The sequence below is a fragment of the Liolophura sinensis genome, chromosome 3 (assembly GCF_032854445.1).
Source record: "Liolophura sinensis isolate JHLJ2023 chromosome 3, CUHK_Ljap_v2, whole genome shotgun sequence".
NCBI classification, from domain to species: domain Eukaryota; kingdom Metazoa; phylum Mollusca; class Polyplacophora; order Chitonida; family Chitonidae; genus Liolophura; species Liolophura sinensis.
The window spans coordinates 4,631,876-4,703,964 of record NC_088297.1 but is presented as its reverse complement, the minus strand read 5'-3'; the positions used below and the strand labels follow the sequence as shown (position 1 = coordinate 4,703,964).

Sequence of the window (72,089 nt, the reverse complement as noted above, 5' to 3'; positions counted from 1 at the left end):
CATATAACTGGTTTGCTATTGTAAAGGGCAAACTATACTGTTGCAGTGTAAAGAAATACGAAATGAAACTCCGATTTTGTTTGGGGGAGGGGAGGAGGAAGGGGGAGGGGATGATGGCTCAGGCGGTCTACGGGCCCTTGACCACTGAGGTCACGTGTTTGAATCCAGCTTAAAAATTCATCACCTCGGCAGTGAACACCATTCAATTAAAGGCAAAGAAAACACTAGAATAAAGTGTATATCAGGTGAAAGACCAATAAACACTGTCCATCCCAATAATTCGATTTTTTTGGGGAAAATGTTTCCAACCGAGTAGAATGGTTTTAAAACATCAGATTCTGTGCGGTGATCTGTTGTGATCCAGAAAGTACCAATGAGGTCACATCCATATTGAAATGGTTGGTTTCAAGGCCCATTTGGCGATTGCATTCATAGATCTACATGTATATGCAATTAAAAGTATGAAACCAAGTGATGTACATGTGCTAAGTGCCAAAAAACCGGATATGACGTCACTGGTCCCAATATTGTCAGAAAAGGTATTTATGGAATCCAAAATTCCAAGTGCATTTTTTCTGGGTTGAAAAAATTCTAAAAAAAATAAAACCAATTTTTTGTGGATAGTTTTTAATGGGCTTTCATCTGACATATATTTCACGTTAGTGTTTTGTTTACCTTTAAATAAAGTTTGTTTTTTTTTCCTTTTTTTATTATCTGACAGATTGTTCTGGGTAGTGGTGGTCTTGGCCCAGCTAACGGGTTTCGTCATAATTGTTGAGAGCCACATACGATATATTCATAGTCGTCCTATATTAACAAAAGTCACAAACCGTTATATGGACAGGATGCCGTTCCCTGGTGTCACGGTTTGCAGTCATTTACCTGACGCCATCAACATGACGCTCGAGGCACTTGCTGATTTGGGAACCAATGCGCTCGAAAGTAGTGATTTGAGAGCCAATGCGCTCAAAAGCAGTGAGCCGGGAAACACGTTGCTCACAAGCAGCCAGATCTTAAACAAAACCCTCTTTCCAGTGGTATCGCAAGAGGAGGTTAACAAGCTTAACCTGAAGGGGATTTTTGAAAAGACTCAACAACTTCTTCAGACAGAACTCATACAGCAATGTGTCTTTGCCAGCACGAATTGTTCCAATTACGTCAGGAAATTCGTCTCCGAAGAATTACAACCTCGTTTGTGCTATACAGTTAATGGTTTCGTAGATGATAAAAAAAATACACAAACTTTGAATAATTCGTCACCGGGGAACGAGAATGAACAAATATTGCCCGTATTAGAATCCCTGGCTCCGGGCATGGACGGAGGACTCACTCTCACAATTAATGTACAAGACACAGTTAAGACAGGAGTACAGGTGAGTGTCTATTTGCAAATAAATAAAGAAAATGGCAGGAACACATTTAAATATTTCATATGCTAAAAACTGTTAAAATTCCTCTCAGGCGATAAACCCTGAATATCATTCAAAATCTGAGAAGAGAATATTACCGAAGATTTCAAAATTTACGAATATATTTATATTTTCTTGAATATAAAGGGGGGTCTCCGTGACCGAGGGGTTTAGCACGACAGCGCGGCGCAATGACCCAGGAGGTCCTGGGTTTTCCCCGGGCTCTGCCTGGTTCCTTCCACCATCATGATGGCCGCCGTCACATAAGAGAAATATTCTTGTAGTATGACGTAAATAACAATCAAATAAATAAATGCGCAATTCGTCCTGATGTCCATCCATTAATACATTTCTGTTTGTTAAATAGATTTTCCTACACGAGCCCCACGAGAAATTCTCCCCGGGAAACTCTGACGTCCTCAAACTTACCCCAGGGACTGAGAATTACGTCAGAGTTAAAGTCAAACAGGTAATAACATTACATACAGAAGGAAGACAAGTACAAAAACACGTATAAAACTACAAAAAAGAAATCTTACAGGTTACGGGAAGGATGTACAAATGTTATTATGTAAACAACAGTCTCTCTGGAGCCAAAGCGGTTTGTCCGGCTCTATTTGGATTCCTCCTACCATAATGGTGGCCGCTGTCGTATTCGTGAAATATTCTTGAAATATCACAAGAGAAACAAATGAGAAACGTGCGTGCTCGTTTAGAGGCAGTAACTATATTTTATTAATCACTTTATTCAAGTTTTAATAATCTCGAGACTAGGATTTTACTGAACATATAAATTGTGTATATTTTTGTCTCAGATGGTTTTGTACTCCATTAAGATATAGCTTGATTTCCATCGTTTTCTTCATTTTGGATATGTTCATTTGTGCTCATTTAACTCAACCAACACCATTTCCACACCAGAGTACTTACTTGCCGTCACCATATAAAGCGTTTGGAGACAGGGAGTGTTTGGTGATGTTGGAGGACTTCCGGCACCCTCTGGTTCCCCACGGACGCTACACACTGAGAGCTTGTCAAGATGCCTGCCACGGACGGTGGTTGAAGACACTATGTGGAATCGACATAGCAGGTGAATGCCAACGTCTTTTATAATGGATTTATTTATTACCACAGCCAAATGAGGTTATGTTTTTGCGATCGTTTATTTTTCTGTCAGCAACTTTAAGGGAAAATGTCATTACGGATTTGGATGAAATCTATGAAATTTTGATGGGGATCTGGTCTAGAATTGGGATTTTCCTTAAGGAATGTTTTTCATTTAAACATCCGTTGTGAGGGATTTTGATCATTTAGCTATGGCGGACGTTTGTGCTGTCTTGTATATTGTGGGATTTATTTACTTGCCGCAAGCGTGCCTTCAGTCTTCCTTGCAAAAGCATAGTGTGTGTCTACGCTGGTATACTTAATTCCAACAAATAGCGAAATGATGTTAACACCAACACATCCAGGGAAGGAACGTATTCGTCATGTCTGAAACGTTTACCTTACTCTGGGTCGTAATATGTCGCAGTACAAGCGATAAGAACTATAACCTGTCGAGTTATAAGAGAATATTTAATTATTTCTTTCTTAGTTTTTTTTTTTTAAATCTGTCTTTATTTATGTAAAAATAGAAAAGAATTTAATTTTTTCGATTTAATTGAGAAACAATTGTATGTAGCCAATCATTTACTTCCAAACAGGTGATATATTGAACCCAGCAAGCTACATTGAATGTGTGAATACAACAGGAGTGGCATTGCATAATACCAGCTTCAGTAAGTGATTGTATCAGTCTTGGCTAAAGCAACAGATTAGAAGTCCCAATACAAAGTCAGCAAATCCACACTTCGCGAAATATAAACAATTCATGAGGAAAGATAACAGGAATCTCTGTATCGCCTCACGCAATACAATTTCCATTCTACGGAAGCGTGGAAGGATTATGCCGAATAACAGTCACTGTCCTTCTTTTCATGAACAATAACTCGATTTATTTAGTTTAAAGCTTGATGGGTTAACCTCAAACTCAAATATTTCTCACTTCAGTTTTATTTGTGCCTGAGATAAACAGCTGGTCTTTTGGCAGAGATTTGCTTTCCTGCTCTCCTTTTCATACAGTATCATACATGTTTCGATTAGAGCTGATGGAATCTTGCGCACGTGTGTTTGTCCGTTCCAGGCGTTGCAACATGTGATTGCCCGCTCCCCTGCCAGGAAATCGATTACACAACTACTCTGTCTACTAGCCTTGACGTATCCATACCCGAGAATCTAAGGTCTGACAATAATTAATACTTATAATGATAATAACATTTTTTTCACACAAATAGCGTAAAGTGAAACTAACCAGTCAAAATTGCTGGTCATACTGATTGGCTGATAACATTTTCAATACCAAAGTGACTGGCGGAATATGTTATGAAGGTATACATACTATGATCTACAAGCATAGAACTAAGCTTACTTATCGCGATTTGAATTTTGCATGAAGTTAATTATATATTCAAGACGTATTCAGTATAACAAATATTATATTGTTCTGGTTCCCGGATGGATAGGATAGAACTGCAGAGTATTGCCCCTTTGTATGTAGTGTGGAAATTTGTACATTACTGTATGTCTGTATTTTATTCATTTCTTTATTCACAGACTCTCCGTCCTCTCAGTGAATATCCACTTCGACAGAATGAGGATAGAGTCAACCGAGCAGGTACAGGGATATACTCGTGATGATGTCTTTGGTAAGCATACGCCATCATCATCTGGTTACGCATTGATACCACTTTGCTACGGGAAGACACTGTCTCTATATGGTTGGACCGTAACCTTTCACCATCAACAAAGGGGGTTTCAGTTCACCTCCGCCTTAGTTCATTCTCGTTTTGTTGTGAAGAAAGTTTAGGCGGTCTAGTTTTTCCAAGTGTTTGTTTTATTTGATTGGTGATTAACGTCGTACTCAAGAATAATTCACTTATACGATGAGCGTGAGCATTAGGGTAGGAGGAAACCGGGCTCAAAACCCACGACCATCAGCAGGTTGTTGGAAGACCTTCCCACGTGCGACTGAATGGGAAGATAAACCAATGCAGTCGTGTATGTCTTAAAACTAATTGGTGTGGTTTGAGTGAAATAGTTTATCTCTGATATAAAAATACAATTAACAGCTAAAACAAACTTTTAATGTGAAAATAATCAGGTAAAAAAAATATTCATGGAGAATAATGTTCATTTGTGTATATAACTGGTGCTTACGTCTTGAGCACATGCGTATTTCACCAGGTTTATGGTAATTAGAATGATAGAGATGGGGAAAACAAAAAAACAAGACTATAAGGTCAGGTGTCTCAGAAACCTCACCACGTGAGACGATCACTCAACATGATTGGTCAAATATCTACAAGTCTAAATTGACCCACTCGGCCAATAGAAAATGAATGTGTGCAACAGATGAATGCATGAAGGTAATTATGAAAATACCATGCAATGATCTAGCTCTCCAGTGTTTTAAGACAATAAAGACAAATTCCAATGGCAGTGAAACAAACTGATTTCTTCTCATTTCGTTGCTTTCAGCTTCAATCGGAGGCCAGATGGGATTGTTTCTCGGAGCCAGTCTAATCACCCTGGTAGAAGTTGCAGAGTTCGTGTTTAGATGGCTATGTCGTGGGATTTTCAGATGTTCTCACAAATGACCTTTGAATATATCGAGGCTAGATCTTATTCAAGCTCTCTTCCTCTCCTGCCGTACGTGAGAAGGTTTACCAGCAACCTGCGGATGGTCGTGGGTTTCCGCCGTGCTCTGCCCAGTTTCCTCCCACCATAATGCTGCCCGCCGTATAAGTGAAATATTCTTGAGTACGGCGTAAAACACCAATCAAATAAATAAATAAATATTCAAGCTCTGTTGAATGAGTGTTGAGTAAGAACCGATACATCACAGCATGTACAATCGCTCTGACACAAGTGCTACCTCAGTGACTTAAACCCTAGTACAAGTCACCAATACAGTGATAGGATCTTGATATTAAGACGAAAAACAGAATGGTCTGCCAGTGACGTGGGAATGGTCATGAGTTTCCCCTGGGCTTTACCCGGTTTCCTCCCACCACAATGCTGGGAGTCGTCGTATAAGCGAAATATTCTTGAGTACGGCGTAAAACACCAGTCAAATAACTAAATAAATAAAAACCGAATGCATACATGACAAACGGGGCATACAGAGAACACGGTCAGTTGAATGATCATGTGGCTATCTTGACGCGCTAATACATGCGGTGTATATAAATATATATGAAATGGGTAACTCTTTCACGACCGAAGCAACTCTCAACTCCTTCCTTAATTTTGCGGTAACGTTTGGTGGGTATACTGACAACGGAGCCTAGTCTACTACGCATTCATTGGAAGACAGTAATGGTTAGTAGGCCTACTGGTTTGAACCGGCAAAAGATACCCTTAAATGTCCACGCAAAGACATTACCAATAAACTGTTTATGTCCTCACAGTCCGTTGCCATCAAAGAGGATTTCAACATATGCTGAAAGATATTTACTTCATTGTTGGTAAATCTTGGATTATTACCGCAAGATTGCTACTAAAATAATGTATGTGTACATTTAAATTGCTATGATGACAAGAAAAAAATGTATTCTAAAAATCGCTGGGCGTACACACTTGGGAGGAGCCCAAACACCGTTAAGATACCAGGGCTTGTTGAACACTGAATACATTTTTACGATTTTTTTTTCACCGCAGCAAATTTTTACGCGGCTGCAGTTTAACTCCCATCAAGACTTTTTGGAGATTTGTGGCTTCTGCTTGCACGGGAACAACTTTAATGTGCATTTTGTGTCGTATCATTTTTTACAGTATTTTTTACTGTGTGTACATATATATAACCATGTGTATCTCCGGCCGTACGTGGGAAGATCTGGCAACAACTTGCGTATGGTCGTGGGTTTTCCCCGGGCTCTGCCTGCTCCCCTCCCCCCCCCCCCACAACAATAATTCTGGCCGTCGTCGTGTAAGTGAAATATTCTTGAGTACAGAGTAAAACTCCAATCAAATAAATAAAAAACAAGACATCCCATTGTCTTCAGAGTACAGTGATATGCTGATGTGCCAATAAGGTCAAAGTTTAAACAGGAGAAAATCTAGAGACATTGCTATATGTTAATGATGCAAACATACGATATCACATGCAGAGGACATTGCTATATGTTAATGATGCAAACATACGATATCACATGCAGAGTTAAACAGGAATTCAGGAGTATACCGTCCTAAACCAGCTCTATCACACTATACATGACAATTGTATATCCGTCCCCGTATATAAGCTCTAGACTGCGTTGTGATTTTTTTCTTTCCCCAATTTGTATATCACGACGTAACCAGCATTACTACACTTAAACAATACCGTATATTGTCAGTAACCGGTGTCTAATATCTTGGACAAAATTCGGCAATTGATTGGTCGCTTGCTAATTGCTTACCCTCATCAGTAAAAGATTTTCCCCATATACATGATAGCTGTAAGCTTTATGGAAGGAACCGGAGTGCCTGGGTTAAACCACGGACGTGTGGCAAGTTTCCGACGAACTTTCCCACGTGTGAAAGAGATTTCAACGTCACCGGAGTCCATTTGGGTCTTAAGCCACGTTCGTTTGATCAGACTTGCCGAATATATAAGACTCAAGAAAAACCTCTTTGTATTCCTCAGTTTTTGGTCTGACAATAATCTTGATTTAGTGCACAAAATTTTAACTTCTAAAGCAGAACAATAATGCTTACAATCATAATTTAAATTTTGATAAAAAATGTTTTATGGAATCTGCCCCAGGTCGTTTGTATTGTATCATGTATTGTGTGGTTAGCCTTCTACATGCAGTAATAAACTGTGCTCAGGCATATGCTTGGCGTCTGACTTCACAAATGTTCACTTGACCACAAAGTTAATTAACAACTATACATGTACCTGCTTATTGTCGTACTCAAAAATTTTTCACAAGATGGGAAGTTTTTTAGATGGAGAAAAACGGACCTTTGACAAGTTACTGATTTTCCAACCTCGCGTACAGTACAGGTGGAAGACCAGTTAGTTGTCTTCAATGAACATTAGCCTACACAAACGGACTCGCTAACGACGTCAACAGTTTATTGTCGCCCAGGTTCTACCAAGAGTGAAAAAGTGGGCATTTCATAAAAATCGAATTCCCTACCGAAAGCCAGGAGTGAACTCACGTTATTCACGACGGAAAAAAAACTATCAAGACTACGTACTGAATTCCAAATTCCAAACCTTCAACATTCGTATCGACTAACCTGTATTTTGAACAGTCTACTTTTGCAGACTTGATTATCATGTAAAAACAACACTCAAAGAGACCAGTAATCGTCTTCAGATGGAATCTTTAATAGTGACCGAAAACAGATTCGGTCAATCGAAGAGTTATCTCCCTTTGCAATTTTACAAGTCTGTCGCCAGGGGTAGTCCATACCGAAGCATTTCTTTTAAATCATTCTTTTAAGGAGCGTGTTAATTTTCTCTCCCCTTGCCCCGAAGTCACCGCCGTCGTTGAAATGGTTGTATTTTCGCCTCCAGCCGCCGTTCGGCGTGTTCAGTTTGAATGGCCACAGGAAGTTGGTCACCTGTTTGAAGTTTTCTCCGCACGTGATGATCTCGTGAATCAAATCCTCCATACAGATAATCCCGTATTGCCCTGGAAAGGGGAGATCACTCAGTGGTAAAGCACTGGCAAACTACGAAAAGCTATATTGCATGATGGACCAAGATCGGTATGGCGCAATCTGGACAATGTCTAAGGGAAGATTTCTCATTATCCTCACTCATGTACATTTTTGTAGCCAAAAATAAAACTTGTTTGTTAATTACTGACGACAAAAATTTTAAATCTGTACATATTTGTGCAAAAGTTCAGACATATCAATGGAATATTTTGTCAATTTTCCGTTCCAGGTCACTTTTTGAAAATACAAAATACGTTTATAATTAATAGTAACCACCGTTTGCAGGATCTGTGATTTTGAGAAAAATGCCGTGTGAAGCAAACAATGACTAACCTAGATTTTTTTCAATGATGGCGTTGTCTGTGAGAGGGATTCGCCTTTTGTCCACTTTGCCGTAGCCTCGCTTGTAGATCAACTCCCGGATGCTCTTTAGTGTGGGCTCTCTGAGAATAAAACAAACAACAAAATTTAGAAAACTTATATCCAAACACTACATGTGCAGCCGTTTTCAAACTTGATCTAAGTTCAACAAAAATTTCGAATTGAGGATGATCACAACATTTTATCAAAATTGGACAATATTTGGGAAAGTTTTTGCCTTGAAATGAAAGCATGACAGATGAACAGATGGACTGACCCATATTTATATCCTGTTCTTTCCACAAACAATGACAATAAAACCACACACATCACACCAAAATTGCTCAACAATAGTATGGAAACAAAGGTCTTTTTGACAAGAAGAATCAAAGGATAAAACCTCATGATACAACTATGTTTTTTTTGGCGTTTTACGTCGTACTTAAGAATTTTTCACTTATAAGGCGGCGGCCAGCATTATGGTGGGTGGAAACCAGGCACAACCCGCGGGAAACCCACGACCATCCGCAGGTTGCTGACAGACTTCTACAGATTACATAAACTGAAGTACATACCACTTTACTGATTTGATTGGTGTTTTATGCCATACTCTTGAATATTTCACTTACAAGATGGTGGCCAGTGTTGTGGTGGGAGGAAACCAGGCGGGTTCCCAGGAAAACCCATGAGCATCTGCAGGTTGATGCCAGGCCTCATGCACAACCGCAGAGGCAATGGTGAGAGACTCCTGAGAGAACACTCCGCCATGGAGATTTAGGCCATGGAAATTTAGGCCATGGGGATTTAGGCCAAGGAGATTTAATACATGTACTTCCTGCCAAGGTACCGTCAAACCTCCTGATTTAATTTAGTTGTTGGAATTGTGTTTTACGCCGTATTGAAGAATACTCCACTTATACATTATGGTGGAAGGAAACCAGACAGAGCTCCGAACACTGTATACCACTGAGCCAGTAAGGGACCCTGGAGATTTAACTGCTACGTAAACCATACTGTCTTTCCCCCATGTGATGTAGGGCTGGGCTGGCCATTGCTCTTTGTTATCTTTTTTGAGGAACACTGTACACCACTAAGCCAGAAAGGGACCCTGAAGATTTAACTGCTACGTAAGCTGTACTGTCTTACCCCCATGTGATGTAGGGCTGGGCTATCCTCAACATGTGCAGAGTGGCCTTGTTCAGTTTGATGAACACTCCATTGTTAATTTGTCTCAAGCGAAACAATAAGGGACCATGAAGATTTAACTACTACGTACGCTGTACTGTCTTACCCCCATGTGATGTAGGGCTGGGCTATCCTCAACATGTGCAGAGTGGCCTTGTTCAGTTTGATGAACACTCCATCGTTAATTTGTCTCAAGCGGAACAGTAAGGGACCCTGAAGATTTAACTACTATGTATGCCATACTGTCTTACCCCCATGTGATGTAGGGCTGGGCTATCCTCAACATGTGCAGAGTGGCCTTGTTCAGTTTGATGAACACTCCATTGTTAATTTGTCTCAAGTGGAACAGTAAGGGACAATGAAGATTTAACTGCTACGTAAGCTGTACTGTCTTACCCCCATGTGATGTAGGGCTGGGCTATCCTCAACATGTGCAGAGTGGCCTTGTTCAGTTTGATGAACACTCCATTGTTAATTTGTCTCAAGTGGAACAGTAAGGGACCCTGAAGATTTAACTGCTACGTAAGCTGTACTGTCTTACCCCCATGTGATGTAGGGCTGGGCTATCCTCAACATGTGCAGAGTGGCCTTGTTCAGTTTGATGAACACTTCATTGTTAATTTGTCTCAAGCGGAACAGTAAGGAACCCTGAAGATTTAACCACTACGTATGCCGTACTGTCTTACCCCCATGTGATGTAGGGCTGGGCTATCCTCAACATGTGCAGAGTGGCCTTGTTCAGTTTGATGAACACTCCATTGTTAATTTGTCTCAAGCGGAACAGTAAGGGACAATGAAGATTTAACTACTATGTATGCTGTACTGTCTTACCCCCATGTGATGTAGGGCTGGGCTATCCTCAACATGTGCAGAGTGGCCTTGTTCAGTTTGATGAACACTTCATTGTTAATTTGTCTCAAGTGGAACAGTAAGGGACCATGAAGATTTAACTACTACGTATGCCGTACTGTCTTACCCCCATGTGATATAGGGCTGGGCTATCCTCAACATGTGCAGAGTGGCCTTGTTCAGTTTGATGAACACTTCATTGTTAATTTGTCTCAAGCGGAACAGTAAGGAACCCTGAAGATTTAACCACTACGTATGCCGTACTGTCTTACCCCCATGTGATATAGGGCTGGGCTATCCTCAACATGTGCAGAGTGGCCTTGTTCAGTTTGATGAACACTCCATTGTTAATTTGTCTCAAGTGGAACAGTAAGGGACCCTGAAGATTTAACTACTACGTAAGCCGTACTGTCTTACCCCCATGTGATGTAGGGCTGGGCTATCCTCAACATGTGCAGAGTGGCCTTGTTCAGTTTGATGAACACTCCATTGTTAATTTGTCTCAAGCGGAACAGCTGCATCACCTTTCGCGGCTTTGGATGAACACCATTTATACTGAAAATACAATCAGATTGGCAAGTGGTAAGTTAGTTTCTTCAAGTATTCAAATCTCACTTTATAATTACACATGTTGTCTGCAGCAAATTTGATTTATATATTGGATTGTTGTTTTACACTGTTTCAACAGCATTTTGGTGGGAGGAAAACGGGCAGAGCCCAGGGGAAACCCACAGCCATCCACACATTGCTGACAGACCTTCCCACGTACCGCCAGAGAGGATGCCAGCATGAGCTGGACTTGAACTCACAGCCAGCGCATTGGTGAGAGGCTCCTGGATCATTGTGCTGTGTTGGTATGCTAACCACCTCAGCCACAAAATCTTACAAGTATGCAAGTCTGAGCAAACCCGAGTGCCCCATCTAAACCACCCACCTTAGGCACATTAGTTAGTTAAGTTAGTTTGTTCAAGTATTCAAATCCCCCTTTATAATTACACACCTCTCACTCAATATTACACCCAAAATTTTCCACTCAACTGTTGTAGATGATAGCAAGCATTTTTTTTTTTTTTTTTTTTAAAACCACTCCGCCAGTCGTTCGGTTACTTACAGAATTGATGCGTACATCATCGACTGCACAAATACAGTAAGTTACCTTGAGTTTCACACATGAGTTACTGTCGTCTTTTGCATGATCTGAGTTGGCAGCAAAATGACAGAAGATGTTTAGTGAGTCTATATGTGCTTTTTGTTTCAACTTTCCTCTTAATTGCAAAAGAGTTCCTTTTCCCCGTGTTATTATATCAGGAACCTCCCATTATACACAGAAAACATACTTCAAGCAAGGTTTCCGAAAACTGCCATAATTTACTTTTACCCCTTATCGGCATTATTGGGAGACAGGATTTGTCAGAGTTGTTGGAGTTCGCACAACACTTACATTGGGTCACAGGTTGTACAGTATATCAAAATAAAGTGCATGACTTATGACAACCGGTATGCAAATTTGCCCACACGTGATTTACATGTCGTCAGTGACAGGTAAGGTTATTGTTTTGCCTTTTGTCCGCAAAAATCATGTGATTTCCACTGATGGATAGACAAGTGGAAATGAGCCCTGTGATCGTAATTTGCAGACTTGTACGTACGTGTAAACAAAACCAATCTGTAAATAAAGTAATTATGCTTACGAAATATGGGCAGAAGTTGACAATGTATTTCAAATTACCCCCAAGAAATGTGGCAAATGTGTCGCAGTTTGACATCTTCATCTGCCGGTAAGTTTGCAAATAGAGATTCAGAGAGCGCTAAATTCTCACACAGCTTTGTACATCAAGAGCTCTGCAGTTAAACACATATCTGACATGACACTCAACATTTGCAAAGGTACTGGGTAGTCACCCTTAATCTTCAGAGTCCCACCCTTAGCACTCTGTTTAACATCGATTCTTATACACAACACACTTTGTCTGGATTCAGTAATTTACGGTACTTCTTATGCACGCATCCACTCAACACTGGAATATCTCCCTAGTGATACTGTGCTCTCCATGTGTGCAAACTCTGAGCTCAAAGCCTGTAGTACTTTTTAAGATACCACCCCTAACATTTTGTTTAACATTGCTTTCTCTATTATTGCTCGTCAACGCCGACATACTACATACAGGCGAGCTAAAAATAACGAAGATGTGGGAAGAGGCACCTTTTTTAATTTCTCACTACAATCCTACTTTTGCACTTACCCTCGGATTCGGACCACAAAGGCAATTTTGGGTTCGGCTGGCACGTAGAAGTTGTCATGTTTTCTGGCCTGGCGAGCGAGCCTGATGGCATCCCTCTCCTTGACCCTATACTCCTTCACGTACTGCTCAGCGCGTTTGAAGATAACCTTCCTCTTTTCTCGAGCTTTCTGAAAACGGGAGAAAATTCAATGTACAAAAGTGAGATAAGTGGTTGAGCAAACAAGAAAACATTTTCTAACCATGGCTGAAAAAATATTGCATTTGTATTGTATGTAAATGTTCATTCTTTTCTTTTTTTACTAGTCCAAAAATCTTTTATGCACCTGTACACATTAGTCTCGTCACATGAACATCCTGCCCCTTTCAAATAAAGGTGTATTATTGTACTAGAAATGATTATTTTGAGCTGGAATTGTTGACACGTGTCATTTGAAGTGTAAACCTGAAATGCTTCTATGCTAATTTTCCTTTTTTACATCCATGAGTATCTCAGAACAATATATTTATTTATTTAATTGGTGTTTTACGCCGTACTCAAGAATATTTCACTTATACGACGGCGGCCAGCATTATGGTGGGTGGAAAACGGGCAGAGCCCGGGGGGAAACCCACGACCATCCACAGGTTGCTGAAAGATCTTTCCACATACGGCCGGAGAGGAAGCCAGCATAAGCTGGACTTGAACTCACAGCGACAGCATTGGTGAGAGACTCCCGGGTCATTACACTGCGCTAGTGCGCTAACCAACTGAGCCACGGAGGCCCCCGGAACAATATATGCTTGTATGGCTACAGATGTACATGACAAAGGTAAAACCATGTCATCTCTGTGAACATTTCTGGAACAAATTCCCACTTCCCATGGTGCAGGAGCCTAAATTTAGCCATAACAGACTCTACATGTGGAAGAAACCTACAAGCATGACACCACTGTAGTGTAGCGACATGAATATCAGAGTGAAGGTTACATAAAGCAGGACCAGATGAAACCGGAATATCAACTGTACTTTTATCATTAAGCTTACCCTTCTCTCCTGGAGGACAGCCTTGGCCCTCTTGGCCCTCAACTCCTCAAACTTCTTCCTCTTTTTCAAGAGGGTTTCCGGAACCTGCGGCACCTTTTGTCTGAAATCCCAATGATATCCAACATAAGGACCATGACTGACGTCAACCACATTTTGTCTGTAGCAAATCTGATCTACATAATGAATTGGTGTTTTACACCGTTCCAACAGCATTTGGTGGGAGGAAAACGGGCAGAGCCTGGGGGGAAACCCACAGCCATCCACACGTTGCTGGGCGACCTTCCCACGTAAGGCCAGAGAGGAAGCCAGCATGAGCTGGACTCACAGCGACTGCATTGGTGAGAGGCTCCTGGATCATTGTGCTGTGTTGGTATGCTAACCACCTCAGCCACAAAATCTTACAAGTATGCAAGTCTGAGCAAACCTGAGTGCCCCGTCTAAACCACCCACCTTTGGCACATTACTGTTGGGCAGTAGAACTCTAGCACTACTCCCAGAAAATTAAATAGAATGTTGTACGGCTCTACCAGAGTGTAAGCAAAGACAGAGCCACAGTACAGCTCAGGCAAAAAGTCAATTTACCGCTCGTATCGCTTTCTAAGATAATGAATAAAGCTTTGACGTGTGACAAACCCTCTACTGAGCTGTCACACACCTGGTGAGGCGAATAGGATTATTGTTAAAGGTGTAGTCCCCGTGTATTCAGCTATGAGAACATATAGCCGCGAAAGGCAGGAAGTTTATTTTTGCAATATGTAACCTACCTAAGCAAAACAAAATCAGCTCAACAACTTCATTAAGCAATTTATGGGAGTAAATATACGATCAAAATCATTGATTTGTATCAAATGTCGGAGTAATAATTTTGAAATCAGGCCTTGAAATATAAGGAGCGCGATCGCGCTCGCGCTCCTACGCGCACCTAAACTCATTTTGGGGAGCTCTATAAATCGCACGCCAGCCGCCGTGACAGGGGAGGTAACTTTAGGCAAACTCTTCTGTGTTGAAGGTGACAATCGTTGCCTCTGCAAGGCGAAAGGGAACGGCATGTGTACTGGTTAAGTGCACCGTACAGAACGTTCACGCTCTAGTCTTCAACAGGATGTCTTCCGTGAAGCTAAAAACCTTCCTTGCATGGCCAACAGGAAATGTGATAGGCTACAAAACGAGTAGCGAGGATGGACTGACGCAAGTGACTGAGGTGTGGTGCAAAACCTGCGCTGCTCACGAGGCGCAGTTGGTACCCAAGCTCCGTGGAAGAGCTGTCGCTGACTTCATGAAGTATACAACGGGAACCAGCTTTATTACAAAACACACCGTCATGCGGCACCTTGAATCTAAAGTGCATCATATGGGTGTCGAACTTGAAAAGTTGGCTGAGACTGCTTTAGGTCAGGCACTGAAGACTGGTCAGAAACGCCTCGGAGATGAAACTTTTGCTGTTTCAAAATTAAAATGCTGACTTATTGTCCATGTATTTGGTCGAGTTTACTTAAAATAAGAATTATAAAACTGCACCAAAATCAAAATCTAAAATTGCAGTCTGAGACCGGATTCCATACCATAATATTAAGTTACAGTAGAACTTGGATATATCAAACCTCATGGGGCCAGTGTTTTCCGTCTACACATGCTTTCAGCAGCTAATTACATCTTTATTGGGCAACAATGATGACTTCTCATATCTTTTGGAATTATATGCTGTTATTTTTTTTATTATTATTATTTTTTTTCACAGCATTCAATGACACTTCTGACAATGACACTTCTGACTTGTGCTGTCTTCTGGTATTGAATTTACCCTCATTAAGACACCTGTTATCCACCCATGACCATGCAGGCCCTCAGTAAAATAGTCCAGGTCAAAGCCATTTAACTTACCAAAACTATGGCAGCCATGTTTATATAGATTTTCAGTTTTTGTATATTTTATGAAATAGCTCTCCTAAAGTAATTTAGGAGGACTATTTCCAGGAGAGCTTTTCACACTCCTTGCTGAAATAAGGAGGACTGAAAATAGCACTCCTGGGATTTTCAAACGACGAGGCCTGTGAAATACAACCTCATAGCAGATATTTTATACCAAACTCCCTTCCCATACACCCCCTACAGGGGCGCTACAAACTCTAAAAGATTTCTAGGATTGCGCTAATCTCCTTGTATGGTGTGGACTTTTAGCATAAGCTGTACTGTATGTAAGGCTAGAGTGAAATGGACTATGATCTACCTTTGTTGCCACTGTGACTATGATAATCCGACATTTTGACATTTTGTGCCAGAGATAGAAGGCACTAAGCCTAAACCATGATTTCGTTTCTTTTTTCTTTCTCGGATAGTTTGCATGAATTGTGGAACACAAAACCGGACGACGCATGCATGTCGTTGTTGTTGCGGAGATCATTTTATCATGAAGTATGCCTTATATTCACAAATTTCGTTTGACACCCATTTGTGATGTCTGCCACGCATTTAATTCAAGCTCCACCGGCGCCTATAAATTACCCCACCACGAATGTCAATAAATAATTGTGATGTTGTCCTCAGTGTTGTTGTTGCACACGGCATAACGGCATTTAAAATTACTTCGATGTGGCTTCTACTCAATCAAACTCAGTTTAGATTTTATGAAGATGACTGACAAGAATGCTGTTTCTAATCTTCACCAACAACAGTCGGTAGAAATGTTCAGATAACAGACAATCACGCCATCACACCTGTGACAACGTGTATTTCGACTTCACTGGGAGCAAGACACACAAGTGACCTGTCTTTTAGGAGCTTATTAATAATTGTAAGTCCCAGTTATAGCTTAAAACCATGTTTAGGCGTTAAAAAGGCATATAACGATTAATAGTAATTTCAACTAATTTGATCGGTAACAGAGGGATGGAGATGTTTGTTGATATTTTACAAGATGTACAGCGGAACATACTTCTCGGGCATGATGCGACCGGAAAAAGAGAACGAGCATACGGGCAATTCAACCTCATTCCCATAACCCCACTCACGCATAGTAAGTTGCATCACTGTCTTTCCCTTTTATTCGCTGAAATTTGTACTTTACCGTACATGCTTCAAACTGATATATTGATATATTAATTGACTATTATTTGGAAAGGTTACAACTCACAGTTATACTCACATTTATTAAAAGTGCTGATATATAATGTACCGGAAGTCGTAAGAACAGCAGGAATCAATGAACGGGGTAGTCACAGTTATGAAAACTCAAATCCTCTGTAGTTATATATAGCAGCAATCAATTTGCTCATTTATAAATAAGTACTTTCGCGGAGAGACCCAATTTAATTTAAAAAGGATAATGATAATCACAATTAAATGTTGCCACATCGGATACGTGAAAGCGAATATTGCTGGGGCTAACAAATCAGATGTATGAGTCGTTATAGGGGCCTATATTAGTCCCAGGTGTCATCGAGTACATGAAACGTGCTAAAACACCTTAAGCCGATCATTCGATCATGTATAATGTGGATGCGCGCGGAACATTTGGATTCGGGATTATATAAAGTCTCTTTCCTGATACTGGCAGAGCGTACGACAATTAATTGTTCGCTAGCTCGGGAACATTTCCCCTTGCTCAACTACTAAAAAAATGTCCATATATCTGATTAGCTTAATTGTGTCTTTTTTTTCTTTTGAAACATTGCTACAGTTAGGAGTTGCTGAAACATGCTATGTACTGTTTATTTGTTTGACTGTGTTTCAGTGTATACACACATCGAGGGTATAAAACCCATATACTGTCGAATTCGATGTTGCATAACATATAAAGCAAATTATATTTTCTGATACCATAAGTCTGTTAACTAGTGCACCGGGGTGTACTTATTCACATGAATCATGATAACCAACGTGTTACACGTACATATTTGTGAAGATACGAGATTTTTGTAATTTGTGAAGCGAAAAATACATGTACTGGAGCTGGGGCGAAATTATAGCCGCACGTGTATGAGTGGTTCACCTGATTGACGATGTACTAACTTATACCTGCTCGGTACAATAGTACTGAAAAGTGTTAAATCAGGTCACGGTGCCAGCTTCACATGTGGAGTTAGTGCTAAATGTGACATTAAAATGCCCTTTTAAAAAAAAATTTTTTTTTTCTTTTTTACCGAAGTGTTTACCTGATTACATTTGCAGCAAAATTAAGCAATTTAATATAAATTGTAATAAGGCACGTGTTTTTGCAGTAAAATAGCCTGAAATCTCGAAACATGTAATGTCAATTTGTTACAGGGTGTTGGAACTATACCAAATGTGTTTCAGCGTTTTACTCTACAGTGTAGGTCAGAGGTCAAGGTGACACTTGTTGAACGCTTGGCGAGTGCGTGCGTCAAAAGAAGATTAGTTTGATAATTGATTGAAATCAAATACCGTCTTTGCGCACACAATGCCTGGTCTAATTAGAGGATTGTTCTGTCCCTGGCTGGCACTAGCACAGCGTGGCTTCGTCAAATGATGTCAGCAAGCGTCGCTGTACAATGAAAATCCAGCAAAGGTGATTAGTAAAATCGGATGTTTTTGATTCACGATGACGATTCGCTGTCAGTGAGGTATCATGCTGCACATTGCGAGGTGAAATTTCTTGTCATACATGACTTTGTAGCAAGTGCCACGTATTAAATAGGATCTAGTCCTCTTGTGTGTTAATTGGAGACCAAGTTTTGTAGGAGTAGTGGTAATCGGGGACAGGAGATAGTCAAGAATGCCTGCAGATGAGTGATGTCAACAACTTTGCTTAAGTAACTAAACGCGGATCACCCGGGGTCCATATATCGTCAGTCAACTTTTGTGACTGATATTGTCAGTCAGTTTGCCCCGGTTTTACTTCACGATGTCTGCCACCAACGGCTCTGTTGGTTCTATAATCCACGAGGAAAAGGACACGGCCAAGAAGATTCTGATAGATGCATTGGTAACTTTGAGAGATTTGACTGTGGTGTTTGTGTTAGCTTTCTTGAGACTATTTTTACCAGTGAAATGTAAGTCTGTGAGACAAGAGATAGTTTTGGTGACTGGTGCTGGAAGTGGAATAGGCAGGGAACTGGCAGTGGAGTTTGCAAAATTAGGTGCCACGGTTGTATTGTGGGACATCAACAAAGAAACCAACGAAGGGACGCACGATGTCATTCGGAAAGTTGGAGGGAAATCCTTCCCGTACTGCTGTGATGTCGGGTAAGCGTATGAAGTGAAGACTTTCTTTGCAATTTGCTTATTATTATAAACCCAATTTTTCTCATTTCATAAGTCATAATTGAATTTGGTGTTATATAAGGTAGACCTGTCTGTATATAAGCATATCATTTATGTGTATTGATCTTTTATATAAGTTAATACAGTGGACATAACTATGGGAGAGGTAGAGTTTTGCTCACAGGCCTTGCATCAAATTAGTAAAATGCTCAGAATGCCATGCGCTATATAACACCAGTTTGACGATGCTGAATGCTTGGCTTTCAAATGCCACAAATTAATTTTGCTATATTTCATATACTGGATGCTGTCTAACGCACTCTGTCATTAATACATCAAATATATGCATGTTTTATACATATCATCCCGACATAGACATTGAATAAATTCGTCTGCAGGTGCCATCAAATTACTATTCCAGAATGCTACAACAGTCTGCCATATTTGGAGATTGTAACCTTAAGGTCACATCCTCTGTGGTGTTGTCCTGTAAACAGCTGTCAGTTAAGGTGCACACTACATGAGGGATACTGATTGCAAAAGAAGTGGTCTGATGCACACAGGTCAGGCTGAAAAATACATTTCATGGGGAAAATACATGCATGGATCTAGTCCATGCATATTTCTCTCATGAAGGACAACTTACGGCCTGACATTGGTATTAGACCACTTCTTCTGCAGCCATTAATATCCAGTCCATCTTTCCCATGAAAGACATTTCTAACTAAAGCGTGTACCTTGTTAAACGGTGAGAATAATGCGGATAGCTGTGTTAATAAATTATGCTGTAAAAAAATCCATTTATAAGTGAAACGTTCAGTGTATTTGTGTATATTTTAAAGTGTACAGGTGATGCATTGTTAGGCATGTCAAGTCTTTTAATCTAAGGTGTACTATCACATTCCCAGGCCATGAAGAGTCTGGGCACTATGAATGTACATGAACATGAAGACTTGGGTGTAAATCATTCTCCTTGTTATCTGCACGATATCACACACCTGCTCAAAAACCAAGACAAAGGCGACCTGGGTGTAAATCATTCTCCTTGTCTTCTGCACGATATCTCACACCTGCTCAAAAATCAAGACAAAGGCGACCTGGGTGTAAATCATTCTCCTTGTCTTCTGCAAGATATCACACACCTGCTCAAAAATCAAGACAAAGGCGACCTGGGTGTAAATCATTCTCCTTGTCTTCTGCAAGATATCTCACACCTGCTCAAAAATCAAGACAAAGGCGACCTGGGTGTAAATCATTCTCCTTGTCTTCTGCAAGATATCTCACACCTGCTCAAAAATCAAGACAAAGGCGACCTGGGTGTAAATCATTCTCCTTGTCTTCTGCAAGATATCTCACACCTGCTCAAAAATCAAGACAAAGGCGACCTGGGTGTAAATCATTCTCCTTGTCTTCTGCAAGATATCACACACCTGCTCAAAAATCAAGACAAAGGCGACCTGGGTGTAAATCATACTCCTTGTCTTCTGCACGATATCTCACACATGCTCAAAAACCAAGACAAAGGCGACCTGGGTGTAAATCATTCCCCTTGTCTTCTGCAAGATATCTCACACCTGCTCAAAAATCAAGACGAAGGTGACCTGGGTGTAAATCATACTCCTTGTCTTCTGCACGATATCACACACCTGCTCAAAAACCAAGACAAAGGCGACCTGGGTGTAAATCATTCTCCTTGTCTTCTGCAAGATATCTCACACCTGCTCAAAAATCAAGACAAAGGTGACCTGGGTGTAATGGTATGGTGTTGATGTCACTCTGACATGTCTAACATGAACAGAGCAGTTCCAGCTCCAACTCCACAACTGTGATGTAGAGTCATATCAGATTGTTGTTCATGATAGCATTGTCAGAGTCATGTCAGATTGTTGTTCATGATAACATTGTCAGAGTCATGTCAGATTGTTGTTCATGATAACATTGTCAGAGTCATGTCAGATTGTTGTTCATGATAACATTGTCAGAGTCATGTCAGATTGTTGTTCATGGTAACATTGTCAGAGTCATGTCAGATTGTTGTTCATGGTAACATTGTCAGAGTCATGTCAGATTGTTGTTCATGGTAACATTGTCAGAGTCATGTCAGATTGTTGTTCATGATAACATTGTCAGAGTCATGTCAGATTGTTGTTCATGGTAACATTGTCAGAGTCATGTCAGATTGTTGTTCATGATAACATTGTCAGAGTCATGTCAGATTGTTGTTCATGATAACATTGTCAGAGTCATATCAGATTGTTGTTCATGGTAACATTGTCTTGGGATTTCACATTCAAATATACAATTTCAAGGCTGACCTACACCATGGGATTTTATTTAATACTGCTGCATTCTTGTGTCATGTATCTTAGAAAGCTATTCTAAACTATTTGACATACAGTGAAGACCCAAAACTTCACCCATGGCATAACAAAGTTACATAGTTTAACTGGTTTTGCCAGCTCATTGATCTTTTTTGAAGAAGGTTTTTTTTTGAAGTGTGTATGGAAGGTTAGGTGGTATCCTACCATAAAAATGTGAGTTTCAGCACCAAAAGTTATATTTTCTAACATTTATTTCAAACAAAAATTGCATTTTTTTTCAGCAAAATTGTTAGGGTAATTTATAGTACATGATTTATATTCTCAAATCTTGCAGACAGGTCAAATGTGCCTGCTGAGTAGGTTATCTCCCTTTGGGTTGCGAATACCATGGTCACATCCCTGAAGTGATTCACCTTTACATCGTTTTTCTGCACTGAATTGATGGATCTTTGTAGGATGAATTTGTTACACGAATACTCGGTGACAGGATACGCAAATATATGGTGTCAGTGACCTTCAACCTTCTGCATGAGGACATGTGCATACTTGCAAATGCCAAGTTACATTTATTTATGTGTACTGTACATACTGTTCATGGAGACCTGAGTATAATACAATATTACCTTGACAATCACGTTAATGTCTCCCTCATCATATTGCCATGGCTACGTGTAGATGTGCCTAGACTTTGACAGCTGTTTGTGTCTAATATCGCAGTCAAGTGGTTACCTACTGTGTCTAATAAGCTCACACAGCAGGTAACCACTCAGTTACAAAGAATACATGTCATTGTCATAGTACAGAATGACAATCTAGCGTGTCATATACTGACAGCATTTTCGCACGTCTAAATGCCTTTGTCCTTAGCTTAATGCCTTGCCATATACATGTACTTGTGTATGCTCTGGCCTTGGCTGCATGACATGATGTCTACACATCTAATTAACCCTAATTCTTAATAGTCACTTTTGCTTTGAAACTTCATGCTTTGATCGGGCTCTTTTGGTTGCCTTTTCATCCATTCATCATGTACTTTGACAGTACTGAGTATCTAATACAAGCTGCCATGTCTCTCTCAAGAACAGATGGGCGGGATTTAATCAAATTTTGTTAGAAACTTTAATAATGGAGAGCAACAAGTTCAGTGAGCATTGAATTACATGTAAAGACTGCAATCCAAGCTCAGCTGGTGATAGTAGATTTCTTGGTTTACCAGTCCGAATGTTCCGTGTCAAGATGGTCTCCGTGTCACTATAAACATCAAGGTTACTGTGTCTCAAGAGCACTGACCTGCTGATCTAGTGACCTAGTTATAACTGTTGTCCTTTTGACCCAAATATTCTGTACTTGTGCTGTGTTACAATTCTGTGACCTTTTTGATGAAATTAAAATCTTCTTACACGTCTGAATAACTGTTTGGAATGTAGTAGATTTTAGTGTCATGGCTCTCAAAAGCCTGCACATTTGTTGGTTTTTTCTATAAGTCAAGGTCCTTAAGTCTTAAATTTTTTTTCAAGAAATGAAACTTTTACTTAATAGCCAAGAAATACATATATAATGCAAGGACAATTTTTTGTCAAAAACAGCACGTGCTTCACATTCCCCAGATTCTGTTTCAGAGATCAAGCAAATATGCTTTGATTGTCATTCATTGTTCACTCCCTTGTTTTTTTAAGAGTTCTTCGTTACTTGTTCTTTCCCTAGTTTTTCAAACATTGTGAAGCAGAAGTGCTTTGATTGTTCAGTGTTCACTTTCCTCTGTTTAAGAGATCAATCAAGAGTGCTCAGATTGTTGTTCATGGTTCACTCCTTGTTTTTCAGAGATAGTGCAGGTGTTTTGATTGTTGTTCATTGTTCAATCTCCTGTGTTTCAAGATCAAGTGAAAGTGCCGTGATTGTCATTTATTGGTCACTTATTGTTTGTAAGAGATCAAGCAAGATTGGTTTGATTATCATTCATTGTTCACTCTCTTGTGTCTCATAATATAGCGCATGTGCTGTGATTATCATTCATTGTTCAGTGTCTTGTGTTTCAGAGATCGTGCGGAAGTATATCGCGTTGCGGCTCTGGTGAAGGAGGAAGTGGGTCCTGTCTCGATTCTGGTGAACAATGCTGGCATCGTCACTGGCAAGAAGCTGCTTGACTGCTCTGATGATGACATCACAAAGACATTCCAAGTCAACCTGTTAGCTCAGTTCTGGGTAGGTCAAAGGTCATGAGTGAAAGATGTACCTGTTCTTGTAGCTGTCACACCATTTGTGTTTGTTTGAAGTTGTTGTAGCGACTGACTTTCACTGTTTGTGGGGCCTTGGTGGCAGACAATAAGCTGTCGACAGTGCTAAGTGACAATTATCTTTCCCCTGTGTGTTGTGCATGTTCATGTATCTGGACATCATGTGGTGAAGTTGATCAGTAACTTGCCAAAGGTCGGTGGTTTATTCTGGGCACTGTATATTAAAGAACTATCAGATTGATAAATAAATACTGACGGTCTCATCAAGCAGGAGACAGTGTGGTTTTGGCCACTGCTGTGTGGCCTGTGATCAATGAGATGACAGGCTTGAATCTTATGGGTCGGCCTTTGGACCGGGTAATGGCGTCATCTTGGATCTCTGACTTTATTTTTTTTTTACATGTTACATTCTTCCGCAGCATACGGCGATGACGTCTCAATGAAATAAAAAATCCCACCATAAAAGACATTGAAACTTGTAGTAATTTGAATGTTTCACAACATCAATGCAGGGCCCTCGTAATTGACGTCACCTATGGCACTATAACCTAGACGACGTATTTTACGAAAAAAAACATTACGAGAAGCCATGACTCACAAAGTGTTGTGTCATAAAGTGGTCCGAGATTTGACCTAGCATTGCCCTTAGACCTGAATTGCACAAAGTGCCATCATATCTATGGGATAAAATGAAGTGTGGGCTGTTTAATAGGCATGGAGACAGGTGGTGTGACAGGTACTGTGAATAGATGCTTGCTTGTTACACATACCTGACAAATAATACGACTGATATACACGGGGCTCCCATGGCCGAAGGGGGTTAGCACGCCAGCACCAATGCCATGGCTGTGAGTTCAAGCCCAGCCCAGTGTGGCGTTGTTTCTGGGCCGTAAGTAAATGGGAAGGCCTGACAGCAACTTGCTGCTGGTCCTGGGTTCCCCCCAAGCTCTGCCTGGTTTCCTCCCGCTATAATGCTGGCCACCATCGTATAAGCGAAATATTTTTGAGTACAGTGTCAAACATCAATGAAATAAATAAATACATTTTAATGCAAGATTTTCGGATATGTTATGAACAACTGTGTCACACAGGCCACTACAATTTAGACCTGTCTACCCATATATTGCACATTATAAAGGCTACATATATTTTACAGTATTTAGGCATACTGTAAGCCATGGGGATTTTGCTGCTAAGACTTTGCTTATGTCCGTTCAGTTGTTTTCTGTCATCCATGATATCCGTATACAGTAGGCATTCTGTGAGCTGTTAGCGTAATGCTGTTTAAACATTGTGCCTTTTGGCTTTTGTATTTCCAGACAGTCAAATGTTTTCTGCCATCCATGATGGAAAAGAACCATGGCCATGTGGTAAACATCGCCAGTTCTGTCGGCTTGATAGGCCTCAGCCGATTGGTGGATTATTCGTCGTCAAAGTTCGGGGTGGTAGGCTTCAGTGAGGTCCTACATTATGAGCTGGCCTCGTCGGGATACGACGGTGTGCATACTACAGTTGTCTGCCCTTCCTTTGTCAAAACTGGCATGTTTCAAGGCTGCAAGATGAGGTAAGTACTGGTCATGACAGTCATGTATGCTCTAATTAATAATGTAGTTTGATTACCCAATCCTACATACAGACTGTACTCATATATACACATCTATAAATCAGGGCCCAGTTGGTCAGATGCTTAATGCGCTTGTCTTTCCATCAGTGAGTCCAAAAAATTAAGTGATTTAAAAATTACGTCGGGCTTAATAAAGAGGGTATAACCTGGTTTTGGCAAAAAATTGATAAGTCCGAACGTACTTGAATATCTACTACATGATTGTATTATTTTAGGTCTCGATAGCACAAATAATTACTTTTCACAAAATATCGGCGTTTTTCCGCTATTAAAATGGGTAATGAAATTTGTAAAATTTAGAAAGTTTGTTGCATTAAACATGTGACTTTTTAACCTTTAAAATCATTTTAATCATTATAAATAACAGGTTTGAGTCAGGTCTTTTCTGAAAGGTGAAATTTTTATGTGGTTAACAAATATGGAATTTTCTGCCCAAAATCTGGAGTAAAACCCCACTAAATCTTACATTTGTTATCAGTTTCACCTTTATATAAAACTTGCAAAGAGTGTTAGTTTATTCTGGTCAATCTGGTGGCCTCTGGCTTTCTCCAGCCACAAATCAAACTGTTGCAACGGTTACCTGTCGCATCGGTTACCTGATGCAACGGTTACCTGTCGTAACGGTTACCTGGAGTGGAGTCAGAGCAGTGTTAAAGACTCCCAAGTATGAAGTACGTTTTAATGGGTTTAGAATTTCAGCAGTTGGAGAAGGGCAGGTCGTTGTCGAATGGTTAATGTGCTTGTCTTTCCATCATTAGCACACAACAGCACACAAAATCTGGCCTTGCAAAAGAAATTTGTAGAGTCTCTCACCCTCCAGGCCTCGTGCGGCCATTCTTTAAAAAAACTTGTCTTCCGCCAATGTGGTTGGCATATCTGTACCACACTTGTCTTCCACCAATATGGTTGGCATGCCTGTACCACACTTGCTTCCACCAATATGGCTGGCATATCTGTACCACACTTGTCTTCCACCAATATGGTTGGCATATCTGTACCACACTTGTCTTCCACCAATATGGCTGGCATATCTGTACCACACTTGTCTTCCACCAATATGGCTGGCATATCTGTACCACACTTGTCTTTCACCAATATGGTTGGCATATCTGTACCACACTTGTCTTCCACCTATATGGTTGGCATATCTGTACCACACTTGTCTTCCACCAATATGGCTGGCATATCTGTACCACACTTGTCTTCCACCAATATGGCTGGCATATCTGTACCACACTTGTCTTTCACCAATATGGTTGGCATATCTGTACCACACTTGTCTTCCACCTATATGGTTGGCATATCTGTACCACACTTGTCTTCCACCAATATGGCTGGCATATCTGTACCACACTTGTCTTCCACCAATATGGCTGGCATATCTGTACCACACTTGTCTTTCACCAATATGGTTGGCATATCTGTACCACACTTGTCTTCCACCAATATGGTTGGCATATCTGTACCACACTTGTCTTCCACCTATATGGTTGGCATATCTGTACCACACTTGTCTTCCACCTATATGGTTGGCATATCTGTACCACACTTGTCTTCCACCAATTTGGTTGGCATATCTGTACCACACTTGTCTTCCACCAATATGGCTGGCATATCTGTACCACACTTGTCTTTCACCAATATGGTTGGCATATCTGTACCACACTTGTCTTCCACCAATATGGTTGGCATATCTGTACCACACTTGTCTTCCACCTATATGGTTGGCATATCTGTACCACACTTGTCTTCCACCTATATGGTTGGCATATCTGTACCACACTTGTCTTCCACCTATATGGTTGGCATATCTGTGAGTATAACCCCTGAGGGGAATCTTCATGCATGTTGATGACACATGTGGGTATCATGACATTTGCGCAAATGGAAAAGTGTGTCCTCCAAAAATGAAAACTCATAGAATACATAGGGAAAATGGTGATATGGTAACCATGACAACCACAGAAATGAACCAATGTGAGTCGCCACACATTGTCATGTCTGTATGAAGATATCCACCAAAAATTAAAACTCTCTTTGGAAACAGTTTAAGTTACAGCACTGACATGAAATCATGTCTATTTATATAGTATATATAAGGAAAACACTCCGTGGAAAACAATTGGAGATACAGCCCGAACACAAATGTAGATGGACAGACAGACAGACAGACGGACAAAGTTGCTATAACATAATACGCTTCACCTAATGGCGGTGTGTGTAAAAATCCTTGACTTCTCTTCACTGGGTGTAGCCCGATACTATGAGATGATACACAGTTGGTCAGACTTGAATCAAAACAAATATATTTTTAATGCTGGCCTAAACAAGGATCAAGGAGAACATAAGAGTTAAAGCAAGTTCTCAGGTGTTTTAATTTCTCTTTCCATTTACCAGGTTCCGCTGGATTTTACCTGAACTGGAAACGACACAGACCGTACAACATATCATGCATGGAATCCTTACCAACAAGATACAAGTCTGCATCCCAAGAATTGTCTACTTTTTTGCCTTCCTGAAAACGTAAGTTTATTTCAAGATTTGGATCTAAATCTAATCAGTACATGAATGTATTATGCCGTGAAAAATGTGGCTTTAAGATACATGTGTCGCTGTGAGTTCAAGTCCAGCTCATGCTGGCTTCCCCTACAGCCGTATGTGGGAAGGTCTGTCAGTAACCTGTGGATGGTCGTGGGTTTCCCCCGGGCTGTGCCCGGTTTCCACCCACCATAATGCTGGCTGCCGTTGTATAAGTGAAATATTCTTGAGTACGGCGTAAAACACCCATCAAATAAATAAACAAAATAAATCTCACCAGTGTGGTGGCTGTGAGTTTAAGTGGCCTCTTGCTTTCTTCCTCTCCAGTCATACATCAGAAGGGCTGTCACCAACCTGCGGATGGTCGTGAATTTCCACGAGCGGGTTTCCTCCCGCCATAATGCTGGCATTTTTTCCGTCTTCTTTTTGATGTTGTAAGAGTTGATATCCAAGAATTGCGATGCTGAATTCTTATTTGTGTAACGGATACGGTGCTCGGTCGCTGTGAGTTCAAGTCCAGCTCATGCTGGCTTCCTCTCCGGCCGTAGGTGAGAATGTCTGCCAGCAACCTGCGGATGGTCGTGGGTTTCCCCCGGGCTCTGCCCGGTTTCCACCCACCTTAATGCTGGCCGCCGTCGTATAAGTGAAATAATCTTTGAGTACGGCGTAAAACACCAATCAAAAAAAAAAAAAAAAAATACGGTGCTAATTGATCGGATATTACCCCACTGGCATTGTTCTGTTACCCCCATGTTCTGATCATAATCAATGCTTTGACAAATTTATTTTGGAAATGGTTATACGGAATGGAATGAGAGACATTGTCATACTCCGAATATTTTACTTTACAGGTTCATTCCAGTGGAAGCCATGCTTGTCATTCAACATTTTTTTGGCGCTGTCAATTTCATGGACTCATTTGTTGGTAGGAAAACAAAAAACAAATAGATGTGTGTAATGATTTTTTATATACCTCTTCAAATTCATTAAAATGAAACATGCATAACTATAGTCTTTTTAAAAAAAAACTTATGATTCCTTGGTATCTATTCCTGAATTTACTAACTTCCATTTACTTCATATTAAATTTAATTTTGTAACATATTACATTTGTTTGCTATATTTTCATTGTATCAAGAAATTTGACCACCTTTTTGGACTTTGACATATTGAATACATTTGTATGTCTATTATAATCCTGTTGTAATTCATAAGAAAGGAAAACATTTTATGGTGAGTACAGAGATACTCTTTTGCTGTTGATGCACACAGATTATCATAGAGACCATAGGTTTGTTTTGTAAATATGGCAGGCAGGATAAACCAACCGGAGTAATGTGTTGCTCAACTTTTGATGCTGACCAATATGAAACATTGACGGAAATCAACATTGATACATGTGACTTTGAACTCAAATCAAAATTCTTTGATGTGACAATCCGAGATGAATTTGATACATGTACTTTTGATGAAGATGATGATGCTCTTCTCCATTCTGTCTGGGAACTTTTTTCGTTTTTGTTTTCGTTTTCATGTCATTATGCATGGATATGCAGTGTACAAAGGTGCATACATCTACAGTACATGTAAACTGTCACCAAACATACATGTACCTTGTCAGAGGTATAACTGAGGCAAGAGTTTTATTGTTTCAATGCTGTTTTTCCATTGTAATCCAGGAAATCTTAATGTAAAACAAAGCTGAGATATGAAGTAAAGTTCACCAAACATACATGTACATTGTCAGAGGTATAACTGAGGCGAGAGTTTTATTGTTTCAATGCTGTTTTTCCATTGTAATCCAGGAAATCTTAATGTAAAACAAAGCTGAGATATGAAGTAAAGTTCGCCAAACATACATGTACATTGTCAGAGGTATAACTGAGGCGAGAGTTTTATTGTTTCAATGCTGTTTTTCCATTGTAATCCAGGAAATCTTATTGTAAAACAAAGCTGAGATATGAAGTAAAGTTCATCATGAAGACAGCTGAAAACTATGCCTAAAAGTACTTTCCTTTATTTTTTCAGATTTTTTTTTGAGAGTGTTGAAAGGCATTCGAATATTTGAAAACTATGGTGAGCTTTATGAACCATACTGACTGTATTTAGGAACTCTGATGTCACATCATCTTTTTTTCCATATATTCACCAGAAGGAAGGAACATTGATTTAATAATCTTTTAGTCATGGGTAAAAAGAATTATCCCTACATTTGGTGCCTTGATTAGAGGTGAAAAAAACTTCCTGTGACGTCAGAGTTCCTATCCTCTGATAGTGTGGTCCATAAAGCCCACCTTAGAATTTAAATATTTGAGCATCTTTAACCCTTTAGAAAATCTTTAAAAAAAGTAAATAAAGGTATTTTAAAGTATAGTTTTAAGTTATCTATTTAGTGAGGCCTACTTCGATTTTTTGAGGTGGTTTGCATTAAGCAAGTGTTTTTTTGCTGTGCCTAGATACTTCTTCTGACAGTCCTTGATACTACACGGTTATGGCACATGGATATGGCTTTGGTGAACAATGTATGTGTTTGCTATTCACCTTGTTATGAAGTTTGGCACATTATATTGTTGCTTGTGCCCACATGAACTTTGTACATTTGAGATGTTCTAAAACTTGGCTCCACATATTTTCTGATATTTTGCATGCTTTATGTAAGAACAGTAAGAAAATTAATGATATATCAGACAAAATCCCACTGGTAACAACAAATATTAAACAAAAGAAATTTGTCCAAAGTCATAGGATAAAGTTTTACTCAGATTGTGATGAATCTCAAATATGTTCAGTTGTGATCCTTGTGATCCTTGTGATCCTCGTGATCCTTGCGATCCTTGCGATCCTTGTGCCAAGTGCTTTTTACTCTTGTAGAACAAAGAAATATGCATTTAATGTGTGATGGCTTTTTTTTTCTGTGTAATGAATGTGTATGGTAATTATCTTTATTTTTTTGCAAAAATCGGAGAATGTATTTGGAATTGCAATAAAATGTTACAGATGCAGTTTTGAAAAGTTTGGAAATTGAAGGAAATTATTGACAAGTATTATAGCAGACTAAGAGACACATTCAAAATACAAGGGCGTTATTTCCTGGGCATAGCTTTTTTTTTTTTTTATTTCATTAAGTTCGGCGTTATTAAATGGCCATGGCAATAAAGCCGTTTTATTTATGTTGTAAGTTGGGTCTATTTAAAGCCTGCTAATATTCTGTGAAGTATGTTTTCAAGGTCACAGTTTAATTTTGGAATGCAGAAACATTTAATTCTGTTTGCCTGTGATCTAATTATGCCATTATTCAAAGAATTGTCTCCCCGATTGGAGTGATCTCCCCTTGTCGTTTTGTCAGTATTACTTCAGCGTTGGACCCATTTGCATTTTTCACATTTTATGTGTTGTGTTCATGAAATCTTCGGATAAGGCTGGCGATACATTGCTTGCGGTTTGGCCTATCGTTTTTACGTCCGCCTATATATGTATATGTGATAGCAGGAATATATATTGTTTATTATTTGTTTATATTGTGCATGCATATATATAGAAATACGTTCTTTTGTTACCCGAGCCGTTTTTTAAGATTATTACATGGTTTTATAGTTATTAAACTTAGCTTAAAATGTTAATGTTAATTGTAATATGCGGTCAGTGTATTACGTGTATATTAATCTTGCTACTAAATTAAATAGGTCAGTATATTTGTTTTCTCTCTGTGGGAACTAACTGTGTGTGTTGATAGCTGTAGTTATTTTATTGTTTAGGAAAAGAAAAGGTATGTTCTCTTTGCTGACGCCACTCATTGCAGACCCGTGTTGTGAACTTGTTTCATTTTTATAGGCATTTTAAGCTTCACCTCATCTTGCCCTAGGTCTAATTAGGAAAAAAGGTGGCTACACTTAAAAAAAAAAATTAGGTGCACTAGCTAAAATGTGGGTGAATATGGGCACCCATGCATCCTTAATTTCCAGCTCGGCAGTTTTAATATCAGCGTAGACAGGGCTGTTACTGCACTAAACTCAACGTTTTAGTACATCTTTCTCATCAACTCTTGTTAATCACAGCCCACCCTAATGCTGGCCAGTGTCGTATAAGTGGAATATTCTTGAGCAGGGCGTAAAACTCCAATCCAGTAAAATAAATATGTCATTTTCATGGGCATCTTTTATTAGTGAAATATTCTTCAGTACGGTATGAAGCTTTTTTTTTTACAACTTTTTAAGCCTTTACACGAAGATGAACTGACAAGAGTCCGGGTTTCACATGTACATGTTACCATTTACCAACTATCCCACTGTCATCGCTGCTCTGGTTGTACTCACGGTGCCGTAGTTTCTTTTTTTGTACTATGTCAAGTCAGTTTTGTACAGATACGTGTAATTTTTCACAGTTTATCTAAGAAGCGTACTTAACCACCTGCCCCCCTGCTTGACATTGACAACCATCAATAATGCTTTTTACATATAGTGTTGGCATATTTTCTGGAAGATTTTCATATACCGAGATTTGTGTTTAAAATATTTTTAAAGATTAAGATGTGAGGTCTTGGTATTTTTTTGTCACGCGATGGGTAGAACACCATTCCAGGTCTTTCTCTGCCATGTTACAGTTATTGCGTATTCATTGAGCTGTGTATAACGGTGTTGTATTTGTGTGGGACGCTTCCATCTGTTGCATATTCCTGCAACTTCAGGATGGTTGAAATGGTTTTTCCCTGATGATTACCTATCCATAATTTGTCCTATTCATGATTGAACCATATCCCATTCTACTGGTGATAATGAAAACATAAATTAACAGTTGTCTTTAATGTGTTCAGATTTTCCGGATTTTTCTCTTCATGCATGTACGCCCGCCTCTAGCACCGACAATACAGTAGAGTTAATCGTACTTTAGCATATTGTTTCTGCTCTATTCCATTTTATTGCCTATCGAACAATACCATATCTGCATTCACTAAACTTCTCACACGCAGATAACTCTGTGTGTGTATGTGTAAGTATACGTGTAAATCAGCGATGCTACGGTCATTAAGATGTGTAAGTACACGTCAGGGATGCTACGGTCATTAAGATGTGTAAATACACATCAGGTATGCTACGGTCATTAAGAAGTGTAAATACACGTCAGGTATGCTACGGTCATTAAGAAGTGTAAATAAACATCAGGGCTACAACCGTCATTAAGATGTGTAAATACACATCAGGGATGCTACGGTCATTAAGATGTGTAAATATACATCTATGATGCTATGGTCAACAATTGTCCCGGGCATAAAGAAGTCATGAATTTTGAATTGTGTCATGAATTTACGTATTTTCTTTTACCAGCAGTACTGGTATACGTATAAATATTAGTAGTACAGGAGTAACATATTTCATAAGGGGTCGTCAGTGAGTCGGTATTTCTTTATTATTCCAGTTGAATGTCGAACAATTGAGCTGCATTGTTTAGTGGTGAAATAATGTTCTTCAAAAATTTTAATGTCCGGTAGAATTCATAAAGTATTGTCAGAGTTCACCGTGATGTATGGTAGAAGTGTATTAACCGTAAAAAAAGTCATAAATTTTTGATATGTGGCAACCCTTATACGTGTGTGTGTTGGACCGTTGTCGGAGAAAAAACCAGTGTATTGTAGGGACGTTTTGTGAAATTGGGACATAGGTGAAGACTCAGGTTTGTGATAATATCCAAAAACGAAATTTACGGGCAATGTTGTTACAAATAATGTCGTGGTGCTACGTTTATATTGGTAGTTTAAGCGACGCGTGGTTGCATTTTTTTGATTCAAGGGTTACCTTTTTTCAAACGTATCATATTGTTGTTAGATTGTATCGTATTATATGCATGACAGCTTTATCACTTATACTACATTTGTATACGACTGTATATTGGTACATTGACTTATTGTATATTGGATTTATTAAAAGGCAACGAGGAAAACACAACTATTTGTTGTATTGCTGAATACGTTCTGTGGTTCTTAGCATTTATCTCTGTCGATTGCTACCATTTTCGATTCTGCCTACGAGTTTACTTCTTTGTACCATTTCACCTCCTTGTACCATTTCACTGCTTTGCAGCATGTCACTTCTTTGTGCCATTTCACCTCTTTGTACCACATCATTTCTGTGTACCTTTTCACTTCTTTGTAACATTACACTTCACACCACCTGATAAAGGGTGTTGGCTCTGCCTTGTCACTTCTTTGTACCATTTCACTTCATTGCACCTGATAAAGGGTGTTGGCTCTGCCTTGTCACATCTTTGTACCATTAGAGACATACGAGAGTTGCGGTTTCAATCCAAGCCTTGGAAGGGAATTTGTAGAGATCCCCGCTCTAACTGTTCTTAGACCTCAGTAATACTTGTATGGTCGTTTTTGCGGTCTGAAGACGTTTTGTTTTATTCATATAGTGTGCATAGACATGAATGTACACTCAGAAAAGTAATTTTAAATTCTGTTAAATTGAACAGAAAGTCTGTTGCCCGGGTGATACTAGAATTTATTCTGTAATTATAAGAGTATTGTTTCAGATTCAACACCTTATTAAGTTAGTCAAATACAATGGTTACGTTGAATGAATAGACTGTGTGTTATATTCAACAGAATAATCTGCTTAAAATCACAGAATACATTATAGCATTCCTCAGATAACAGATTTTCTGGTAAATTTAACAGATTAATTTTTTGAGTGTACGTCGTTAGACGTCGGAAAGTTCGTCTGAGGCTTGCGACACGGAGGCGGATGGTTACCCTTACAAGCACCCCGGTGTGCTCCACCCATAGAACTAACGGCTACCGTATACGAGTGAAAAAAAATGGCTTCGGCGAAAATTTAAAACCTCTACACAATGCTTAACTTTATTTTTACTGAAACTTCAAATTTAAATTATTTATTTATTTATTTGATTAGTGTTTTACGCGGCCAGCATTATGGTGGGAGGAAACCGGGCAGAGCCCCGGGGGAAACCCACGACCATCAGCAGGTTGGTGCCAGATCTTCCCACGTACGGGAAATTTAAATAGACTTGTCCGAAGCCAACATTGTTGAGGTGTGCAAAATATTAATGTGTGAAATGTTAGCGAAAAATAAACTCTAAAGCCAAAAATAGCTCTGTGAAATGGGCTTGTGTCCAACAAAATTATCGAAGGAGATTGTAAGTACGTAACCATGGAAACCAAAGACTTCTCATTTCCATGATCCGAGTTACAATCAATCTGGCCCAGGACCACGTAAAAATTAAAGAGGCTATACCGGGAATTTTGGGCAGAAATCCATATTCGCTTATCAAATAGAATTTTCTGTGTGTACCATGAACAGCTCAAATAATTGCCTTTCGGCAAATATCAGACTCGTATTATTTGTGTTAAAATGATTTTAAAGTTTGAAACAGTTATAATGCGACCCGCTTTATAAATTATAGGAATTTTATTAACGATCCTAGGCAGGAACGTGTACAGACGAGGCTGATATGATGTGAGAAGGAAGCATTTGCCTGATATTTTGCCAAAAAATCTCCGGTATAGCCTGTTTTGCTTTTATCTGAACTCTACGATACACCCAGGCCTAACAAAGTGCAAATCAATTTACCAAGAGCATCAGAATTACTTTACTATTGATTAATCCCGTCTCGACGAAGGTGAATTCGATAAAGGAATGACAATGGTTAATCTCGTGACTTATTTGCCGTCATGTCACTCATCAGTGTTCGATTCATTAAAACATCTATATAGCAGAGCACGTTAGTTGATTGCACGTGGAGTCACGCCGTTGACCTGGTTCGAGAAACAAGTTTCTGACAACTGGAGATTTACACAAAATACACACACTGTTTAATTAGCAGGGTGTATTTGATTACCACTTCATCAAGCTACGAATATCACTTAGAGGTAAATGCGTTAGTCTCCATGGACGCTTCTAATGGTTTGGAGTTTCATCTCCCTTCATATTTTTACTGTGTTATAAAGAGTGGTGATTGTGCATACGACAACGTTTCCAGCATTTTTTTTTCAAAGAAAAGACAGTGTTTATATTTATCATGGCATGAAAAAATCGAGTAGAAGTAGGAAGTACGCAAATTATTTTTATTTCTTTACTTATTTATTGCATTGGTTTAGAAAAAAAATGATTTACCCGTTCGATTGAGTTAAAGTGTTTGGCTACCGAAGTACGGGGAACCAGGGGAAGACTCACCGCCCTTTGTCACACATCTGGCAAATCTCCTGGGTTAAGACAGCACCGGATGCGCCCGTTAGATAGATACAAGCACACAGTCTGACTGGCCAAGGACTTCATTAAGCTTTTGAACACTTAGTACCTGTGGAAAAAAACGGTTATCATGAAGACAAGAGCTACCTAGCATTTGAGTAATTCTGTAATACATTTCAATTAACATCACTGCATTTTCTTTCCTAATTCTGTTTAAGGCATGGTGCTCGGGTGCGTGTAATTTATTATTGCTTAAGCATTTACGTGAACAGCTACAATCAAACCCTGACTGAGGTAAATTGACAAGAGGCCGTATTTCACCTCTTACATGTTACCATTGGGCAGGAATCACACCCAAGTTTGGGTTTTTCTCTCTAGGCTTACGTCTTAATTGTATTTAACTGGCATAAGCGATATTACATAACGTCTGCCTTCCAGCAATCGCTGCTGACTGTCCCTGATGTCCTGGTGTGCGAAATGTATGTATGTATGTATTTATGCATCGATAAAGTATCCCACCTGAATTTTAAAAGGCATAATTGTTTGTGTCTTTTACTGCACAGCTGAAATATCGCAGTTCAAAGTCAGAAAAATCGCACACATTGAGAAAATGACACGCGCCGCCATCTAATCAATTTTGATATCTCTTTAAAGTAAAAGAAAGCTAAAATGTGAAGTAAGGTTCTGTCTGTCGTACAGACAACTGAAAACTATGTGTAGAAATACTTTTATTTAGATTTTTTTAGATTTTTTAAAGAGTGTTGAAAGGCCTTCAAATATCTGAATTCTATGGTGGTCTTTATGGGCCATACTGACGGTATTTAGGAATTATGACGTCACATCACCTTTTTTTCCTGGTGGAAACACCAGAAGGAAGGAACTTAGCACACCTCGCTGGTCTAAAATTGTTCAAAATGTTTTATCCAAAAGGCACTCCCTCAATAAAGATATCGCCCGACTACTTTTATTGGTGAAACTATATGCTTATCTTTACAGCGTATAGCCATCATTATGTTCTCTGTCTCGCGAACGAAATACAGTCTGATTAACAACAAACTCCATTGTTAAATAAACAGTTGTTTACTTTGTAAATGGATATTTACCTAACCATTGGTCATAATGTTTTGTAGCGGATGTTTATTAAAATAGCAAGACCAGTAATGCCCAATGGCAGAAGCAAAGTTGTCACAAATCTCTCAAGATATGCAAAACCGGCCCGGATAGCACAGTTGGTAGAGCGTCCGCTTCGGGACCGGTAGATCCAGGATCAATCCTTGATCGAGTCACACCTAAGACTTTAAAAGAGGAAGTTGTAACTTCCTCGCTTGGCGCTCAGCATGAAGGGGATAGTGCAACGACTGGTTGACCCGTATCAGTATAATGGCTCGGGCGGGTCGGTTTACTTGCCTTCGGTAAGTCGTCGTGAAGCAGCACTAAATAAAAGAGCGGTGGAAATCCGTCCTGCAACAAGGAGGCACATTACACGTGCATGCACCCTAATGATTCCTTCGTCGTCATATGACTGAAAAATTGTTGAGTACGACGTTAAACCCCAAGCACTCACTCACTCACTCAAGATATGCAGCCATTCACATATTTATTGAGAATATCCTGTTCAGTTGACTTAAGTTTCTATGAATGTCGTCGTGTTGACTCGTACATTTACAGCAAATCGCGCTGAATTTTAACGGTCTATATTCTTCTCATGGATTCTGTGATCTTGATCTGTTGCATAGACAAATTACAACTGTCTTGAAATCTCACGACTCACAAACTGCGAATGAGAATCACACGAGAAAATGAAAACAAAAAGTCGTATTCACCATCCTTATTCTTGACTTATTAATATAAATTTTGTTAGATTAATTGCGGTTAACTGATTCTTTGCGACAGGTGGTTAGGCTAGCTATGCAATGTTTTGATGTTAATGTATTTTAAATGCGACGACAATACAGCATTTTGAGTAATTCTATACCAGTGATGTTCAATAAATCCCAACTGACTATCTAATTTAATTATCTAATTTTAAGTCATGGTGCTAGGGGTCGTGTAATTTGCTACTATTATACATTTACATGAACAGTTAGAATAAAACCCTAACTGAGGTGAGTGTGACCATTTGCCAGCCATTACACTGTCGATGTTCCTCTGGTTTTTCTCTCTGTGCTAAAGTCTTATTTATATTTGTACTAAAAACAGAAGCACTTATCACTGTTAGTCTTGTGCCAGTGATGTTTGTCGTTAAATCCAAGTCAGATTCATCGTTAGTTCACAGTAGGCGTATATTAACTAATGTAGACATGATAGTATGTTTAAGCATGTACATGCAGTATCCCCTCGCTGGCTCATTGGTGTAATCCTACAGTGGTGAGGGTGTTAGCGCAGTACACTGAACCAGGATCCTCCCAAGAACGCGATCGGTGTGGGTTAAAGTCCAGTTCATACTGGTTTCCTCTGGTGGGAAGCTGGGCCATCAACCTGGATTTCCTTCGGCCGCTGCCGGGTTTCCTCCCATCATAATACCATCGTATAAATGGAATATTCATGATCAGCTCCAGTGAAATAAAAGAATCATAATGAAGCGACGATATCACCCTACCTGATTAGCCCAAGTTCGTAGGTTCGATTCCAGCTATCACTATTTGTTTTTCCGTTTAAAATCAGGAGATGATTCAGGCGGCGATTTATCCCGAGCGGTCCGCTTACGGCCGCTTTATATGTGAGTGACTAGTACGTCGTCTAACACCCATGAAACAAACGAATACCTTCATTAATACATTGTACATGTGAAGGCGTGGGTTTCCGCGTGTGGATTGTCGTGGGTTTCAGCGTGCTGATTGTCATGGGTTTCGCGTGTGGATTGTCGTGGGTTTCAACCTGCAGATACTCGCAGGGTATCAACCTGCAGTTTGTCGTGTGTTTCATCGTACGGATTGTCGTGGGTTTTAACCTGCTGATAGACGTGGGTTTCAACCTTCAGATACTCGCGGGTTTCAATTTGCGGATTGTCGTTGGTTTCAACCAGCAGATACTCGCGGTTTTTTATCTACGGATTGTCGTGGGTTTCAACCTGCATATTTTTGTGGATTTCAATCTGCAGGTTATCGTGGGCTCAATCTGCAGATAGTCGTGGGTTTCACACTGCGGATTGTCGTGGGTTTCAACCTCCAGATTTTCGTGGATTTCAACCTCCAGATTATCGTGGGTTTCAATCTGCAGATAGCCGTGGGTTTCACACTGCAGATTGTCGTGGGTTTCAATCTGCAGATAGTCGTGGGTTTCAAACTGCGGATTGTCGCGGGTTTCAATCTGCAGATTGTCATGGGTTTCAACTGGCGAATTGATTAAATCATTGGCTCTCTGCGATCGTCAGCCCTTTAACCCTGAGGTCGCGTGTTCGAATACAGCTCTCGCTAGTCCAGCTGCGTTTTTAATCCCTGAGGTTTGTCAGGTACGTTTATAAGAGCGGCGGTTTACACCGGTTGGCTTCACCCGTGAACCTTACCACCGTTATATAAGGGAAAACCTTTTACGAGGTTGAATTTTTCTAATTTACCTGGTTAAAATGTTCTAATTTACCTGGTTAAAATGTTCTAATTTACCTGGTTGAATTGTTCTACTTTACCTGGTTGAATTGTTTTACTTTATCAGATTGAATTGATGTACTTTACCGGGTTGAATTGTTCTGATTTACCTGGTTGAATTGTTCTAATTTACCTGGATAAATTGTTCTAATTAACCTGAATGAATTTACACCGGTTGGCTTCACCCGTGAACCTTACCACCGTTATATAAGGGAAAACCTTTTACGAGGTTGAATTTTTCTAATTTACCTGGTTAAAATGTCCTAATTTACCTGGTTGAAATGTTCTACTTTACCTGGTTGAATTGTTCTACTTTACCTGGTTGAGTTGTCCTAATTTACGCCACTAAATTTGAAAAAATACACAATAAGCTGTAACAATGACACACATTCCAGCTAAACGTTGTATGTTGTAGTCCACGTATCCATGAGAACTGATTGCGTCATTACACCTTTGGGAATTTTTTAAATATGTTCGCTTTATAAAATGCAATACTAATTATGATATTTGAACGATTTTAGAAGAAATAATTAGAGCTCCAAGCTGTCTGAATATCTCCAAAAGGCAGGAAATTGCCATAAATTATCGAAGAATTACATTTAAATACGTTAAGCTTGCGCATGAGCAAACATCCTAGAGAACGCATCTGAGCTAATCATCTTAGAAGAGACAATTTATGAAGTGCTAAATCTGCTTCATCGACATTGAACTTTAACCCACAAATGATCACGGAATCTGGAGCACTTGATGTGTAGGACTGTATAGAGCACTGTTCTGAAATATTCACTGATTTTGACGATATAGCGCCAGGGGCAAACTCAGAGTCACGAAGACAGTGTGATAGCATAAAAATCGTCACACAAAACCCTGAAATCCAGCCTTTTGCCAGTTTACTTCTGTTACGGTTTTATTCTAACTGCACCTAACAGCATGCTTTGAATAATAACAACTTATACACATTCCCCAGCAAATAAATGGACATCACTGATCTGGAATGATTGAAAATGCTGTGCTTTTATCACATTTAATATCAAATAACATTAGTAGTAGAGAATGTTGCAAACGTGTCGCACTGCGGTGGCGCGATTGCGGTGGCGCAGGTGTGTCGTTGAGTCGTCACTCCAAGCGCACCAACGGATCAATGAGCGCAGCTCCTTCAGCTCTTTCGTGCCAAAACTGACCAATGACCTAGCTTCATTTCGTGCCAAAACTGACCAATAGGTGTGCGTGACGTCAAGCGAGAGAGCAGCCTTTTCAGCTCCATTTCGCGCCAAAACTGACTCATGGGTGAGCTCCATTTCGTTCGCGGCAAAACTGACCAATGGGTGAACTCTCCAAAACGAGAGCAGCTCCTTCAGCTCTATTTTGCGCCAAAACTGATGTCACGCTTGAGAGCAGCTCAACTGACCAATGAGCTAGCTTCATTTCGTGCCAAAACTGACCAATAAGTGTGCGTGACGTCAAGCGAGAGAGCAGCCTTTTCAGCTCCATTTCGCGCCAAAGGTGACTCATGGGTGAGCTTCATTTCGTTCGCGGCAAAACTGACCAATGGGTGAACTCCATTTACGCCACGCTCGAGAGCAGCTCCTTCAGCTCCATTTCGTGCCAAAACTGACCGATGGGTGACCGCGCGTTTTTGGTGCCTGAATGTCGTTGACGTTCGCGTTGACGGGATAAAAAGAAAGGGGATAAATTTTCGGACGTGTGCCAGGCGCATTTCAAGGCGGAGCGACCGCCTGCGGCATAAGCAGACACGGCACGCCGAGGGGAGAGGTTTACGCGCGGCATGTGCGACAGAACATTTTCCAGACGGGACGCATGGCTGCGGCATGAATGGACTAACGGAGGAGGGAGGAGCGAAGTTCACGTGCCCGACCTGGGGCGGACTTTTCCCCCGCCGGGGCGATTTGGTTCGGCACCAGCAGGTATATGGGAAAAAGCGTACACATGCGACGGGTGTGACAAGACCTTTTACTGGTTATGAGATTGGCGAGTGCATCGACGTGCTGAACACGGAAAGGTAAGTCACCCGCTCACCCACACACTGTGGGTAAAAACCGACCGGTTTGTACCACTCGGCTAGGCGATCATGCAGTATAAACACATGCCGTATTTCGTACTGTGAATGGTCCAGTTGTCGATGCTTGAGATTTACTGATGCACTACTTTCGAAGTAACACAGCGAGTGTTACATAACCGTATGCTTCAAGTTATTAGCTTATTTTTTTACCTAAATGTTGACTAACACATATCTGTGGTAATATTCTCTGGATTTGGTGCCTTTTTTATGTAAAATTGAATAAAGCAATAATTATTGGACATTATAGATGGCGCTGTAGGGCTAATCTACATAACGCTAGACCTGAAGGCTGTCGACTAAAACTGACATATTTATCATACGATCATGCAGTGTAAGCAAATGCCGTATTACGTACAAAGAATTTCAGGGGTGAATAACTCTGGGCCGCTTGTTGACACGGCTATAGACGGGAACAGCCTTTGACCCAGTATGGCTAATCTAAGCCCACTTGTTTAAACGGATTTATGTAAAATTGAATAAAAAATAACAATTATTGGCATATCACAGATGGCGCTGTATGGCTAATCCTAGCCCACGTGCCATAATGCTCGCTAGGTCATCCCTGAGGTTATTCGCTTCTGCACATACATAAAAAGGTATGACTGCCGATGCCAACAGATAATTGTGTGACAAGACAAGCTATTCTATCAGACAATCCAGAAGCTAGAGACCAAGTGATTTCCCTGGTTGCAAACAGGGTTGGTGAAAAAATTCGTCTCGCAAAAAATATTACGTGTTAAAATGCCAACGATAATGTATTCGTTGGGTTTGTGTAATTCTCAGCTCTCCAGTTTCGTACTATGAATGGTCCAATTTTCGATAAATGAGATTCACTGGTGAACTGCTTTCGAAGTGGCACAACGAGTGTTACATAATTATGCTCTACGATGCTATAGTTATCCTCTAATATAGTTAGGGCCAGCTCCAAAGTCAGCTCGAGTGACAAGGTTCCAGCAAGCCGTTTCGAACCGGACGTCTCTGCAATGGACGAGAAATTCCAGCCCGACCCAATCCAACCCATCGATTTCCAGCGACATACGGCAACTGTATAGGGAGTACTGGCGCTCGATTCGGAGCCATTTTCATCTCAGCAGGCCCATCCAAGATCTCCGGCTGACCGATCTGGGCATTATGGACGATTACCTGAACGCGATCTTTGAGGATCTGCCCACCGCATTCACCGTCAGTTATAGCTTCGGGTATATCCTTTGCCACAAGGAGACGGGGCAGGTGTGTTACTTTTACCCCAGCACCAATAGTTCCCTGGTACTCGATGTTCCGTACAACGTGGCGCCTTTTGCTGCACGCTAGCTATAAACATGACACGATGTGTATTAAGTTTGCTTATCTGATACGACAGTTTATTAGTGTCAGAAAAAGGTAAAAATCGTAACAACATTCCCATACTACATGAGAGTTCTCGCCAAAAGCTGTACTAGTATTATAAGAAGGCTATTTGTAATGCTTAAATTACCATATACAAGTTTTGTTGTAACTATACACTATATTTAGCACTTTTGTCGGCTCCATGATAAAAATTTGCGCTAAACAAAATCATGCATTATAAAAATATATATCAAAATCACTCATGGTTTTGCATTTACCGAATAACTGCGGAAACAGTAAAAACTCGATCTTGTGCCAATTAGTAACCACGCCGGATACTAAACCTTTCCGTTTGCAAATATGTTTTTTATTCTAAGCGTACAAACAAGTTTGGTGCCGAACAACGCCGCAGTTATAATAAATTAGGTGAGTTTATGTGTGAATGCTAGTGTATGTTGTAAAACCCTCCGCCCATCAGACACGGATCCTACGCGGATAGGTACACCTGTCTTGGCTGTATGATCGATGTGAACATTTTCTTTCGATATTACGCCCTTTCTACGCGAATGTTCCCATCCACATCCGTGCCAGATATATCGTTAGAATCGAGGAGTACTGTATTTTATAGGCAAAAATATATGAAGGAATATTACAGATTACACCATGAAGACTAAACTTAAACTGGCGGAGAGAGCGTCAACGTCAAGTTCACTCTCTTGTGAAGATACCTCCCCTTAGGGTTTTGTTCCAGCTCTTCATGTGAACTCTTGAATAGTAGCAACATACACCGCTTCATAATAGTCGCTTAACGCGTAGGTAAAAAAATGCAGAATGTTAACTGTAATTTTGCTGTCGTCGCTGGTCTAAAGTTGTTCAAAATGCTTTGTCTAAAAGGCACTCCCTCAATAAAGATATCGTTGGACTACCTTTATTGGGGAAAGTACATCCATATATACATGTACATGCATATAGTACAGCCGTCATTATATCGACTATCTTCAATGTAATTAACAACAAACTTGCTTTGTCAAATAAAGAGTTATTTACTTTGTAAATGGATATTTACTTTTGCGTTGTAATCAGCTTTATAATTTTGTAATTGTTTTGTAATTGACATTTAATAAAACAATAAGACCAGTAATGTTCAATTGCAGAAGCAAATTTGCCACAAACCGAACATGATATGCAGCCATCCACATATTTACTTCTTATTCAATTAACTTCCGTTTCAATGAATGGCGTTGTGCCGACCCGTAAATTTAGAATCAATCGCGCAGAATTCTAAGATCTAAACTCTTGTCATGGATTCTGTGATCTTTACCCGCTGCATAGACAAATTACAACTGCATTGAAATCTCATATGAGAAAATGAATAAAAAATCGTGTTCACCATGCTTATTCTTGACTCATTAATATAAATTTTGTTACATTAATTGAAATTAAAGTTGACTAATTCCTTGGGACTCGTTTTAGGTTTACATCACAAAAGCAATTTTCGTGGTTAGGCTATCTATGCATTGTTTTAACGTTATTGTATGATATTTGTAATAAAAACACAGCAGTAACTCTAGACCAGTGACGTCTAATATGTGGCAATTAACATCCCTGAACTTTTTAAAACATACCTCTGATTAGTCATGGTGCCAGATGGCGTATAATTTGCTACTATTTATGCATTTACATGAACAGTTAGAATAAAACCCTAACTGAGGTAAATTGACAAGAAGCTGCGTTTCACCGGTTACATTTGCCTGCCATCACACTGTCGTCGCTTCTCTGGTTTTTCTCTCTATACTGTACGCCATATGTTAGGCTGGAGTATCTTTAGGCTTGCACTAGTGCATAGATTTTTCTTAAAATTCTCCATGTTAAGGCAAGAAGTAAAACCGAGGAAACAACAACTTATTAAGAAACACCATGCCATGGAAGAGGGGTGAGGGATGGGTTTATATTCTTTACAAATGTTGTTGTATTAGTTTGGAGTTTAACGTCGCTTTCAAACTAGCTTCAGTCGTATACAACAAAATGTGTGTCCTTGAACTGTGTAGGTCCACGTGGCCTACATATGAATAGTGTTGCGGCACTGGAACGTAATGGTGTGAAGACACCAAAAATGACGCTCCACTCATTCAGCGTACACCGACACCAGAGGTTATAAAGTATTTGACTTGACATCCTGTCATGGTAAAGCGCAGTGCACAGAAGTCTGGTTGTTTGTTTGATTGGAGTTACGACGTTATTTCAGCGTTAATATAACGACAGTGTCTCCTAGTAAGGGGACTATCTTAATACTTGTGGACATACTTATGGTACTGCCTCACTGTTTGTTTGATTGGAGTTACGACGTTATTTCAGCGTTATATCAGCGTTATTATAACAATAGTGTCTTCTAGTAACAGGGCTACCTCAATGCTGACATACTTATGACGCTGCCTCACTGTAACACCATGCAGAAGACGCCAGACACGACGCTCCGTCCAGTCACACTACACTGACATCAGTACTTCCTCTTATACTGACCGCCAAGCAAGGAACTGCCAGGTTTGCCAATTTATAAAATATTTAATCAGTATTCATTGCTTTACGAAAGTTTACGAAAACTAGGATATAACAAGTAAGTATCCAGAAGGCAGAATATTGTAACCAGTTAAACATGTCTTACCTTCGCGGTTCGGAAGCATAGCTATTTATGATGAACTTGACACCGTGCAATGAAGTCTCCTGAGAAAACTGCGACACCATCCCGGACACCGTCGGAGGACTTTCTCGGTGTTGAGATGTGGACCACCCGCCGTAGTCGAGGTTTTTTTTTTAATCCACACCAAACACCATACCTTGAAATTCTTGTCATCACATTAAATATGAAGCCTGTTCTGTTGGAATAATCTCTCAGGTGCACGATAAGCTTCTCTATGGGACATGCAGCCGTGCATTGTGATCCGCTTTATAGACTAGTTCCACAGATGACAACGCCTGACTGCTTTTCAAACAAAATGTTTCGTTGTATATACATTATATATCGTTGTAGGCTTACACTGCACTACAACCCTCTTCTTTGGGCGGCCAACGCTACTTTTTTTGATGTATCAATAAATGGAAAATAATGTCTGTGCACTGTGCCATCACACGGCTTTGGCAATTTGCTGAGCGGCTTTCAAAAATGCAAGATAAATACCAAAATATCACAAAATATCGGTATATATGCACACGTGGTAATTTAACAGAAATATGAAACATAGAAAATGGTTATGGTTACATGTAATTAGAGCTAACCTTTATCAACTGACTCACCTGAGTAATAGTCTGTTGGTTAATTGACAGATAAATCCGATAAACTGTTTAATGGTCATGGGAACACGTAGTTTTGTTTTGTTGGCGTACGGCATGATATATCGACGTTCAATAAACGACACGTTGCATGTGCCCTGGTAACATGCAAGAATATTTGCTTCTGTGGTAATGCTGTTTAACATTCACTCCGAACTGATGTGTATATAGCCATACCGTTAATGTCATATAGAATTCTTAAAAAGCCAGGGATAAATGTCAGCGTTTTTAATGCAATAGCAATAGTTTTAGGGCTACCTTTTGTTTGGTCCGGTTGTAGTATTCCAGTTTGCAGTTCTCGTAGCGAGGGAATTGATGCTTGCGTCTTGTTGATATATTAGATGTTAAATTTCCATTTCATCATAATGATTCGGATCAAACCAGGTGTATTCAAAGCTCAGATGGTGGTATGACTTGGATTAGCAGCCTTCACAACAGACCTACCTATGTTCGGATGGTGTTTTCACTGACAGTAGCGCAGATTTAGGATGTAAAAGGCCTCGGATTGCTCCTACCAACCAAAGCGTCGATCATACATGGAGCAGTTCTGTGATTTTGAGCAATTCTTAGAGACAATCTCAATGTGTAAAGAATTATAACAAATTACGAGAAAATGTACTTTTGGGTTTGGACTTCGAGCAACAATGAGGATTTCGAAACAAAATTGTTATAATTATTGGAATGTTTTGAACTATTAGATGTACAACGTACGATGAGTTACGGTACTGTCTGGGAAAGGGTTTTCTTTTTGTGAAAGCAAATCGCAGAAGGGCATCAGTTTTTTCTGAGGAGGTGAGCCCGGAAAAAACACCGGGGAACTTCTCTGAGACTACCAATTGCGCTGATCCAGAGGAAAATACGGGAAGTATTCAAGCCAATTCAAAGCATGGTATTTAGTGAAGAATCAGACAAAAATTCGGCTACACAAAGTGTCCGTAATCCTGACTCTGAGCGTTATCCTACGATGTTGGCAATGGTGTCCCAGTTTTCTCAAGAGACCTCCATGCACGGTGTCAAGTTTGTCATTTACAAGGGTGCTTCAAAACCACGGAGGTAAAGTTGTATATGCTTCATTGAGCATGTATTTGCACAAAAATGTAAATTTTATGCCGGTTTAAGGTTTGAACTCATTGCTTGCATATAATTCAGTAAATGGTGTCATGTATCTGGACAAGGTAACGATCCTCTTGTAGTGATGAGGGTAATGTCGTGGTATAATGGTTACAGGAAATGTCGGTAAACACTTAAGCACGTGTCATTTTAACAGCGGAATTTTTAGCAGCTCCCGAAAACCGTATGTTACATAAAACAGACAGCAAACAAAAATTTCGTCTTCGCGCCCGGGTTCTCCCCTAAGTTGAAGCAGTGATTTTCGCTTTGAGGTGTTGGTTATTGCCTGTGAAAATGAGGCAATTATGTCGGCACTTATTTTTCGCTTACTTTCCTTCGCAGTATAAAGTATATAAAGTATATGTTCGTATGCTTTGAATTTTCCCGTCGTACTTAATTCCGCTTAACCCGGGGCTAGGGGAAGTTTATTCGTCTTGAATTAGCTCTCTAGATTGGATGAAGATTTGCAATCAAAGGGCCCCTGAGATAAATATTTTATTATTGACAACTGATATTCTAGCATGCTACACTGATTTCACCTAGTCATCCCCAATATTCCTTTGCATATTCTAACATCACTGAAAACTGTTGACTGCTTCTCTTTGCATGATTAGGTTATTAGACGTGAGTACGTATACTCGCAGTGGAATGAAGTCTATATATATACAGAATAGTGATGCCGTTCGCACGGTGTGGCAGATATGGATTATTTTTACCGTACCCTTTAGGAATATGGTGAATTTAGGAGCAACCCTCAGTACAGAGGAAAGCATAAAGGGTCAGTAATGAGAAATGTCTTCTCTCCCAACAAGTTTTATCGAACTAAGTCGTTGATATCTTCCAAAACTTTGTGGTCATCATCGCTCGTGTTGAAGCTCTGCAATGTCGCAGTCCTCCAGGGTAGGCTGTAAATTTTTAAACCAAATATATATATATATATATATTTCAGCCCAGTAAATCAAGTTTCTGTATTCACAAATAATCACTCAAATTATTGCCTTTTTGTAAATATCAGACTTTAGTTTTTATAGTGTTAAAATGATTTTAAAATTTAATAAAGTTATGATGCAATCTGCATTATAAATTTAGGAATTTACTGTTTTTTAACGATAATGTGCACCGACAATGCTGATATTTTGTGAAAAGTCATTATTTGGGCTATTCTCAGGTAAAATCGAAAATCCCATGTGGATTTGTGTTGACTAATTTTGGGCTACAAATTTCCGTTTCAATGAATAATTTTCAATGAATGAAGTTTTGCGATATTTTTTTTCATAAATTAAGCGTATACCTTCCTTTACCAGTTAATTTAATTGAACAAACTTATCTTTCATCTGAGTTCATGTTTCATCTGAGTTTATGTTTTGTCCTCAGGTTGTTATGGGGTGCTATCATCTTTGTACAGATAGGTGTGCTGTTTTATGTTATGGTGAAACAGCTCCGGCATGTCTACGACAGTCCCGTGCTGACCAAAGTTATCACCCGATATGTTGACCAGTTACATTTCCCAGCAATAACGATCTGTGTCGATCCCACTATCGCTGAAAACCATTCTCTGACTCCATTCGAAACGGAAGTTTTACGTAACCTTATGAACAAAACGTTCTTCTTGTCAATGCCACCAGAGCAGTACAAAAGCATAAACCTTGTGTCTATTTACAAAAAACTGAGGGAGCCAAACTTCGACCTTGTGGAATATTGTCATTTTGCCAGGACAGATTGTTTGAAATTTGTTCGGAAATCGTGGGGAAGACAAACCCTTTGTTACAGCTTTAACAGCGTCTTGGGAGGTGGTGTCTCGCCCGCAAATGAGAATGAAACTCAAAGGTTGATTTCCACGGTTCCTGGCGCTGCATTCGGACTAACCATAGGGTTGAAATTGAGCGGCGATTTGGGAGCCAAGGTTGGTACAATTATGCAGTCACTTAGTTATCCTACGTGGGAAGGTCTTTCCAGCAGCCTGCGGGCGGTCGTGTATGCTTCACTGGCTCTGCCCGATTTCCTCCCACTATAATCCTGGCCGCCGCCGTATAAATGAAATATTCTTGAGTGCGGCGCAAAACAAAACTTAAACTATGAATGGTGATAATACTATTAGCTGATCACCCAGTTACTGATGTTATTCTTCATAGATCCAGTGTTGTTGTAATGAAAAAATAGTGAGCTATTTTTACAGGTAAACTGCATCGTTTTCAATATTCGCCACAAAAATTCTCTCAATAGTCTTCTGTTATTGTATAAGATTGTGAAAGTTCTTCATGCGATAATAATTTATTGAGTATTTTAATATAGATCTTTACCTACAATGGTCAATGTGACGTTGTACTGAAAATGTCCATCACTTGTCTCCCTTTGTTTTTGGAACATCTTGACGTCACTAGTGGTGTTCGTCATTCAGGTCTTAACTATGTAATCACTTCTGGAAATACAACTTTAGCAACCATAAAATATGTAAATGAATAACAGTTGAACAAAAACGTATAATATTAACTGTGATGACAACACAGTAGTTTGAGTAATGTTAGATCACTGAGTCTAATATTTTGCAATGAACGTCACTTCATATATTCTTTACCTTATTCTTCTTAAGCCATGGTGCTAGGGTCTGTGTAAACTGCCGCCATTGAAGCATTTTTTACATGAACAGCAATTTACTGCATTTATTAAATGACTATAACTACTACACATGAGTAACATAAATTATAGTTGAAGCGTGTTTCTGGATGTTATTCTGCAAGATGAATTCCCCTTCAAAGAAAAAACAGGCGAATTTTTTCAAGATAATATATCGGAAAGGGTCCAGAAGGGTTCAAGCAAGTATGACTACGTACAAGAAAGAAAACGCACATTTATTGGGTATAACTGTAATGTCATCAGAAACAAAATCACGTTGAATGAGGCATATATGACGTCAGGTAAGGCAATCCGGCTGGAATGGCATCAACACTGTTGGGCACATCAGTATTTTCAACGGTGTTGAACTATATACAACTATATACATCAACGATGTATATAGTTGTAGCGGTGTCCAGCACATGAAAGTGCATTGTGAAAGACTACAACATTGAGAGTAAGCCAAAGCACTGGCAACAGGGATAATTTGCTAATGGTCATACGTAACCGGTGAAATATGGCCTGTTGTCATTTGCAGTGTCATTTGTCGCAAATTGTCAGCTTTTAGTCCAAACTTGAAGCCACAGAAAAATGTTGATCCTATGATCCTCCCAGATTTACAGAAGCAAAAGAAAAATGTTGTTGCCTCACAATTCTCCTAAACATACAGATGTAACAAAAAATGTTTTATTGCCTTGTGACCCTCGGAGACTTACAGAACCAACAGGAATATGTTGTTGCCGTATGATCTTCCACGACTTATAGAAGCAGAAATGTTGTGTGAGTCTCCAAGAACTAGCCCGGGACACACTAAACGGATTTTTTCGCTCGCACAGGCGCATTTTGTGACTTTCTAAAAAATACGCCCATAGTGTCCGCAATGGCGACGCAGTATTTCACAGGATATCTTGTCCGAAATTCGCTTCTATCTAACATGTCAGATACTAGCGAAGAAAAACGCTGGCGATTTCACGCGCTTTACGTAGTGTGACCACAGGATCGAGTTGATCAATCAAACAACACGGAACCGTTGAACTCTGACATTTTATTTGTGTCATATGGTTTACTAAGTCACATGACATAATCTATTGACCACAATCAACGGGAAAATCCACCTAGTGTGTCTGCAACTACGTTTTGTGAATATCGTCAGCTTATTTCGCCATTAAGCTCGTCCCCACAAGCGGAAACCTATGTGGGAAGGTCTGAAAGCAACCTGCGGATGGTCGTGGGCTTCCCCCGGGTTCTGCTTGGTTTCCTCCCACCACAATGCTGGCCGCCGTCGTATAAGTGAAATATTCTTGAGTGCGACGTAAAAGACCAATCAAATGAATACATAAATAAATGCAAGCGAAAAACTCCGCCTGGTTTGTCCCCGGCTTTACAGAAGCTACAGAGGGATATTGTTGCTTTATGATTCTGTAAGACTTACTCCAAGTGCCACTTTTTCATTGGAAAATGTTTATACCGTATATGTCTACGTTTAGGTCGATAGGGCTGCACAACTTGTTAAAATGGTAATTTGGATTACAATTAAGGCTAAGATTCGACACAGCATTGCGAAGCTCGTCCGGGATCTTCAATACATTTGTTGAATGTTTTTACTTGTAGCTTATTATACACGAGCCGGACGAGAAGATCACCCTGACGAACTCCGAGTTCTTACAACTAGCGCCGGATAACACGTATTATATCGGACTTAAAGTCCGCCAGGTATTGATCTTGCACAAACATGGTATTGTATTCCTTCCTTTTATTTCTTTGGGTGTTACTGTTATTTTGGGGTCTGAACCGTCTTACTTGCCCTCCCAACGAAAGACGTCTACCCTTGTCAATGAGAGTGTATCATCAAATCTCTGCTCTCATCATCTTGGCAAAATTAATTACTGTCATAAATGTGCCTGCCGTGGCGTCCTTGAGTGTTCAGCTATGAACATGGAGACCGATGGAAAGAACATATGTAATACATACAATATATGGCACTAAAAGAAAAAACAAATTTCTAAAGCACACTATGATACGGTACATGTATATAATCTGTATTAACTTTAAATTAATTTTTGTTCTGATTTTGAGATACTATTATGGTAAATGACCTCAAAAGTTTGTCCATAAATAAGTAGTTCATGTTTCCTGATTCTGAGGACTCAGTTGGTCGTAGAAGGGTTTGTTTGGAAGGTATCATGTGATTTGTGGGTTTTCCAAACACAACCTGTTGATAATGTCATGTTTTATTGCTACTCTCTAAGTGCAGATAGCTTTGAAATTAATGACTGAAATTAGTTATAAGGAAATTGCAATTAATATTTTGCTCATTTTATGTTTTATACTACAAATTTTACCGCTCATCTTCTGACGTGTTCTCTCCACGACAACTTGGAAGTACTGCCAATGTGTTGTTAAACGCTAACCATTCAGTCATTTGTTGAATAAGTGACATATAATTGAGTACGGCGTAAAACTCTATAATTAAATAATAAACATTAAACTATAAATAAATAAATGATCGAAGGATGTCTTGAATTCCACTCTCCATGGCAGAACAAGTTTTTGCCATTGCCGTTCAAGGCGTTCGGAACTAACCACTGCGTGGAGACTGATAATGACTTCCGTCACCCTCTGGTCAAGCAAGGGCGCTATACGCTCAGAGCTTGTCACGACGCCTGCTCATACGCTAGAATTGAAGACTTCTGTGGCTGTTCATTCGGGGCGGATGGTAAAGGTAATGTGTGTATTTACAGTGTATGTTTTGGATATGTGGAGTCATGATAATATTTTAAACATATTACTCTTGATAAGTGTCAGCTAACAAAAAGCAAAGAAAAAGCGTCAATTTATTGCACCGACATATTACATATAAGAACGTTGAATTCTGTTGAAAGGATGGATATTTTGTTGATCAAGTTTGTCTTTCTCAATATCTGCAATAAAAACTCAGGTCGCCACATTCTCTCACTGTGTCGTCCTAAATTAAAACTTAGGAGTGGATCCCGACTTTGGTTAAGTCGCTCGCTTCTCGATTGTTAAAATGCACGAGGCGTGGATTCAGTTACGGGCATGAACTGAACAGAGAATTTGTGTAATTTCTCCCTTCCTACTACTCGTGAGTGGTCGATAACACCCGCGTGCTGTTTTGCTCAGCTTAAGGACACGCTAGGTGGATTTGTTTAGCTAGTATATGGGGGCGTATGTTGCATATTTCCAAAAAAAAAAAAAAAGACTCAGTTTGTTTTGTTTCGCAGGCGATTTTGTCCGCTTTGAAATTCGCCTGTATCAGAACATGTGGGATACCAACGGAAAGTTATTCTATAGCCCGTGTTGGTGTGTCAAGATTTAACCCTACAATTTTTTCTTCTTTCTTAGAGGAAGAGATGTGCGATCCTCTCACGTATTTCGATTGTCTTCCTCAGGCATACAACAATACACAAACGTGTAAGTTAACAGCAAAATTATAGTTTTGTTTTTAAGGGTTTTTTGTACACTTTATTCCGCATTAACGCAATAATTTGTAGAAAGACAAATAAAGCTATATGTACACACACCTAATTTGTAGAATGACAAATGAAGCTATATGTACACACACCTAATTTGTAAAATGACAAATGAAGCTATATGTACACACACCTAATTTGTAAAATGACAAATGAAGCTATATGTACATACACCTAATTTGTAAAATGACAAATAAAGCTATTTGCACAAACACCTAATTTGTAAAATGACAAATGAAGCTATATGTACACACACCTAATTTGTAAAATGACAAATAAAGCTATTTGCACACACACCTAATTTGTAAAATGACAAATGAAGCTATATGTACACACACCTAATTTGTAAAATGACAAATAAAGCTATTTGCACACACACCTAATTTGTAAAATGACAAATGAAGCTATATGTACACACACCTAATTTGTAGAATGACAAATAAAGCTATTTGCACACACACCTAATTTGTAAAATGACAAATGAAGCTATATGTACACACACCTAATTTGTAAAATGACAAATGAAGCTATATGTACATACACCTAATTTGTAAAATGACAAATAAAGCTATTTGCACAAACACCTAATTTGTAAAATGACAAATGAAGCTATATGCACATACACCTAATTTGTAAAATGACAAATGAAGCTATATGCACATACATTTAATTTGTAAAATGACAAATGAAACTATATGTACACACACCTAATGGTTAGAACACCTCGCCTCAAAGTCCACAGACCTCGGGATCAAACCCAGGGCGGGTCATACCAAAGATTTTCAAATGGGTACATCTTGTTGTCTCTCTTGGGGCTCAGCACTGAGAGGTTAGAGAATGAAAACAGGACTGTTTGGCCTAGTCAGCATAATGTGATTGAGTGGGTTGTCATGTTTTCTGTCCTCGGCATGACATTTCAATGGCGGCAGCACCTTGACGCCCACATGGACTGGCCCTGCCTAAGTATATATACACACCTAATGATTCATCGCGTCATCTGACGTATGAAGCACGACGTATGACCCGAACACACATACATATATTTGTGGCAACATGATCCATAATAAAGAAATTCCATTTCAAGCATTTGAATACGTATTTTTATTTCACTTTTGTGTATCAATTAAATGTTCAATTGTATTTCTTAATATAACCTTAATGGTCAATCCAATGATATTTTTCTTGTAACAATTTTCGGCATTTTGTATTAATTGTGCATTCTTAATATAATTAATAAGTGTTTTTATTCTCATTGTCCAGTCGAAAAGTCCAGATCTTGTGATTGTCCATTTCCATGTGAAGATATTGAATACAGCACTACGCTATCCGGGTCTCCTATGGGAGGCGTTATCCACCATGAGTAAGTCGACATCTTGTAATATGTAAAACTACTACAAAAACATATATCGCCATGTTTCACACTCGTGTGTTCATCCTTGGAGAGTCTACATGTACTCCTATAATCTTATGTTATGAACTCATGTTTGCCAGTCCAACTTTTAATTGATACACTTGTTATTTATATCTTGTTTGACTTTAATGGAGAAAATGAAGAATCATCCAGCATTGCTTGTGTTGGCCATCTTGAATTTTCAGGCCGTCACACCTGTGTTTGTGAACGATATATCTGTAACAGTTTTCAACCAACTACTTTTATACTTAAATAGTGGCTTGTGTTGTGATCGATTTCAGTCACCCTATACATAATGAAGAAAGGCTACTGTCGGCTTTCATAAGAGTCCATATAAACGAGATCTCTTTAACAGTTTTAACTAATCATTAGCTACAACTTACACATTGGTTTGAGATCAGCGAAGACACGGGTGTATCTAAATGAGATGCATCGCCCAATGTCCATCATCCATATCGTCTTCCATCTAAGTCAATATCGAACATGATTTTCGTTACTAAACGTAATGCTGTATGGTTCCTGTCGGCCATGTTGGATTCTCAGGCCTTCGTACCTGTGCATGTGAGCAAAATATCTTTAACAGTTTTCAACCAATCACCGTCATAATTACATAGTAGCTTGAAGTCAGCAGAGGGACGGTTGTGATTGATTTTTGTCACTTTACTTAATGCAGTTTGGATTCTGTCAGCCACCCTAATTTTTCGTGCTACTGCTTCTCTGTCCTTGTGAGTAAGATATCTCACACAGTTTTCAACGGATTAAGCTTATACTTACACAGAGGAGTGAAGTCAACGCAGGGCTGTTTTTCGCCGCTGTTTCGTAGTCCAGAAATATAGCTAATGCTAACCATCTAGGATTTCCTTGCAGCGTTCTTTTAAAGACGTTAACACATCCTGAGACTGGAAATCTGTGTGTTTTCAACCACGCAAGAACTAAGATCGAATAAGGCTCAATTTAAGGGTAACTTATGCAGCGAAAAGTTATGCAAAACTAGGCCAGGGAGTATCTTAACGCTTGAAACCATTCGTAGTTCAGCCGATGCTACTCGCCATATTTAAAACGTTCAGAAACTGGAAACCAAAGCCATCTGTATCATATTACCACTAAAGGGAAAGCAAATATTTATAATGTGTCGTAACTGGGGTAAATTGACAAGAGGCCGTATATATTTCATAGGTTACTTCTGACCATTTGCCAATTATCACTCTCTAGACCCTGTTCTCGATTTGCTGTCTGTCTTTTATTATACTGTAAGTCTTAGTGGGCGTTGTGGATTTCAGAAACTTTGGTATGATTTCAACAATATTAAAGCCGAAGCCCACAGAGGTCAAATGCCTGGGATTGATTCTGCTTCGTAAATAATAGTATTATTAGTGTTATATATGTAATATGTAATCAACAAACCATAACCCAACCATGCGTCTAAACATTGTTCTTCACGGAAGTTTTATTGATAGATAGACAGAAATCTTGCTTTTTTCTTCAATTTTCAGTCCATGTTAATTTCTTGAACATTCCTGTCATTTTCAGTATCAAGAATGTATTTACTTATTAATTTGATTGGTGGTTTAGGTCATTAAAGTTCTAGGTTCGAATCTAGCCTTGGATGCTTTGGCTAGAGTTCTAAAATCTGGGGAAGGTCGTTGGAAGGTCTTCCACCCTTGATATTGCAGATGGTCTTGGGCTTTCACTGGGTTCCTCCCACCATAATGCTCACCGTAGCCGTATTACGTAATTTATGTTTTAAGCAAACCATGAACTAAATCGATTCCTTGTTTTCCCTGTAGCGGTACAAGGAGAATCGCAATAAACGCCCACTTTGACAGACTGAGGATAGAGACAACCCAGCAGGTGGAGGATTACACAAACGAGGATATCTTCGGTGAGTATCCTCCATATGTAAGAAGTGACCTTTAACCCCTTTTCTCCAGTTTACAACCATATCAATCTACCAGTTCGTCATATTAATATTTAAAAGCTTGATGAAAGGTGAAACATTGTTTTTGAGGAATGCTGCATTTGTCCTAAATCGTTAGGCACGATTGGTGAGTTCACTGAAAAGGTGAACAACAGCTTGGACCCTAGTGGCCACTGCTCAGATCAAGTGCACCATTTCGCCGTCACTGTTCGTAGCCTTGGTGACACATAGTAGTAGACTGGGCTCCTAAACCAGCTTAAGTGGTCTTTAATGTTAGCGTATATTAAATGTGATGACAAGAGAGCATTCTGGGTAATTCTAGACCAGTGACGTATAGTAAATTGCAATTAGCATCACTGCATTTTGTTTACCTAGTTCTGCTTAAGCCATGGTGCTAGGGGGCGTGTAATTAGCTACTATTTATGAATTTACATGAACAGCTTGACTAAAACCTTAACTGAGGTAAATTGACAAGAATTTCACCGGTTACATGTGACCATTTGCCAGCTATCACACTGTCGTTGCTGTTCTGGATTTACTCTCTTTGCTCTACTTCTTGTATAGTATCTTATATGTACAATTCCGAGATTGGTGGCCTGTCACCAATAAAGTACTAAGCCATTCTCACTGTACTCGCGCTGTGAGTTAAATTTGTGTGTCAGACGTAGAAAGTTTCGTTAGATGTTTGACATTTTCTATCTTATTTGATTGATGTTTTTCACCGTACTCAAGAATATTTCGCCTACGCGACCAGCATTTTAACGGGAGGAAATCGGCCAGAGCCTAGGAAAAATTCACGACCATCCGCAGGTTTGTGTCAGACTTTCCCACGTACGGTCCGAGAGGAAGCCAGCATGAGCTAAAAACTCATAGCGACCTCAAGCTGCTGGGATGCGCCGGGCACTGGGGTGTTAACCACCTCGGTTCCAGCTGCTTGGCAAAGGCCGGTGGTTAACACAGACGAGGTGGTAAAAGTGAACTTTTCTCCACTAGCCTACAACGTTGAATATAAATCATTCAATCCATCAATTATTTAATTCACCATTTAACCCATCTATTCCAGCTTCGGTTGGCGGTCACATGGGACTGTTTCTGGGGGCAAGTCTAATTACACTGGTAGAGATCGCCGAACTACTTGTTCGATGTGGGTGGAACTTCATTACCAGGCGGTTTACCCTAAGTTCGAACACTGTGGCTCAGTTTAATCCTCACAGACAAGAATAAGCTCGGCATAAACCGACACTACTGGTTAATATTGGAAAATTGGAGGATTTTGTTTTAACTTGAGAAACAAGAACCCTTCGACAATTCAATTGTGCACAAGCTCCACACTGATGGTCAACTGTGCCTTACCAACTCCTTCCACAGGATTCAGTTTTCCAGAACCTCCACACTAATGGTCAACCGTGCCTCACCAACTCCTTCCACAGTATTCAGTTTTCCACAAGCTCCACACAAATGGTCAACCGTGCATCTCCAACTCCTTCCACAGGATTAAAGTTTCTTCAACCCCACACAAATGGCCGACTGTGACTTTCCAACTCCTTCCACAGGATTCAGTTTTCCACAAGCCCCACACAAATGGTCAACTGTGCCTTTCCAACTCCTTCCACAGGATTAAAGTTTCTTCAACCCCACACCAATGGAGGAGGTTATCCTTGGACGTATTACCATTACATTACGCTGTAATTAGATAAAACTCAACCTGATAAACGTTAGCAAAGCACAACACCAATGATTTATCCTTCACCATTAACTCTAATTTACTCCCTAAAAAGGGTTGGGTGTTCAAGGTTACACTGGCGCAAGGTCACAAAGATGGCACATTGACTTTCCTTACTATTATGCAGCTTGCACTTTTTTCTCCACAACATATCAGAAAATCAGCCTAGCATGACGACGACATTTGTTATAGCTGTGGTTGCCATAAGTGAATATGATTAAAGTCATAGCATTTTGTTACCTTGGTTACGTCCTTTGGGGGCGGCATAAAGTTTTGAGATCAATCTAAGAGAGACAAAATAGTTAGATATTTTAATTAGGTGCAAACTAACGGTGCAGAAATTTATTGCACGACAATCTGAAATGCCTGTGTTTTACTTATTCATTGCTCCTTCAGCCTTCAGTTTGGAGGCAAATTTTGCACCCAATTTCCCGAATTGCACAAGGTTTACCTCAAAACCCAACTGATTTAAGATATGATTGCGCAGGTTCTATCTTAACCTTAACCCGTGATTTTAATACAACGTCGACGAATTAAGCCCATATCAATTGTATACATTAAGGGTCCCTTAGCCCGTAGATTTAAAAAAAGATTTAAGGTTGACCAATGACCCATTCTGGTGCGGTTCTGTATTCACAAAGGTGGAACTCTGAATACAACGTGCCAATAAAATACTGTGGATTTCAAAGTATATTGAAACTAAAGTGTATGCGGACTTAAATCGTAAATGAATTGCTCTGTCATTTCTGACTTAGTTCATTATTTGTTTTATGGAAATAAAATTGGACGATCTGAATAGAATGTATGTTCATGTTTTTAAACACTTGTTCAGCAAAAGTAAAAAATGAAACAATCCTTTCTACGTCAGTGAAAACTGCTGAAGCTTCACTTGGGATAATTACGTCCTAATTCCATACTCTATATACTTTCCTAGTTCTCGTGGTGTTTGTGATGGACGTTGTTTTGGTAAGTAATTATTGATTCAGAACGTCCTTTTTGGTTGACGCCTGGTATACGGATATGTGATTAAACATACAACCAGCTGGCTCTTGGTCAGGAACTGCATGTAAACTCTGATACGCATTGCTGGAATGTGGCAAACGTGTTGCATTGCGGTGGCGCGATTGCGGTGGCGCAGGTGTGTCGTTAAGTCCGCGCTCCCCTAGGCGCATGCGCGTGAGGTCACACGTCACGCCAAGCGCACCAACAGACCAATGAGCGCAGCTCCTTCAGCTCTTTCGTACCAAAATTGACAAATGAGCTAGCTTCATTTCGCGCCAAAAATGACCAATACGTGTGCGTGACGTCACGCGAGAGAGCAGCCTTTTCAGCTCCATTTCGCGCCAAAACTGACTCATGGGTGAGCTCCATTTCACGTTAAAACTGATGTCACGCGCGAGAGCAGCTCCTTCAGCTCCATTTCGTGCCAAAACTGACCGATGGGTGACTGCGCGGTTTTGGCGTCTGAATTTCGTTGACGTTCGCGTTGACGGGATAAAAAGAAGGTGTGTGAAGAGAGTGGGGCTACTCCGGCTATCCTACCTGCGTAGACAACACCAGACCACGTTCACCCAGAGAGACGCTACGCTGCCATCATGGCTTACGGAGGAGCAGAAGGACGAAGAGGAGGATAAGGAGGATGAGAACGATGAGGAGGAGAAGAGGCTTCGGCAAAGGGGTTTAATTGTCGGACGTGTGCCAGGCGCATTTCAAGGCGGAGCGACCGCCTGCGGCATGAGCAGACACGGCACGCCGAGGGGGAGAGGTTTACGCGCGGCATGTGCGACAGGACATTTTCCAGACGGGACGCATGGCTGCGGCATGAATGGACAAATGGAGGAGGGAGGAGCGAGGTTCACGTGCCCGACCTGGGGCGGACTTTTCCCCGCCGGGGCGATTTGGTTCGGCACCAGCAGGTATATGGGAAAAAGCGTACACATGCGACGGGTGTGACAAGACCTTTTACTGGTTATGAGATTGGCGAGTGCATCGACGTGCTGAACACGGAAAGGTAAGTCACCCACTCACCCACACACTGTTGGTAAAAACCGACCGGTTTGTACCACTCGGCTAGGCGATCATGCAGTATAAACACATGCCGTATTTCGTACTGTGAATGGTCCAGTTGTCGATAATTGAGATTTAACTGATGCACTACTTTCGAAGTAACACAGCGAGTGTTACATAACCGTATGCTTCCAAGTTATTAGCTTATTTTTTTACCTAAATGTTGACTAACACATATCTGTGGTAATATTCTCTGGATTTGGTGCCTTTTTTATGTAAAATTGAATAAAGCAATAATTATTGGACATTATAGATGGCGCTGTAGGGCTAATCTACATAACGCTAGACCTGAAGGCTGTCGACTAAAACTGACATATTTATCATACGATCATGCAGTGTAAGCAAATGCCGTATTACGTACAAAGAATTTCAGGGGTGAATAACTCTGGGCCGCTTGTTGACACGGCTATAGACGGGAACAGCCTTTGACCCAGTATGGCTAATCTAAGCCCACTTGTTTAACGGATTTATGTAAAATTGAATAAAAAATAACAATTATTGGCATATCACAGATGGCGCTGTATGGCTAATCCTAGCCCACGTACAATAATGCTCGCTAGGTCATCCCTGAGGTTATTCGCTTCTGCACATACATGAAAAAGTATGACTGCCGATGCCAACAGATAGCCTAATTGTGTGACAAGACAAGCTATTCTATTAGACAATCCAGAAGCTAGAGACCAAGTGATTTTCCTGGTTGCAAACAGGGTTGGTGAAAAAATTCGTCTCGCAAAAAATATTACATATTAAAATGCCTGTCGTCAAATCGATGTCAACGATAATGTATTCGTTGGGTTTGTGTAATTCTCAGCTCTCCAGTTTCGTACTATGAATGGTCCAATTTTCGATAAATGAGATTCACTGGTTAACTGCTTTCGAAGTGGCACAACGAGTGTTACATAATTATGCTCTACGATGCTATAGTTATCCTCTAATATAGTTAGGGCCAGCTCCAAAGTCAGCTCGAGTGACAAGGTTCCAGCAAGCCGTTTCGAACCGGACGTCTCTGCAATGGACGAGAAATTCCAGCCCGACCCAATCCAACCCATCGATTTCCAGCGACATACGGCAACTGTATAGGGAGTACTGGCGCTCGATTCGGAGCCATTTTCATCTCAGCAGGCCCATCCAAGATCTCCGGCTGACCGATCTGGGCATTATGGACGATTACCTGAACGCGATCTTTGAGGATCTGCCCACCGCATTCACCGTCAGTTATAGCTTCGGGTATATCCTTTGCCACAAGGAGACGGGGCAGGTGTGTTACTTTTACCCCAGCACCAATAGTTCCCTGGTACTCGATGTTCCGTACAACGTGGCGCCTTTTGCTGCACGCTAGCTATAAACATGACACGATGTGTATTAAGTTTGCTTATCTGATACGACAGTTTATTAGTGTCAGAAAAAGGTAAAAATCGTAACAACATTCCCATACCATAAAAGCTGTACTAGTGTTATAAGAAGGCTATTTGTAATGCTTAAATTACCATATACAAGTTTTGTTGTAACTATACACTATATTTAGCACTTTTGTCGGCTCCATGATAAAAATTTGCGCTAAACAAAATCATGCATTATAAAAATATATATCAAAATCACTCATGGTTTTGCATTTACCGAATAACTGCGGAAACAGTAAAAACTCGATCTTGTGCCAATTAGTAACCACGCCGGATACTAAACCTTTCCGTTTGCGAATATTTTTTTTTATTCTAAGCGTACAAACAAGCTTGGTGTCGAACAACACCGCATTTATTATAAATTAGGTGAGTTTATGTGTGAATGCTAGTGTAAGTTGTAAAACCCTCCGCCCATCAGACACGGATCCTACGCCCATCATACGCGAATAGGTACACCTGTCCTGGCCGTATGATCGGCGTATGATGTGAACATTTTCTTTCGATATTACGCCATTCCTACGAGAATGTTCCCACCCACATCCGTGCCAGATATATTGTTAGAATCGAAGAGTACTGTATTTTATAGGCAAACACATATGAAGGAATATTATAGATTACACCATGAAGACTAAAGTTAAACTGGCGGAGAGAGCGTCAACGTCAAGTTCACTCTCTTGTGAAGATTCCTCCGCTTAGGGTTTTGTTCCAGCTGTTCATGTGAACTCTTAAATAGTAGCAACATACACCGCTTCATAATAGTCGCTTAACGCGTAGGTAAAAAAATGCAGAATGTTAACCGTAATTTTGCTCTCCTCGCTGGCCTAATGTTGTTCAAAATGCTTTGTCTAAAAGGCACTCCCTCAATAAAGATATCATTAAACTACCTTTATTGGGAAAATACATCCATATATACATGTACATGCATATAGTACAGCCGTCATTATATCGACTATCTTCAATGTAATTAACAACAAACTTGCTTTGTCAAATAAAGAGTTATTTACTTTGTAAATGGATATTTACTTTTGCGTTGCAATCAGCTTTATAATTTTGTAATTGTTTTGCAATTGACATTTAATAAACAATAAGGCCAGGAATGTTCAATTGCAGAAGAAAATTTGCCACTGATCGCTCATGATATGCAGCCATCCACATGTTTACTTCTTATTCAATTAACTTTCGTTTCCATGAATGCTGTTGTTCCGACCCGTAAATTTACGATCAATCGCGCTGAATTCTAATGTCTAAAATCCTTTGCCACAAAGAGACGGGGTAGGTGTGTTACTTTTACCCCAGCACCAATAGTTCCCGTGTACTCGACGCTCCGTACAACGTGGCACCTTTTGCTGCACGCTAGCTATAAACATGACACGATGTGTATTAAGTTTGCTTATCTGATACGACAGGCCCGCTGACGAGAAAAGTATTAGTGAATGGTCTGTTATTGGCCTCATTCTCACTCCGAACTCTGTGATCTTTACCCGCTGCATAGACAAATTACAACTGCATTGAAATCTCATATGAGAAAATGAATAAAAAATCGTATTCACCATGCTTATTCTTGATTCATTAATATAAATTTTGTTACATTAATTGAAATTAAAGTTGACTAATTCCTTGGGACTCGTTTCAGGTTTACATCACAAAAGCAATTTTCGTGGTTAGGCTATCTATGCATTGTTTTAATGTTATTGTATTTTATTTGTCATGAAAACACAGCAGTAACTCTAGACCAGTGACGTCTAATTTGTGGCAATTAACATCCCTAAACTTTTTAAAACATACCTCTGATTAGTCATGGTGCCAGATGGCGTATCATTTGCTATTATTTATGCATTTACATGAACAGTTAGAATAAAACTCTAATTGATTTAATTTGACAAGAGGCAGCGTTTCACCGGTTACATTTGCCTGCCATCACACTGGGTTTTTCTCTCTATGCTGTACGCCTTATGTTAGACTGGAGTATCTTTAGGCTTGCACTAGTGCATGGATTTTCCTTAAAATTCTCCATATTAAGGCAAGAAGTAAAACCGAGGAAACCACAACTTATTAAGAAACATCGTGCCATGGAAGAGGGGTGAGGGATGGGTTTATATTCTTTACAATTGTTGTTTGATTTGTTTGGAGTTTAATGTCGCTTTCAAACTAGCTTCAGTCGTATACAACAAAATGTGTGTCCTTGAACTGTGTAGGTCCACGTGGCCTACATATGAATAGTGTTGCGGCACTGGAACATAATGGTGTGAAGACACCAAAAATGACGCTCCACTCATTCAGCGTACGCCGACACCAGAGGTTATAAAGCATTTGACCTTACATCCTGTGATGATAAAGCGCAGTGCGCAGAAGTCTGGTTGTTTGTTTGATTGGAGTTACGACGTTATTTCAGCGTTAATATAACGACAGTGTCTCCTAGTAAGGGGACTATCTTAATACTTGTGGACATACTTATGGTGCTGCCGCACTGTTTGTTTGATTGGAGTTACGACGTTATTTCAGCTTTATTTCAGCGTTATTATAACAAAAGTGTCTTCTAGTAACTGGGTTATCTTAATGCTGACATATTTATGACGCTGCCTCACTGTAACACCATGCAGAAGACGCCAGACACAACGTTCCGTCCAGTCAAACTACACTGACATCAGTACTTCCTCTTATACTGACCGCCAAACAAGGAACTGCCAGGTTTGCCAATTTATAAAATATTTAATCAGTATTCATTGCTTTGTAAACAAATTTTACGAAAACTAGGATATAACAAGTAAGTATCCAGAAGGCAAAATAATGTAACCAGTTAAACATGTCTTACCCTCGTGGTTCGGAAACATAGCTATTTATGGTGAACTTGACACCGTGCAATGAAGTCTCCGGAGAAAACTGCGACACCATCCCGGACACCGTCGGAGGACTCTCTCGGTGTTGAGATGTGGACCACCCGCCGTAGTCGAGGTTTTGTTTGATTCCACACCAAACACCATACTTTGAAATTCTTGTCATCACATTAAATATGAAGCCTGTTCTGTTGGAATAATCTCTCAAGTGCACGATAAGCTTCTCTATGGGACATGCAGCCGTGCATTGTGATCCGCTTTATAGACAATAGTTCCACAACGCCTGACTGCTTTTGAAACAAAATTTTTCGTTGTATATACATTATATATCGTTGTAGGCTTACACTGCACTACAACCCTCTTCTTTGGGCGGCCAACGCTACTTTTTTGACTCTGTAGATGTATCAATAAACGGAAAATAATGTCTGTGCACTCTGCCATCAAACGGCTTTGGCAATTTGCTGAGCGGCCTTTAAAAGATGCAAGATAAATACCAAAATATTACAAAATATCGGTATATATGCACACGTGGTAATTTAACAGAAATATGAAAGATAGAAAATGGTTATGGTTATATGTAATTAGAGCTAACCTTTATCAACTGACTCACGTGTGTGATAGTCTGTTGATTAATTGACAGATAAATCCGATAAACTGTTTAATGGTCATGGAAACACGTAGTTTTGTTTTGTTGGCGTACGGCATGATATATCGACGTTCAATAAACGACACGTTGCATGTGCCCTGGTAACATGCAAGAATATTTGCTTCTGTGGTAATGCTGTTTAACATTCACTCCGAACTGATGTGTATATAGCCATACCGTTAATGTCATATAGAATTCTTAAAAAGCCAGGGATAAATGTCAGCGTTTTTATGCAATAGCAATAGTTTTAGGGCTACCTTTTGTTTGGTCCGGTTGTAATATTCCAGTTTGCAGTTCTCGTAGCGAGGGAATTAATGCTTGCGTCTTGTTGATATATTAGATGTTAAATTTCCGATTCATCATAATGATTCGGATCAAACCAGGTGTATTCAAAGGTCAGATGGTGGTATGACTTGGATTAGCAGCCTTCACAACAGACCTACCTATGCTCGGATGGTGTTTTGACTGACAGTTGCGCAGATTTAGGATGTAAAAGGCCTCGGATTGGTACTACCAACTAAAGCGTCGATCATACATGGAGCAGTTCTGTGATTTTGAGCAATTCTTAGAGACAATCTCAATGTGTAAAGAATTATAACAAATTTCGAGAAAATGTACTTTTGGGTTTGGATTTCGAGCAACAATGAGGATTTCGAAACAAAATTGTTACAATTATTGGAATGTTTTCAACTATTAGATGTACAACGTACGATGAGTTACGGTACTGTCTGGGAAAGGGTTTTCTTTTTGTGAAAGCAAATCGCAGAAGGGCATCAGTTTTTTCTGAGGAGGTGAGCCCGGAAAAAACACCGGGGAACTTCTCTGGGACTACCAATTGCGCTGTTCCAGTGGAAAATACGGGAAGTATTCAAGCGATTTCAAAGCATGGTATTCGGTGAAGAATCAGACAAAAATTCGGCTACACAAAGTGTCCGTAATCCTGACTCTGAGCGTTATCCTACGATGTTGGCAATGGTGTCCCAGTTTTCTCAAGAGACCTCCATGCACGGTGTCAAGTTTGTCATTAACAAGGGTGCTTCAAAACCACGGAGGTAAAGTTGTATATGCTTCACTGAGCATGTATTTACATAAAAATGCAAAATTTTATGCCGGTTTAAGGTTTGAACTCCTTGCTTGCATATAATTCAGTAAATGGTGTCATGTATCTGGACAAGGTAACGATCCTCTTGTAGTGATGAGGGTAATGTCGTGGTATAATGGTTACAGGACATGTCGGTAAACACTTTTTTTTGTTTGTTTTGATTGGTTTTTTACGCCATACTCAAGAATATTTCACTTATACGACGGCGGCCAGCATTATGGTTGGTGGAAACCGGGCAGAACCCGGGGGAAACCCACGACCATCCGCAGGTAGCTGTCAGACCTTCCCATATACGGCTGGAGAGAAAGCCAGCATGAGCTGGACTTGAACTCACAGCGACCGCATTGGTGAGAGACTCCTGGGTCATCGGTAAACACTTAAGCACGTGTCATTTGAACAGCGGAATTTTTTACCAGCTCCCGAAAACCGTATGTTACATAAAACAGACAGCAAACAAAAATTTAGTCTTCACGCCCGGGTTCTCCCCTAAGTTGAAGCAGTGACGTTCGCTTTGAGGTGTTGGTTATTGCCTGTGAAAATGAGGCAATTATGTCGGCACTTATTTTTCGCTTACTTTCCTTCGCAGTATAAAGTATATAAAGTATATGTTCGTATGCTTTGGATTTTCCCGTCCTACTTAATTCCGCTAAACCCGGGACTAGGGGAAGTTTATTCGTCTTGAATTAGCTATCTAGATTGGATGAAGATTTGCAATCAAAGGGCCCCTGAGATAAATATTTTATTATTGACAACTGATATTCTAGCATGCTACACTGATTTCACCTAGTCATCCCCAATATTCCTTTGCATATTCTAGCATCACTGAAAACTGTTGACTGCTTCTCTTTGCATGATTAGGTTATTAGACGTGAGTATGTATACTCGCAGTGGAATAAAGTCTATATATATGCAGAATAGTGATGCCGTTCGCACGGTGTGGCAGACATGGATTATTTTTACCGTACCCTACAGGAATATGGTGAATTTAGGAGCAACCCTCAGTACAGAGGAAAGCATAAAGGGTCAGTAATGAGAAATGTCTTCTCTCCCAACAAGTTTTATGGAACTAAGTCGTTGATATCTTCCAAAACTTTGTGGTCATCATCGCTCGTGTTGAAGCTCTGCAACGTCGCAGCCCTCCAGGGTAGGCTGTAAATTTTTAAACCAAATATATATATATATATATATATATATATATATATATATATATATATATATATATATATATATATATATATATATATATATATATATATATATTAGCCCAGTAAATCAAGTTTCTGTATTTACAAACTCAAATTATTGCCTTTTTGTAAATATCAGACTTTAGTATTTATAGTGTTAAAATGATTTTTAAATTTAATAAAGTTATGATGCAATCTGCATTATAAATTTTAGGAATTTACTGTTTTTGAACGGTAATGTGCACCGACAATGCTGATATTTTGTGAAAAGTCATTATTTGGGCTATTCTCAGGTAAAATCGAAAATCCCATGTGGATTTGTGTTGACTAATTTTGGGCTACAAATTTCCTTTTCAATGAATAATTTTCAATGAATGAAGTTTTGCGAAGCGTATGTTTTTTTTCATAAATTAAGGGTATACCTTTCTTTACCAGTTAATTTAATTGAACAAACTTGTCTTTCATCTGAGTTCATGTGTCATCTGAGTTAATGTTTTATCCTCAGGTTGTTATGGGGTGCTATCATCTTTGTACAGATAGGTGTGCTGTTTTATGTTATGGTGAAACAGCTCCGGCATGTCTACGACAGTCCCGTGCTGACCAAAGTTATCACCCGATATGTTGACCAGTTACATTTCCCAGCAATAACGATCTGTGTCGATCCCACTATCGCTGAAAACCATTCTCTGACTCCATTCGAAACGGAAGTTTTACGTAACCATATGAACAAAACGTTCTTCTTGTCAATGCCACCAGAGCAGTACAAAAGCATAAACCTTGTGTCTATTTACAAAAAACTGATGGAGCCAGACTTCGACCTTGTGGAATATTGTCATTTTGCCGGGACAGATTGTTTGAAATTTGTTTGGAAATCGTGGGGAAGACAAACCCTTTGTTACAGCTTTAACAGCGTCTTGGGAGGTGGTGTCTCGCCCGCAAATGAGAATGAAACTCAAAGGTTGATTTCCACGGTTCCTGGCGTTGCATCCGGACTAACCATAGGGTTGAAATTGAGCGGCGATTTGGGAGCCAAGGTTGGTACAATTATGCAGTCACTTAGTTATCCCACGTGGGAAGGTCTTCCAGCAGCCTGTGGATGGTCGTGTATGTTTCACTGGCTCTGCCCGATTTCCTCCCACTATAATCCTGGACGCCGCCGTATAAATGAAATATTCTTGAGCACGGCGCAAAACAAAACTTAAATTATGAATGGTGATAATACTATTAGCTGATCACCCAGTTACTGATTTTATTCTTCATAAACCCAGTGTTGTTGTAATGAAAAAATAGTGAGCTATTTTTACAGGAAAACTGCATCGTTTTCAATATTTGCGAGAAAAATTCTCAATAGTCTTCTGCTATTGTATAAGATTGTGAAAGTTCTTTATGCGATAATAATTTATTGAGTATTTTAATATAGATCTTTACCTACAACGGTCAATGTGACGTTGTACTGAAAATGTCCATCACTTGTCTCCCTTTGTTTTTAGAACATCTTGACGTCACTAGTAGTGTTCGTCATTCATGTCTTAACTATGTAACCACTTCTGGAAATACAACTTTAGCAACCATAAAATATGTAAATGAATAACAGTTGAACAAAAACGTATGATATTAACTGTGATGACAACACAGTAGTTTGAGTAATGTTAGATCACTGACGTCTAATATTTTGCAATGAACGTCACTTCATATATTCTTTACCTTATTCTTCTTAAGCCATGGTGTTAGGGTCTGTGTAAACTGCTGCCATTGAAGCATTTACATGAACAGCATTTTACTGCCTTTATTAAATGACTATATCTACTACACATGAGTAACATAAATCATAGTTGAAGCGTGTTTCTGGATGAAAACAGGCGAATTTTTTCAAGATAATATATCGGAAAGGGTTCAGAAGGGTTCAAGCAAGTATGACTACGTACAAGAAAGAAAACGCACATTTAATGGGTATAACTGCAATGTCATCAGAAACAAAATCACGTTGAATGAGGCATATATGACGTCAGGTAAGGCAATCCGGCTGGAATGGCATCAACACTGTTGGGCACATCAGTATTTTCAACGGTGTCGGCGATGCAGATAGTTTTTGCGGTGTCCAGCACATGAAAGTGCATTGTGAAAGACTACAACATTGAGAGTAAGCCAAAGCACTGGCAACAGGGATAATTTGCTAATGGTCATACGTAACCGGTGAAATATGGCCTGTTGTCATTTGCAGTGTCATTTGTCGCAAATTGTCAGCTTTTAGTCCAAACTTGAAGCCACAGAAAAATGTTGATCCTATGATCCTCCCAGATTTACAGAAGCAAAAGAAAAATGTTGTTGCCTCACAATTCTCCTAAACATACAGATGTAACAAAAAATGTTTTATTGCCTTGTGACCCTCCGAGACTTACAGAACCAACAGGAATATGTTGTTGCCGTATGATCTTCCACGACTTATAGAAGCAGAAATGTTGTGTGAGTCTCCAAGAACTAGCCCGGGACACACTAAACGGATTTTTTCGCTCGCACAGGCGCATTTTGTGACTTTCTAAAAAATACGCCCATAGTGTCCGCAATGGCGACGCAGTATTTCACAGGATATCTTGTCCGAAATTCGCTTCTATCTAACATGTCAGATACTAGCGAAGAAAAACGCTGGCGATTTCACGCGCTTTACGTAGTGTGACCACAGGATCGAGTTGATCAATCAAACAACACGGAACCGTTGAACTCTGACATTTTATTTGTGTCATATGGTTTACTAAGTCACGTGACATAATCTATTGACCACAATCAACGGGAAAATCCACCTAGTGTGTCTGCAACTACGTTGTGAATATCGTCAGCTTATTTCGCCATTAAGCTCGTCCCTACAAGCGGAAACCTATGTGGGAAGGTCTGAAAGCAACCTGCGGATGGTCGTGGGCTTCCCCCGGGTTCTGCTTGGTTTCCTCCCACCACAATGCTGGCCGCCGTCGTATAAGTGAAATATTCTTGAGTGCGACGTAAAAGACCAATCAAATGAATACATAAATAAATGCAAGCGAAAAACTCCGCCTGGTTTGTCCCCGGCTTTACAGAAGCTACAGAGGAATATTGTTGCTTTATGATTCTGTAAGACTTACTCCAAGTGCCACTTTTTCATTGGAAAATGTTTATACCGTATATGTCTACGTTTAGGTCGATAGGGCTGCACAACTTGTTAAAATGGTAATTTGGATTACAATTAAGGCTAAGATTCGACACAGCATTGCGAAGCTCGTCCGGGATCTTCAATACATTTGTTGAATGTTTTTACTTGTAGCTTATTATACACGAGCCGGACGAGAAGATCACCCTGACGAACTCCGAGTTCTTACAACTAGCGCCGGATAACACATATTATATCGGACTTAAAGTCCGCCAGGTATTGATCTTGCACAAACATGGTATTGTATTCCTTCCTTTTATTTCTTTGGGTGTTACTGTTATTTTGGGGTCTGAACCGTCTTACTTGCCCTCCCAACAAAAGACGTCTACCCTTGTCAGTGAGAGCGTATCATCAAATCTCTGCTCTCATCATCTTGGCAAAACTGATTACTGTCATAAATGTGCCTGCCGTGGCGTCTTTGGGTGTTCAGCTTTAAACATGGAGACCGATGGAAAGAACATATGTAATACATACAATATATGGCACTAAAAGAAAAAACAAATTTCTAAAGCATACTATGATACGGTACATGTATATAATCTATATTAACTTTAAATTAATTTTTGTTCTGATATTGAGATACTATTATGGTAAATGACCTCAACATTTTGTCCATAGATAAGTAGTTCATGTTTCCTGATTCTGAGAACTCAGTTGGTCGTAGAAGGCTTTGTTTGGAAGGTATCATGCGATGACATTTATTTGTGGGTTTTCCAAACACAACCTGTTGATAATGTCATGTTTTATTGCTACTCTCTAAGTGCAGATAGCTTTGAAATTAATGACTGAAATTAATTATAAGGAAACGGCAATTAATATTTGGCTCATTTTATGTTTTATACTACAAATTTTACCGTTCATCTTCTGACGTGTTCTCTCCACGACAACTTGGAAGTACTGCCAACGTGTTGTTAAACGCTAACCATTCAGTTATTTGTTGAATAAGTGACATATAATTGAGTACGGCGTAAAACTCTAAAATTAAATTATAAACATTAAACTATAAATAAATAAATGATCGAAGGATGTCTTGAATTCCACTCTCCATGGCAGAACAAGTTTTTGCCATTACCGTTCAAGGCGTTCGGAACTAACCACTGCGTGGAGACTGATAATGACTTCCGCCACCCT

At 39.7% G+C, this 72,089-nt stretch overlaps 3 protein-coding genes across 3 annotated transcripts; 2 read left to right on the top strand and 1 right to left on the bottom strand.

The window, feature by feature from the left end:
- Positions 1-7,806: 7,806 nt before the first annotated feature.
- LOC135463723 (large ribosomal subunit protein uL30-like) lies at positions 7,807-16,768 on the bottom strand. The gene is made up of 6 exons (XM_064741134.1): positions 16,756-16,768; positions 13,824-13,923; positions 12,800-12,966; positions 10,974-11,111; positions 8,496-8,605; positions 7,807-8,134 (listed from the first exon to the last, which is right to left on the bottom strand). Exons 1-6 carry the CDS (start codon positions 16,764-16,766, stop codon positions 7,926-7,928), a joined length of 735 nt encoding a protein of 244 aa, XP_064597204.1. The 5' UTR covers positions 16,767-16,768; the 3' UTR covers positions 7,807-7,925.
- Positions 16,769-18,218: 1,450 nt separating this feature from the next.
- LOC135463803 (epidermal retinol dehydrogenase 2-like) lies at positions 18,219-29,916 on the top strand. The gene is made up of 5 exons (XM_064741244.1): positions 18,219-19,025; positions 23,401-23,566; positions 24,918-25,162; positions 27,620-27,745; positions 28,612-29,916. Exons 1-5 carry the CDS (start codon positions 18,685-18,687, stop codon positions 28,706-28,708), a joined length of 975 nt encoding a protein of 324 aa, XP_064597314.1. The 5' UTR covers positions 18,219-18,684; the 3' UTR covers positions 28,709-29,916.
- Positions 29,917-41,377: 11,461 nt separating this feature from the next.
- On the top strand, positions 41,378-56,823 carry LOC135464008 (acid-sensing ion channel 1C-like). The gene is made up of 6 exons (XM_064741483.1): positions 41,378-41,568; positions 48,766-49,294; positions 51,616-51,717; positions 52,546-52,726; positions 54,756-54,855; positions 56,694-56,823. Exons 1-6 carry the CDS (start codon positions 41,378-41,380, stop codon positions 56,821-56,823), a joined length of 1,233 nt encoding a protein of 410 aa, XP_064597553.1.
- The last annotated feature ends 15,266 nt before the right edge of the window (positions 56,824-72,089 follow it).

What these genes read in the sequence shown, in the direction of transcription:
- LOC135463723 (XM_064741134.1), bottom strand. An exon ending in TTTGTGGTCCGAATCCGAGG is followed by an intron (nt 11,112 to 12,799) that starts GTAAGTGCAAAA and finishes TTGTATTTTCAG; the next exon opens with TATAAATGGTGTTCATCCAA. An exon ending in CAGCCCTACATCACATGGGG is followed by an intron (nt 8,606 to 10,973) that starts GTAAGACAGTAC and finishes TTTTATTCTCAG; the next exon opens with AGAGCCCACACTAAAGAGCA.
- LOC135463803 (XM_064741244.1), top strand. Translation starts at nt 18,685, where the DNA reads ATGTCTGCCACCAACGGCTCTGTTGGTTCTATAATCCACGAGGAAAAG. An exon ending in ACCTGTTAGCTCAGTTCTGG is followed by an intron (nt 23,567 to 24,917) that starts GTAGGTCAAAGG and finishes TTGTATTTCCAG; the next exon opens with ACAGTCAAATGTTTTCTGCC. An exon ending in TTTCAAGGCTGCAAGATGAG is followed by an intron (nt 25,163 to 27,619) that starts GTAAGTACTGGT and finishes TCCATTTACCAG; the next exon opens with GTTCCGCTGGATTTTACCTG.
- LOC135464008 (XM_064741483.1), top strand. Translation starts at nt 41,378, where the DNA reads ATGAATGGACTAACGGAGGAGGGAGGAGCGAAGTTCACGTGCCCGACC. An exon ending in TCGGACTTAAAGTCCGCCAG is followed by an intron (nt 51,718 to 52,545) that starts GTATTGATCTTG and finishes TCTCCATGGCAG; the next exon opens with AACAAGTTTTTGCCATTGCC. An exon ending in ATTCGGGGCGGATGGTAAAG is followed by an intron (nt 52,727 to 54,755) that starts GTAATGTGTGTA and finishes CTCATTGTCCAG; the next exon opens with TCGAAAAGTCCAGATCTTGT.